This window comes from Oryx dammah, unplaced genomic scaffold (genome assembly GCF_014754425.2).
Source record: "Oryx dammah isolate SB20612 unplaced genomic scaffold, SCBI_Odam_1.1 HiC_scaffold_15, whole genome shotgun sequence".
In the NCBI taxonomy this organism is placed as follows: domain Eukaryota; kingdom Metazoa; phylum Chordata; class Mammalia; order Artiodactyla; family Bovidae; genus Oryx; species Oryx dammah.
In genome coordinates, this window is record NW_024070199.1 from 136,874 (window position 1) to 208,796 (window position 71,923).

At 45.8% G+C, this 71,923-nt stretch overlaps 2 protein-coding genes across 2 annotated transcripts in view; both read right to left on the reverse strand.

Moving 5' to 3' along the window:
* Positions 1-1,395: 1,395 nt before the first annotated feature.
* PANX1 (pannexin 1) lies at positions 1,396-56,830 on the reverse strand. Its single transcript, XM_040256482.1, has 5 exons — positions 56,257-56,830; positions 21,140-21,279; positions 8,524-8,747; positions 6,516-7,165; positions 1,396-5,993 (listed from the first exon to the last, which is right to left on the reverse strand). Exons 1-5 carry the CDS (start codon positions 56,435-56,437, stop codon positions 5,914-5,916), a joined length of 1,275 nt encoding a protein of 424 aa, XP_040112416.1. The 5' UTR covers positions 56,438-56,830; the 3' UTR covers positions 1,396-5,913.
* A 6,145-nt stretch (positions 56,831-62,975) lies between these two features.
* HEPHL1 (hephaestin like 1) overlaps positions 62,976-71,923 on the reverse strand; it is a 90,375-nt gene continuing 81,427 nt past the window's right edge. The window contains exons 16-20 of the mRNA XM_040256483.1: positions 70,169-70,391; positions 68,721-68,860; positions 65,514-65,676; positions 65,038-65,103; positions 62,976-64,948 (exon numbers count right to left, since the gene is read on the reverse strand). Of these exons, the coding sequence (XP_040112417.1) occupies positions 64,749-64,948; positions 65,038-65,103; positions 65,514-65,676; positions 68,721-68,860; positions 70,169-70,391 (792 nt within the window). The 3' untranslated portion in view covers positions 62,976-64,748. The remainder of the gene's footprint in view (positions 64,949-65,037; positions 65,104-65,513; positions 65,677-68,720; positions 68,861-70,168; positions 70,392-71,923) is intronic.

Genomic DNA, 71,923 nt, shown 5'->3' on the forward strand with positions numbered 1-71,923 from the left:
GAGAATATCCTGAGTGGCCTGATTTCAAAACCCTTAAAAGAGGAACTGAGCCCTTTCCAGTTGAGAGAGTCCTATTGGTGCAGGGAGAAATTGATTCTGACTCCATGTTGAAACTGTTTCTTTGACTTGCTTTCCATTGCTTTTGTTATTATTATCATACATAATGGCCTGCTTCAGAGGACCCTGCCCCTCTGCCTGTTAAAGTGCCTTTGTTCAGAACCCTGACCACCTGCAGATGACAGGAAGGAAGAAACTAACACATCCCCCTGCCTGACGCTTGCCATTCTAGATGTTTGCAAGATTAATGGCCTTGTTTCCTCACCTGCCCCTCATCTCTGACCCATAAAAGAAACTGGCATCCAGACCCCGACTAGATGATTATTTTGAGATGCTAGTCTGCCATCTTCTCGGTCAGCTGGTTTTCCAAATAAAGTCATATTCCTTGCCTCAGCCCCCCGTCTCTCAGATTCACTGAACTATCCTGTGGCGAGCAGAGCGAGCGTGGGCTGGTAACACTATGGGCTTGACAATGTAAGCAGTCACGCTAGAGAAACCCACACACCAGGACCTGTGAGCAGCCTCCAGCCAATTAAAAGGCAGTCGTACAATCCCAAGGAAATGAAATCTGTCAACAACTCGGGGCAGGGGGGCTTGGAAACAGTGCCTTCTGCAGTACAGCCTCAGGATTAGAGCCCAGGTGCAATCCACACCTTGATTGCAGCTTTATCAGACCCTGGGCAGGGGACTCAGCTCAGCCATGTTCAGACCCCTAACCCAGAAAACTGGGTTTAATCATACAATATGTTATTATTATAATAGCCAGATAATAGTATGTGTTGCTTTAAGCTGCAATGGTTGTAGTAAAATGTTATGGAACAACAGACTAACACAACCTCCAAGCTCCCTGGGGGTGCCCCCCTAGGGAACAGTGGGGCTGCGGGAGGAGCTGATGACAGTTACAGCTAGCACTTACAGACCTTACAGACCTCACCATGGGGCAGGCACTGTATTAAGATTTCAGGCAGCTGATTTATTACCCACAACAGTCAATGGTGCTAACTGACCATTGTACAAGAGAGTCCCCTTCTTGGGAGACGGAGGCAGGCAGACCCGTGTTTAGCAGCACGAAGCCCCCGTCCCTCCCTCTCCACGCCCGGGTGGGCACACAGCTCCCAATCAGAGAGCATGTGATCTCTGCTTCAGAAATTCCAGACTCTGTGGGCCCTTAGTCAAGGACTTTTTTCCTTTAGCTACTGCCAGCTAGCTGGATTTTCATGTGTGCCATGAAGCCTACTGAACCTCAGGTATTCAGCAGAGGAACAAGCCTCAAGACATTTTGGGATTCATCTTCTGCCAAATCTTCCCTGAAGAGAAGACAAGAAACATTAAGGCACATTTTTCATTAGAAACAAAGTTTTATTTAAGGTAGACACAACAGTGCAGAACAAAAACACCATTTCACTTCTACCTATAGACATAGCAGCCTTGGTGTTCAGCCTTTCAACTCTCCTTAAATATCAGCATGGTCAGAAGGCAGGGCGTGGACAGGTGACTTATGTAGAAATATGAAACAGAATGGTGATAACCACCCAAATACAGAGTTTTCAAGGCTCTTGGTTTTGGTTTTTAACAGTTATTTTCTAAGACTGTAATTTGTTTCCATCCTTCAATCTCTGTGGAATAGAAACCAAATCATTCTTACCAAATGACACGGAAAGAAAAAAAAAACACACACATTTTTCTTTAAAAGGTTTGAAGAAATGTAGTCATTAAAAAGAATGTAAATTATGCCTAGAGAACCACTTTATGGAATATCATTAAATTGTCATTACTGTGCTTTTAAAAAAGCCAACTTACTAAAGAGGAGCTGATGGCTTCAGTTTTTGTAGAAAACCCTTGGGATATTGCAAGATTCTTTTTTCCTCTTCTGATGAGGCACAGATAAAGTATTCAAGGCATGAGAAACTTACAACTTTCAGGAACAATGACTGATCAAAACACGTGCTTTAAGAGACAAGTATTCTTACAGCAAATAAGAGAACCCCCTAACACAATACATTTCATCTAAAGCAGGCAGGACAAACCAATCACAGATGAGCATGTATTACAAACCATAAACATCACAATGTCATCTTCGCCAAACTTTTTCAAAGGTTTTACTTTACTTGTTCGAAACAGGACAAAAATGCCAATGACTGCCCAGGAGGAGCCATTTCATCCTAGTACCCTCAGATGAAATTACTCAGAATTGCACATTTCAGTCAAGATCCCTTTTCAAATTATGCTGGGAAATTACAGAGACCTTTATAACTTCAATTGCCCTAATCATTGGGAGGCAACACTGAAAACTTGTATTGAACATGGAAAGGATCGCAATTCACTCCAAAACAAAAAGCTAAGAACTGGCACTACTTACATGCAGAAATCTATCCATTTGCAGAACAGGTCCTTTCTCCAGCAAGAGGCTAAATAAGCCTCCCCTCCCCTGACCTGCAGAGGACCATTTGCCTTTTAAAATCAAATTACAGTTGTCCACAAACTAGGATTTATTATAACGGTGTGTTCTTTTGTTCAAGTATTTACAGAATGCCTAGTGCAAGCCAGTCACTGTTCTCCTGGAATTTGTGATATAGCAATGAGTTTAAAACGAAATACGCAAAAGACACCAACATGCATGCATTTTAAAAGCTGTGCAACAATACAGCTCTAAGAGTTGAACAGTTCTCACAGGGTCAGTGCCTGCAGTGCCCTGCCGCCATCCCAGCTTAGCTCATCCTTGCAAAGGAGAGGGTGCTCAGAACAGGAAGCCTCCACAAAAGAAACACGAACACCCAACAGGACCTGCCATACAATGTGGCACATTTCTCCATTTCTCCCAGGACGCTTACGAAGTAGGACAAAGCACTGTGCAGGTCAGGGGTGTGCCCACCCTCCCCCGGCCCAGCAAGGCTGGCTGCAGGGGATGATGCCACAGTCTGGAGGCTGAGAGGACGCAGTCCGCATGGACCCCTGATCAGGCTGGGCTACTGCCCACCCCCCGCTCCCTTAATGGACTCGTTCAGTCTGACTTGAGGAAATGATGTCAGTTCCTCAAGGGGAAAGCTCATTCTAAGTGTGCAAACACTAACCAGTAAACGAGCAGCTGAGACTTACTGTTGGGAGTGGCAACTTTCCACTACAGGACCCTCCCTGCCACGTGGCTTGGTCCCCAGCCATTAAAGCCCAGCTTCTTAACCTGGGGTGTATGGACCCCTGAAGGGTATTTAGTGTTGTGTGTGTGTCTGAGGAAAGGGTCCCTAGCTTTATAAAATATATTTACAAGAGGGTTTGTAACTTCCTAAAAGTTTAAGAGTCTCTGTCTTAAGAGTATGTCTGCCTCTCATTTGTTGAAATTAAAGGAGGAGCCGGCCACTACTGTGAGAACGGTCGGTCAGACCACAGACACAACACTGGTGCTACAAGCCTGGGTTAGAGGATGTGTAGTGGTTTATTAGGAAGACACTGGCCAGAAACAAAGTTAGCTGCTACTGGCAGTGGTCATTTAGGATCTGTGTGCCCCCTTTTGTAAAGCAATGATCGATTCCTCATCCTTGGGAATCTACTCAAAGGTAGTCCTCACCTAAGCCAGCAGTAGATGGAGAAGTTAACTTTCCTAATAACACTTTTCCTCAAGTCAAAATGTATGGCCAGATGTCCCCATCAGCCTCTTACCGCCGTGATTGTTCACGGACAGTATCATGTACCTCCAGGCTTGTGTTCCCCATGTCCTGCAAGGTAAGGTACAAAGTGCAATTGGAGCTCTTTCTGTTCAAAATCACTGTCTATGTTACTGTTTTGCTCAAGCTTCAGCTTGGGAGATACATGGCTAAAGAACTTCCGGGACAAGCAATAACTATACTCTCAAAACTATCAGCTAGAAATGATGGAAAAGAGAAAAACAGTATTGTGTTCCCCAAGAACACAGCGTTTGCTAGGAGTTCTCTGGAAGGACCTTCATTATGGTTATTACTCTTCCTCTTGGTACCTGCCTCTGTCTTCACTGCCTTTTACTAGCCTCTGAATTCCTCAAAGGTGGGCACCAGCCTTATTCACATCCAGACAGCCAGTCACTAGCTGACCTCTGGGACATCACAGATGCTACTGGAACTCAGAGAGTAGGGATGGGGGGGATCCACAGACGTTAAGGGCTCTAATTAAAGAATTACATGTGACAGGGCTGAGAGAGTTCCTGATATCTTATAATAACGTATCCACTTCAAACTATAAATTAGGGGCAGTGTATAGAGAATCTGAGGCTTTGGGGGGAAAAAAATCAAGTCATAGAAAACTATATTTCAGAAAATTTTCAAATTACACAAAGAAACAGGTGGAGGGCACTACAATAAAACATCTGATACAGTGATATAAAAAGTAGCAAAATAGATGAGTTAGATTACTGACATTTCTAAGTCACACATTCAAGGGTAATAAATATTATGCAGTAAGAATAATTTAAAACACTGATTGCATCCTGGATATTTATTATTAGCTTTCCATCTCAGAAACCATCGCAGAGGCACAAATAAAATCCACTTCTGCGAATATTCTGAAAGGCAGAGAGCAGCTTATGTAATTAGATCAGGTAAACAACTGTCCCTAAGAGCCACACATAAACCTTGAGGTTCCTGAGGATTATTCAGTAGCAATGTACTAGGTTTAACTTTCCAAGAATAAAAACAGGAAGGTCCACAGATGTCCTTAAGAATTTTGTATAAAATGTAAACATAGTTGGGATCTATTTACAAGACTGGAATTGGGAAAAGGTTTTTGATATTCCCAGTCAGCCTTGAATGTTTACGAAATAACGCTTGGTTGATACACAATATACCTATTTGTAACATTTATTCTATAATTCCTCATTAATGCTAGAATGTTCTTCCCAAATGGCCTCAATTCTGGTATCACACAATTCTAAAATTAGATGAATTTTTCAAAGATGTTTTTAAATGTAAACTGCGAAACTGTTCTGGCTCTGAGCACATGTCAGTGTGCACATGGCAAGTGTCATTTATACATTCTGACCCTAACAGGCGAAAAACGCCCCTCACTTTAAGCCTCTGTGTTCTGTGAATCTGCCTCAGCAACATCCTGTCTCAAACGCTTTTGATAACAGAGGAATGCCCTCAAGACACCTCTTCTAAAGTAGTCACTTTAACTTGTTCTGTATGTTCATTTTCTCCCACTGGTATTAAACATCCTTCCAACTCGACCTTATTAACAAAGTTCTCAGCCAGAGCAGCACTTGGGTCCACTGTCCTTTGCAGTGCAGGGCATCACATGGTGGTTAGAGGGTCTCAGTCGGCCAAGGGTGACAGGTGGCAGGGCCCAGAGCCTGGTTATGAGAACGGAAGCACCAGCGATTCTCCCAGCATAGGGCACCGCCAGGAAGAGGCCCCCATGGGTCCAGAGTCAGTCAGTGAATGTTTTCTCCTCCAACAGTCATTGGGACATAGACAAGATTCATATTAAATTATACCCTGATATTATCATCCCATAAAACAAAAAGCTCCCCCAGTCCTTGCTCTCTGTAGTTCGGAGGCTCTTTGCACCATGTGCACAGAAAGGTGTTTGTTTGTGGCACTAAAGCACTACTCCTCTTCCTGGGATTAACCTTACCACTTTCCATCTGATGAGGATGCTCGCATTGACATTTGCCAAGGCTTACTTGTTTCCGCATTGTCTCGTAGGAAGTTCATGAACCACCCTCCACAATGTTTGTTGACCATTGTTTCCACCAGGGCCTCAGTAAGACATGCTCAGTACCTCTGCTGAGAACCATTTACTGCCAGTCAGCTGGGTGCCTGCCAGAGGTGCTGCAGCCAAAACGAATCCCAGGTCAGAGTCACCGATCTGAAGTTCACAGGACAAAAATCATCAGCAAGAAGTGTCCAGAAGTCTCTGGCGGGCATTCTTCTCTCTATTACTTATTTTTGTTTCACTGTGTACATTCAAATCTGTCAAAACAGAAAACAAGCATTTATGACTGAAATCCCACGGCAGGTTCCATTGGCACTCACTAACTTCTCCTCTGCTATCAATCTAGCTGTTGTTTCTGCCTTATCCACTTAATCTTAGCTTCACTGCAGAACAGCTGAAGGTGGGTCAGGGTGACAGGTAACTCAATAAATTCCCAGTTCCTTTTGTAAGAGACAGAGAACAACCAACAAGACGATCAGAGGGACAGGGAGACAAGCCAGTAAAACAAAACAAAAATGAGCAAGAGTGACGTCAGAGAGGAATGCTCGAGCAAGAAGTGGAGTATGAGACAGAAGAGATTGAGAAGGAAGACCAACAGGTGTTTCCCCTGGAAACCTGAGGCAGCACCAACGCCCACCTCTCTCCCAGCACAGGGGTTTCCGCTAATCACACCGAAGAAACGGGCTAACACCAGTGGGCAGGGCAGACACTGTCAGTCAGTCATCGGAGGCGCACAGAGGGCTCCATGGGCTCCCCAGCTCCCCGAGAGCCAGGCCTACCTTGCAGCTCTGTTGTCTGGTCCCCCAGCTCCTCCGCCGTCATCTCCACAGGCTCGGGATTTTTGCCATCAACCATGTCCATCTTGATCATGCCGAGGTTGGTCAGGAGCAGCATGGGGTCAACATCCTGACAACTGCTTTTAATATTCTCCAGGACCTTAAGACATTTGTACGACTTGAGTTCACTGATATTCTCCTCCAAGAAAAGAACATAGAGGCTCAAGTCATTGTACCCTTTCAACTTCAAATGCAGAACGTCGAACGTGGGCAGCATTTCATACACTTTGAGAACATCCGTCTTCTGTTGGAAAGGAACAAACAGGGAGTAGACCACGACCGGAACCAGCATAACATACACTACGAGGTTGATGAAACTGAGCAGCCGGAAGATACCAACAGCAATGAGCTTGCACTGGAACTTATCAGGGACGGCGCTGTCATTTTTCAGGATGCCAGATTTGATGCTGCAGACGAACTCATCCGAGAGGGAGGAGAGGCTCAGGTAATAGCCCAGGTAGATGCTGGCTAATAGTATTGTGCTGAGTGACAACACCCGGCAGCTCATGTACTTGACGATTAAATGTCTGGAGGCTTTCTTTGTCCTTAAGTACTGTTCCACAATTGGGTACCTGAAGTGGCTTTCCTGTGAACTAAAAAGAAACAAATAAAAATAATTTAAACCCTCACCAAGACCATCAAATAGAAACACATTCAATGTTACCACATGGAAAATTTCCATCACCTTCCCTTCCATACTTCTCTACCTATAACTTCACTAGAGTACCCAGGGAATAAAATTAGGTTTGTTTTTTTTTTTTAATAAGAAAAAAGGCAAAGTAATAAAGCCCTTCTCCCCTCACTTGATATTTTAATGAAGGTCTAATTCATTAAATGTGCTACTTGTAAATTGTTAGAACAACTCCTGGTTGCTGCTGCTGCTGCTAAATTGCTTCAGTCATCCTAGTGAATGGTAAATGTTTGTTACATGAACTTGACTGTTCATATTCTACTGCTGTTTTTTTAAACTATAATTTTCCATTCAAGTGTGTAGAATAAAGACAATTTTTCCAGCCTAACTAGAACACATCTGCCTCCTATAGGCCAGCAGTGGGAGACAAACAGCTGAGAGGGTATGGGTTTAGCCTGTGGGCTAAACCTGGTCCTGGTTCCAGGTCTCCCACTTAAAGCTACAGGAAAGAGTTTTCAACTGAGGGGTGGGGGGGGGGGTGGGGGGGGGGGGGGGATGGACAACGGCAGTGAGGGGGATAAATAAATGCAGTTATCTGTAATGATGTTTTGAATATTAAATGAGATAACGCACTTTGGAAAACTCAATAGTGTCTAAGTTATATTAAGAACTTTTAAAACTGAGAGCTATCTGTTCAGTTGAGTCCAACTCTTTGCAGTCCCATGGACTGTGATCTGCCAGACTCCTCTGCCCATGGAATTCTCCAGGCAAGAATACTGGAGTGGGGTGCCATTTCCTGCTCCAGGGGATCTTTCCAACCCAGGGATTGAACCCACGTCTCTTGGATCTCCTGTATTGACAGGCAGATATTTTACCACTAACTAGCCACCTGGGAAGCCCAAAATGAGACCTACTAATGCTATTATTGCTGTTGTCAATAACAAAAACCAAAGGAAGGATGTCCAAAAAGCAAGGTGCTGCCTACTTGTTCCTTAGTTCCCTCACGTCCATTCTCGGTGCCCAGGAGCCTCATAATCCTGTGTTTCTCCATGAAGGGGAAGGTCAAAGCAACTCGCCCTGCACTTGAGAACATGAGCTAGTGACGCTTCACTCCACAAGGGAAGGACTTGAGGTGAGGACCTCGGCTGGGGCAGATAGGCAGGGTGAGATCTGGGGAGGGCGGGCCTTCCTGGCTCCCCCCGGGTGTCACGAGGCAGATTGCAGTCCCCCACGTACTGGTAGTGAGATCCCAAAGCCCAGATGGAGAGAAGGGCAGCAAACTCGTACTCCCAAATCCCGATGGGCTGGGGGCTGAGTTACCTTTGCCCCATGTTCTCATTAACTTCTGGCGCTGGGCAGGCACCATCTCTCAAGTCAAGGTCATGCATGCTCTTTGCAGCTTTAATTGCACGGTTGTAAACTTTGTCGAGTTCTTCCATGATAAACTTCAAATCTGAGCAAACATGAGGAGCAGCTGCGAAACGCCAGAACAAGGAGGGCAGGTACAGCAGGATGGCCACCAGAAGCAGGATGTAGGGGAAAAACTGAAAAACAGGGGAGCAGATCATGCAATCACCAGACCCCCCCAGCCCCCACTGAAGTAACCATGCCAAGCACTGTTAGTGGTTTTCTCATTTTCACACTAAAGCCATCCCCACGTCACTTGTGAAAATCAGGCTCCTTACCCAGTAGCTACATCTTATGGCTAAATTCACCTGTCCAGGTAATACTTGACACTCTCCAACTTTGCTAGACTCAATTTGAAATAATTGGCAAGTACATCAGGACACATGATGTCTCCACTCTAATCAAAGAAAGAAACAAAAAATAAAATTATTCCCTGGTCCTTTAAAATAATCCCTCAGCAAAATCACAATTAAGGAAGATGTTAATGTCACAGTGGCCTCCAGGTTCTTTTTTTCTTTTTTTAATCGCTATGGTTTTAGGAGGTCACTAAGGCTTTTGGAACTCTGTTTTTCTCCCTCTCTGAAATCTGGGAGATGACACAGAAATGCACAACTTTGCTCAAAACAAATTAGAAAAATGTTTGTTTCAGTGATCCAGTAAACACCCCATGAAACAGCACAAATAAGCAGGTAAAATCCACAAAGTGCAGAATGTATCTTCTGTAGAGGGACAGACCGTGAGGACCACACAACATTCTCATTTTACAGTCAGGTAATCTCAAGTCAGGAGAAGCCAACCATAATGAACAACAGTCATGGGGGAGCATCCCAATCTGGATGGTACGCAAAACCAACAAGAGAGGATTCAGAAGTCAGAGACAGAGAAGAGCATCCTGTAACCAAGACCCCTGGGGAAGGGAGGAAAGGCTTAGCCTCAAAGACAGAGGAAGCTGCAGCCAGCACAGATGTGAAGTCAAGCTCAGGTAGTGGCCTTAATAGCAAGGTTGCTGAGCCTCTGACCTCAGTTTCCCTATCTATGAAATAGTCATGCAATACATGTGTTATGAAGATTAAATTAGATACCTTATGAAAAATGCTTTGCATGGTGCCTGGCATGTCACAGGCACTAAAACACACCAACCAGAACCAACGGAAGGGCTACTAAGTGGCCACTTAAATGTCAATCCTCACAATGACCTTGGCAAAGCCATTACTGATGGCCTTATTTTTCAAAGAGGAAGAGGATGTCCAGAGCAATTTCTGGCCATAGAGCACAAAGCTGGTGACAGAGACAGAATACAAAGCTGGACCTTTCTGATCCCAGAACTATGCCTCTTCCACCATAATACACTGCAAATTATTTTACTTCTTGGAAAACTTCTCCCTCCCTTTGGACTGGTCTCTCTACATAGCTCCTCAGAGCTGTAACAGAAAGAGACTATGAAGGCCTTGAGTTGACACAAAAGCTCCACCCCAACATCTCTGGAAGACGGCAGCAGACCAAGTGAGAGTGTGACTCACTACAGACTCTGTGTGTGTGTGACTCTGTGTGTGTGTGTGTGTGTGTGTGTGTGTGTCTGGAAGACGGCAGCAGACCAAGTGAGAGTGTGACTCACTACAGACTGTGTGTGTGTGTATGTGTGTGTGTGCATGCTCAGTCGCATCCAGCTCTTTCTGGTCCTATGGACTGCAGCCTGCTGGGCACCTCTGTCCATGGAATTTTCTAGACAAGAATACTGGAGTGGGTTGGCATGCCCTCCTCCAGGCGATCTTCCCCACCCAGGGATCAAACATGCATCTCTTACATCTCCTACATCAGCAAGTGGGTTCTTTACCACTAGCACCACTGGGGAAGCCTGGGAAGCCACTATAGATTATTAATAGATGTACAGAAAAGTTGCAAAGATGGTCCAGAGTGTTCTCGAATGATCTTCATTCAGTATGCTCCACTGTTGATACTGGGCATCTCCATGGTACCCTTGTTAAGAGGAAGAAACCGTTGTTGATCTATTACCATTAATTACATTTCAGGCTTTGATTTGGATTTCTACAGTGTTCCTATTATTGCCTTCTTTTGGTTCAAGATCTAGGGTATCCATTGCATTTTGCTGTCATGTCTCCCTAGAAACCTTGGTTCTGTGACAGTTGCTTAGTTTGCCTTGTTTTTCATGAAGAATAGCATCTTTAAATGCTTAAAATAACACAAATTCACAAAGGAAATGGATGACACTGATAGACAGCTATCACAACATTAAAAGACAGATTTGTATATGGTTCTTATTAGCACATTTGATGGGATCTAACAGATGGCCAAACAACACAGTAACTTGGAAGTGATGAAGAGTAAAAAGTACTTCAAGGCAGCTGAGATTTCTATGGGTGACAGTGACAGGTGGTACCAATACCACTATAGATTCTTGACTACTTACAGACATGGTTTATAAAGTTTTAGTTGGAAGTAGACAGAAAATAAAGCTGCCCTCTGTTTTCTTATCCCAGTTCATAATCTTCCTGACGCTATCATGGAGCCCACATTAGGAAGCCCTGCCCCAGGGGCAAGACAAATAGCAGAAATGGCTCAGAAACTCCACAAAGTTCCACCAAAGCAGCTGCTTCCCTGGGGGGTTCTGGCATGGGATGGCGTCCTCCAAATCACTAACCCAATTTACAAAGGCCTGATACACAATGATACACACAAGAGGCTGTGAGTGGCTGCATTTTGGCCACGTGACTTATTGTTGGCTACAGTGAGATGCAGTGTTCCGTTCCTTTAATCCTAGTCGCCCTGAAGGGTGCCCACTAGTATAAAAGTGAGTTTGTGTTCCTTCCATGACCGGAAGAAACAGGGATTTCCTTTGAGAACCATGGAAGGAACACTGTTTCTAACTTGAGGCTATGGAATATGTATTTAAGTCACTTTTGTTTCAAAGCTATTTGAATAATAGCATTTTACCTCCAAGCATTCTTTTGAATTGAAAAGTAACTATTTACAGCCTGTGACAATTTTTCTAACATGCCAAAACCATGCAATAATTAGCACTAATGAATAGTTCAACACCACTCACTGCAATTAGAAAAATGAATGTTTAAAGGTATTACATATCAAATGTTTGTTTTCTTCTAAATATCCTTGTACTTTGATCACCTGTAGTAGAATGTAGAGGAATGTCCCATTTTTTAGTTTTTCTTCATAGTTAAACCTTTCTTTTTCTTTTCCATCAGAAAGAAAAAAGTGATTTTCAATGAAACTGCAGCAAGATGGTTTTAAAATTAATTCCACTGAAATAGGAATTTTTTTTAAAAGGCCATGAAATTATATTCTTTAAAATCCTTTTGTCCAAATAAGGAGAATGGAAAAACTACCAGGCTTTCAAGTGCATCTGCTGGAGGGGAACGGGTTTGTTCCCAAGTTCTATCTACTCCCAGTTAGTTCTGAGGTCTCAGTATCTTTCAAAGTCGTGATTGCATGATTCAGAGTTTTTGCAGATGTAACTAGTGAAGATGAGGTCATACTAACTTAGCAGCGTGCTCAGTTGTGTCTGACTCTTTGTGACCAAATGGACTGCAGCCCACCAGGCTCCTCTGTCCATGGAATTTACCAGGCAAGACTACTGGAGTGGGTTGCCATTTCCTCCTTCATGAGATCTTTCCGACCCAGGAATCAAAGCCACATCCCCAGCATTTCTCACATTGACAAGTGGATTCTTTACCACTGAGCCACTTGGGAAGCCTGTCATACTAACTTAAGTTGTTACTGCTGTTGTTCTGTCGCTCAGTCATGCCTACTCTTTGTGACCCCATGGGCTGCATTATGCCAGGCTTTCCTGTCCTTCACCATCTCCCAGAGCTTGCTCAAACTCATGTCCATTGAGTCTGCGATGCCATCCAACCATCTCATTCTCTTGTCCCCTTTTCCTCCTGCCTTCAATCTTTCCCAGCATCAGGGTCTTTTCCAATGAGTTGACTCTTCAGATCAGGTAGCCAAAGTATTGGAGCTTCAGCTTCAGCATCAGTCCTTCCAATGAATATTCAGGACTGATTTCCTTTAGGACTGACTGGTTTGATCTTACAGTCCAAGGGACTCTCAAGAGTCTTCTCAAATGCCACTGTTCTAAAGCATCAATTTTTTGGCACCCAGCCTTTTCCATGGTCCAACTCTCAGATCCACACACGACTACTGGAAAAACCATGGCTTTAAGTAGACGGACCTTTGTAAGCAAAGTAATGTCTCTGCTTTTTAATATATTGTCTAGGTTTGTCATACCTTTTCTTCCAAGGAGCAAGCTAACTAACTTAAGGTGGGCTCTAATCCAGTGACTGATATTCCTCTAAGCAGGCCATAAGAAGACACAGAGACACAAAGCGGAGAAGCTATGTGAAGACGGAGGCAGAAACCAGAGTGATGCACCTACAAGACAAGGACCACCAAGAACGCCGGCCACGACCAGAAGCCAGCAGCCTGACACCACTAGACCCTCGCTCTGAGCCCCAGAGCAGGCATCAGCTCTGCTGACACCCCGATTTCCAAATTTAGGAGAGAGGAAATTTCGGTTGTTTCAAATCACTAAGTGTGTGGTCACTTGTCAGAGCAGTCCCAGGAAATCCAATCAAAGGGGAAGCATGAACTGAATTATGAAATTCCCACAGTATGGGGAAGCCACTGGTGGAGGGCATGTTGGAAATTTACTTTAGAAAGATTATTATTACAGCTGTGAAGAAAAGATGACGCTGGAGAGGAGACAGCAGACAGGAGGTTACTGCAGCAGAGAGGGGCAGTGATAAGCACTAACAAGCCAGCAGCAGCAGAGAAAACGGATCTGAGAGCTACTGGGTCGGCCAGATAGTTAGTTCAGGTTTTTCAGTAACATCTTGTGGCAAAATCTGAATGAACTTTTTGGCCAACTCAATACAGAGGGGGAAACATATCTTCCGGTGCCCAACTGTAAGCGATGGATGGAAAAGGGGAAGAACTAGGGCTAATAATCCCAGGTTTCCAGCTTAGGTGAGGGCATGAGTGGTAGCGCCATTGGTTGAAATAAAGAAACAAGGAGGAACAGACTCAGAGCAGACAGGAGTGACGTGGGAGACAGAGCTGAGATGAGAAAGTCTGAACACGAGACACCACAGTCAAGAGTAGCCTGGAGGAGACGTGTAGCAGGTAACTAAAAATAAAAGAAAATCTGACCATTTATTTCCAATTTCGGATTCTGCAGCATAGAGATGGTCAAAGCCGCCAAGAGCATGGTTAGGATCCAAGCAGAATGTGCAGGAAAAGACAAGCGAAGCATGGGGGGTGTGACACCCTAACACTTCAGGATCGGTCAGCAGGAGCCATGTTAATCAAGAACAAATTCCACAGAAGAGGAGACATAGAAGGTTCACAAATTATGTCTGTTCCTGGATGCCTGTTGCTTGGACAGTAATGTAAAGATAACTTCAATTACACGAAGCCCAATGAGTGAAGGGCTCCCCAGAAGACTAATGCATTACATCAGCGGTTTTTAGAGGAGAGAGGAGAAAGGTGGTATGTCATTCCAGTCTGCACTCAGAGGAAGACACCCAAGGCAGCAGGGTTCGTGCTGAGTGACATTCTGGGAGGGACCTAACAGGAATAGAGACTTGGAAAAGAGAAGATGGCAAACAGAGCATTTGGGTGTGAAAGAAGAAAAGACTCGTGTTAATAGAATTAGAACCAAGTCACAGGAAGCAAGGAAAAACTTTCCCAAAGATCAGCACAAATACGGCAGAGTATTCTGTGAGGTGGTGAGTTCTGTTTCCCTGGATCATCTGGGAGGGCTTGGGAGCTCTGGCTCTGGGGTGGGAAACTTTCCTGCAAAGGGCCAGATAGGAAATGTGTGTGAGCAATACGGCCTCTGCCACAACTAGGCACAAAAGCAGACACAGGTCAAGTATACAGGAAAGGGCACGGCTGTGTTCCAGTGAAACTAGCTGCAGAAATGGGTGATGGGCTGGATCTGGCTGGGGCATGTATGTCAGTCTGCCAGCCCATGCCTGGGATCTTTGCTTTGCAACAAGTGATCCACAGACAAGCACCCTCAGTATCACCTGGGAGCTTGTTAGAAATGCAGAATGCAGGCGCCCATCAGGACTACTGAATCTGAGTCTATATTGTAGCAACTCTGGATTACAGATTCTGATCCCTCCCTCATCCAAGATTGCTTTGTTATTTGCTTTTTTGTTTAGTAACCTATCTGGCTGGGCAACAATGTCCAGTTTTCAACAAGAAAAACCACCACCACTACAAAATGAGATGTGCAAAGAAATACGAAAGTCTGAATCTAAATTTCAACAAGATCTCCAGGTAATCTGCATGCACACAGTTTGGGAAACACTGGGTTAGATGACCAATGTCTACAATGGAACCTAATCTGGCCTAGCAAAAGCAGACTCTCCTGAAAAGTGGATTAAAATCACATTGTGGGCCTTAATCCTGCAGGTTTCAAACCCACAGGTGTCAACTCAATAGTCCGGCTGGGGCCCTGGGTCCTGTATTTTCACATGGATAATGCTAAGGTTTGAAAACCTCTGGTCTGGTAGCCTCAGAAAATCCCTGCAACTAAGCTTCTTTGAATCCACTTAAAGGAAACATAGCAAGATCTGACAACTCTGTTAAGTTTCTTCTTGTTTTTGTCTGTGTTTTTCAGTCAAAAACTGGCTTTTCTGTTTCAGAAAGAAATCGAGCCTAACAGTTGCCTACTTAATGAACTTGAACAAAGAGAACAGAACACTCAAAAAAAGACCAGTTATCAAACAGTCCTGGGGTGTCAGCCGCTGGTCCTTTGAGTGCACCCACATTTCCACCAGAGACAACTCAGGTACTAGAGTCACCAGAAATAAGGGGTGGGAGAGAAAGGGAGGAGGAAAAGGGCTGGAGAAGTGAAAAAAGCAGGTGCGGAGGAGTGCCAGCATGAGTCACAGCACCGCCAAGTCACGCCCACACACACATCAGTGCTCCACTTCTTCAGGGAGATTCTGGATCCTTTTTTTTTTTTTGGCTGCGGCAGGTCTTAGTTGCATCATGTGGGATCTTTTACGGTGGTGCATGGGCTTAGTTGCCCCATAGCATGTGGAATTTTCATTCCCCAACCAGGGATTAAACCTGCGTCCTCTGCACTGCAAGGCAAATTCTCAAACACTGGACCACCAGAGAAGTCCCTGGGTCTTCTCGTTTTAGCTCTGACATCAGAACTGAGTTGAGAAGTGTTTACATAAACCCTGTCTGTGCCTCTAACCCTCTCATCATGAGCACAAGTCAGAAGGCTCCTGGAGAACCAAGTCTGGTTCTGATCAGGACTTGCAGCCACCTCATTCCTCACCTCCCGTCCACATGTGTGTTCCAAGCACCCACTATGGACGGTGCAGAGTCCTCAGGCACACGGATGAACAAGACATGTCATGGTCTCTGATTTGATGGAAGAGTCTTGGAAATAAAGAATTAATTGAGAAGAATTAAGGCAAGCGCCAGGTGGCGCTAGTGGTAAAGAACCCACCTGACCATGCAGGAAACATAAGGGTTCGATCCCTGGGTGGGGAAGATCCCCTGGAGGAGGGCATGACAACTCACTCCAATACTCTTGCCTGGAGAATCCCATGGACAGAGGAGCCTGGTGGGATACAGTCTATGGGGTCACAAAGAGTTGGACATGACTAGGCTTTCCTGGTAGCTCAGACAGTAAAGTGTCTGCCTACAATGCGGGAGACCTGGGTTTGATCCCTGGGTCGGGAAGATCCCCTGGAGAAGGAAATGGCAACCCACTCCAGGATTCATGCCTGGAAAATCCCATGGACCTAGCAGCCTAGTGGGCTACAGTCCATGGGGTTGCAAAGAGTCGGACACGACTAAGCGACTTCACTTCACTTCAAAGCAACTTAGCAAACAAGGCAAGTAATGACCTATGCAAAGGGCAGGCTGCTCTGGGAATACACAACCCAGCAACGCAGACCAGGGTCGGGTACAGATAGTCTGCTCGGCTGCTGCCCCATTTCTGGGATCTGAATGTCTGAGGCAGGGAGTGTGGTCTACTGTCTACTCGGCCAGCCCACAGTCATTCCTGGAAGCTTCACATTCACCCACCTGGCCGTGGAAGCAGTTTGAACTGGCAACAACCCTCAGTCTAGGGTTCAGGGGAAGCTTCTAGGTGGAAATGACATTTAAGCTGAGACTAGAAAACCAAATTAGGAGTTCCCCGGATTCTGGGCTAGGAAGGCTCTTCAAAGTAGAATGTGAGTGAAACAACCAGGAACAGGAGACCTTCAGGAAGTCAGGGCCCCGAGTGCTGGTGAGTGAGGCTGCATGTGGAGGCAAGGCTGGGACGATGGTTCACAAGGCCGGAAAGGAGTGAACTTGGTGGCCAAAATAGTTTTTTGTTGTTGTTGTTTGTTTTAAGAAATAGAGACATTTCATAAGGACACTGGAGGTGTTTGTTGAGGGAAATGAGTGTGTGGCCTTTCCCTTCTCCAGGGCATCTTCCCAGCCCAGGGATCAAACCCAGGTCTCCCACATTGCAGGCAGATTCTTCACCAGCTGAGCCCCAAGGGAAGCCCGAGAATACTGGAATGGGTAGCCTATCCCTTCTCCAGCAGATCCTCCCAACCTAGGAATTGAACTGGGGTCTCCTGCATCGTATTCTTTACCAACTGAGCTATCAGGGAAGCCAGGAAAATGACAGGCAGGCTGAAAAGAGCCCCTGCGATCGTGTGGAACGCGACCAAGATGACAGGCAGTCCCAGGGGCCAGACCGAGGGGCAAAGAGCTCAGAGCTGCTTAAGGAAACAAACCTGATAGGGCTCAATGACGGACAGGATGCGGGGAGGGAGACAGAGTCGCAGTGGCCCTCAGATCTGTGGCTGATCTAACAGGGTGGCTGGTGTCATGAACCGAGCTAGAGGTCACAGTGCAGACAGGCAGGGGGTGGAAGGTCAGCTCTGAAGCTGTGCTGGAGGCGTGAGCCAGACCTCCAAGGGTCCAAGCTTGGGGTTCAGCGGGTCGTGCGGATCTGGAGCTCAGGAGAGAAGACCAGGCTGGGGATGAAGATATGGGAGTCAACGGCCCAGGGGAAGTAAGAGGAACCGGGGCCTGGGATGGTTCCAGGAGGGGTGCTGAGGAGGTGCCCTGGGAGAGAACCCCAGCTTCCCAGGGACAGGTGAAGGGCAACGCTGCCCGAAGAGAGAAGACAGCACCTGCAGGAGGGCGCAGCCCGCAGGGCTGGACACCAGAGAAACCAAGCAGCACGTGCCCCCGAGAGAAGGAACTCAGCAACAAGGAGGGCGGAGGGGACCTCAACAAGAGCACGCATTGCAGAGGGGGACTCGCTGAAACGTCACTGGGAAGAGAGCCCTTGGGAAGGGAAGGGCTGAGGATGCAGACAAGAAAGATGGGGAGAGGTGTCCGTATAACCTGGTAGGGGGATCCAGAACACAGGTGGGTCACACGGGGGTCTGGCTTCAGTCAGGAGAAGGGGCTCCTCCATTCACCAAGAAGAGGGGGTTGGTGCTGCAGTGGGACACTGGGCAGGCACAACGGCAAGGGGCTGAGGGCGCTCTCATGGTCTGAGGGTCTCTTTCCAGTTCTGGGATTTCTCCTTACTCCAGTTATTTCTGATTGAGTGCTGAACACCACATGCGAAAAACCGGAGCAAGGGTCTGAGGCTCGGGATGAAGCGACTTCCTCCAGTGAGGACTGCCTTAATTTTGCTTCTGGCTGGCAGTAGACTAGTGGCACTGACAATCCCAAATTCCCTTCATTTAATTGGTGCTAAGATGCTTCGCACCAAGGTTCTAGACCCTGTGAGGGCTAGGTGAGCTCTGCATTACCCCTCCCTCCTCACCAATGGCCTTTCAAGCCTAGGGCATTGACCAAGGTCCTTCCAACTTGGCCTGTTCAATGTTTTGTCTCCAGGCCTATGAATATGGAAAGACCTCTGCTCAGAGTTTCAGCCAAACTTCTACCAAAACAAGCCAGACTACCATCACCAGAAAAAGAGCTCCATCCTTCACTAACATCAAAAACTTACGGCTTGGCTACCCACACCATTCTACAAAGACTTCCCCAACGCTGCAGAGGCAAAAGGAGCCTCAGTTCAGTTTAGTTCAGTCGCTCAGTCATGTCCGACTCTTTGCGACCCCATGAACTGCAGCACCCCAGGCCTGCAGACAGGCCTCCCTGTCTATCACCAGCTCCCGGAGTTCACTCAGACTCACATCCATCGAGTCAGTGATGCCATCCAGCCATCTCATCCTCTGTCGTCCCCTTCTCCTGCCCCCAATCCCTCCCAGCATCAGAGTCTTTTCCAATGAGTCAACTCTTCGCATGAGGTGGCCGAAGTACCGGAGTTTCAGCTTCAGCATCATTCCTTCCAAAGAAATCCCAGGGCTCATCTCCTTCAGAATGGACTGGTTGGATCTCCTTGCAGTCCAAGGGACTCTCAAGAGTCTTCTCCAACACCACAGTTCAAAAGCATCAATTCTTCGGCGCTCAGCTTTATTTATAGTCCAACTCTCACGTCCAAACATCACCACTGGAAAAACCATAGCCTTGACTAGACGGACCTTAGTCAGCAAAGTAATGTCTCTGCTTTTGAATATGCTATCTAGGATGGTCATAACTTTTCTTCCAAGGAGTAAGCATCTTTTAATTTCATGGCTGCAGTCACCATCTGCAGTGATTTTGGAGCCCCCCAAAATAAAATCTGACACTGTTTCCCCATCTATTTCCCATGAGGTGATGGGACCAGATGCCATGATCTTCGTTTTCTGAATGTTGAGCTTTAAGCCAACTTTTTCACTCTCCTCTTTCACTTTCATCAAGAGGCTTGACCTGATTTTCACCTTAGAGCCAGCAACTAGTTCTGTGACTCCTGGGTGTGACCTCCCAAGATGCCCTTATCCTCACATGTAAAATGCATCTGGATCAGAGTCTTTGAACGTCTTCCTGCTCTAGAAGTTTCGCAGTCTCTAACATCCCTGCCACCTCTTACACTGGACAATCCCAGAATATACATTCTTCTTCTGTGGATCAGCACTCAGCCCAGCCACTAATCACAACTTTCTATTCTCAGAAGACCATTAAAACAAATGGACTTAAACTACCACAAGAAAGCTTCCCTGATGGCTCAGTGGTAAAGAATCTATCTGCCAATGCAGGAGATGTGGGTTCGATCCCTGGGTCAGGAAGATAATCCTGGAGAAAGAAATGGCAACCACTCCAGTATTCTTGCCTGGGAAATCCCATGAACAGAAGAGGCTGGTGGGCTACAGTTCATGGGGTCATGAGAGTCAGACACGACATGGCAACTAAACCACCACCAAACTACAAGAGCATGCATTTAGATGTGCAAACAAAGACATTCAGTTTCTATAACTGTGCCCATCCACACAGAAGATCCTTATTATCTGCTGCTCTGGCTACTAAGGCATGCAAAGTTGATGAGGACCCAATCACGCCAAGGCAGAAAGTCAGAGGGAAAAGCCCAACCCCAAAGAAGAAGGGAGTCAGTGGAGAGCATCATTGTGCCAAATGGCACGTGATACACAGACATAAGGGGGCGAGTCTGAGTCACAGCAAATGATTTACATTGTTCTTTTTTAAAAAAGAAGGATGCTATGTGCTCAAGGCAGGAGAGCCTCAAATGTTGGCCTCTGGCTTTTTAGCAGCTAACATACCATGATTTCCTTGGTGGATGAGAAATCCCAAGATACATATTCTACTTGTTTTCATGATGGACAAAAAGACCAGTGGTTGAAAATAATGACAAGTTGAAACAAAGTCCCACTTTCACAAGCACAGAGAAGACCCAGTAGAGCCATTTCATTATGCAGAGAACATTCTCCTGTACAAACCTGGAGGCTCTGGCCTAAACCCCACACTGCAAAGCCTCTGTGTGCCCTGCCTCTGCGCTTCCCCGGCAGGCTCCTCTTCTCTCCAGGACACTGCTATCTCCCGGGCAGCAATCTCCCTTTCCTGCAGCATGTGGACCCATCAGAAAGCAAAGGCGTGTATGCCAAAAGCTGTGCTGCAACCAACAGCCCCAAATGAATTCATTCCTGGTCTTCTTGATGGGGGAGTAACACACAGGCTGGAAGCTACTGACCTCTCGGCTGGTCCTTACTTTTTCCAAGAGGTCCTGCGTGTGGTGGGATAGGAGCTGGTGGAAGCTCTGAGTCCCAGCTCTGCTGTTCTCTAACAAAGCTCCTTGAGGCATAAAAAATGGCCTGTGAGCCTCCTATGGTTCAGACATCCCTGGGCATCAAGGGTAGAAAGGTGACTGAGACACATGAGGTGCCAATCACTACAGAGCTAAAATCAGAGAGCCTCAGTTTCCCATCTGCTAAAGGAAGGCGCTGGATCTAGTCATCTTAGAGGTTCCTTCCGATTTTAACATGCTATAGCTTTATGATCTGAGTTACAGCCCTGATTGGCCACAGGCAGCTGTGGACTGGTGCAGCTGCTCTGGACCTCAGTTCCTATGCAGGCAAAGAAAAGAGGTGAGATCTGAAACATCCCCCGTTACCTTATGCAGACACAATGCAAGATTTCCGGAATCGTCCTGCAAGGAGTCCTTCTGCTGGACGGCCGCCCAGCAATAAGAGTCCACAAAGGAAGCTTGACGCCACGAGAAAGAACTGGGGGAGAAGCAGCTTATCTGGGTACCTAAGAAGCAAGAACAGAGTGTTTCAAGTCAGTGTGAGTGCAAGCGTGTGGACCCTTCCCACCGCACCACCCCCTCCCCGCCAGCCTCAGGCCTGCAAGTGTTTGCTACGTCAGCAAGCACCACAACAGGAGCGAGGCCAGCACCAAAACCAAACATCTGAGTCTGCAGTAAAGCTGACTATTATGAGCTTTCTGGCCAGCGCTGGACACAACAGCAGCTTGGGCTCAGTTGGGGAAGAACTCTTGAAAGAAGAGATACCATCATAAAAAGGAAAAGTGAGGACTTCCCCGGTGGCCCAGTGGATGAGAAGCCTGCCAATGAAGGAGACACAGGTTCGGTCCCTGCTCCACAGGCCGTGGAGCAGCTGAGCCCAGGTGGCGCCGCTACTGAAGCACACGGAGCCTAGAGCCTGTGCTCCACGGAAGAGGAGGCAGCACAGCGCGAGGCCCACACGCTGCAGCCAGAGAGCCCGCCCGGCCGCCAGGAGAAAAGTTTTTAAGAAGGAAAAGTGAGCAGGAAAGGAACCAGAGCCAAACATGCATTAAGGAAACAGGCAGAGTTGGTTTAGTTCAGGGTAAGGATTGGGGGGTAGGGGGCGGGGACAGTCCCAGGTGGTACTAGTGGTGAAGAACCCGCCTGCCAAATGCAGGAGACGTAAGAGATGTGGGTTCAATCCCTGGGGTGGAAAGATCCCTTAGAGCAGGGCACGAAACCCACTCCCATATTCCTGCCTGGAGCATCCCATGGACAGAGGAGCCTGGCGGGCTACAGTCCATGGGGCTGCACAGAGTCGGACACAACTGAAGCAACTTAGTCCGTGGAGGGTCTGGAGTGGGGAAGGAGGAGGACTCAGTACAGAAAACTGAACAGAAAAAGGAGTCCTTTTTACAACAAAGAAACTGAATATTCAGCCTTAGGAAGAGAAAGTTGCTGCAACATTTGGTAATACATCCCTGGATGGAAAATCAAGTTTTTCATCTCCTCTAAGCAAAAAGAAGGCTGAGGCCAGAACTACAGCCCAAGTGGTGCATGTTCAGAAGGCAGATGCTCCCAAGTGCCAACCTGCAGGCAGGGAGCAGGGCACAGGGTGCAGACCCTCATAACTTGCTGCTCTTCTGTGAGGGGCTCCGGGCCTCGTTCTCTCCTCCACAAGCAGAGGCCCGCGTCTCCCCACAAATGCTGCCATCATTTACTGCCTGGCAGACTCCTCCTTGGAGAAGGCAACGGCACCCCATTCCAGTACTCTTGCCTGGAAAATCCCATGGACGGAGGAGCCTGGTGGGCTGTAGTCCATGGGGTCCCTAAGAGTCGGACACGCTGAGCGACTTCACCTTCACCTTTATGCACTGGAGAAGGAAATGGCAACCCACTCCAGTGTTCTTGCCTGGAGAATCCCAGGGATGGGGGAGCCTAGTGGGCTGCCGTCTATGGGGTCGCACAGAGTTGGACATGACTGAAGCGACTTAGCAGCAGCAGCAGCAGCAGACTCCTCCTGACTCACAGGGGCCACCATGGAAAACAAGCCAATGAAGCTTTGAGTACAGGGCTGACGCCGCATCTCCCCTCCTCACCAGCAGGCAGAGGGCTGGTGCTGAGGCTCCACGGGCCCAGCAGCACCATGGGCACCAGCTCTGGGGGCAGAGGCTCCCCCTCCCCGCCACACGGCTCTGACGATGCTGCACCTAAACCTGCTGCCACCCACAGCCAGGGACCTCATCACTGATTACAACTCCTGGGATGTCCGAATGGGACCGACATTAAAGTCTGCGTTCTGAGAAGAGGACCTGGTCCCTGACAGTCGCACACTGAGCACTACCTCTTCCTGTACAAAGTGGCCAGTAGGTTGCGTTACAGCTTTAAAGACGGGAAAGGGGTGCCCACCTCCTCCCTCCCCACCTTGCAGAGAGCACAGGACCGCAGGAAGACACTGGCTGGACATCCCTGGTCCCTTTATGATGGACACAAAAACCCGCAAATGGTCGCCGTCCTCTGGGGAGTGAAGAGTTACTCGCTGTCGTGTCTGACTCTGTGACCCCATGGACTGCAGCCCGCAAGGCTCCTCTGTCCACGGGATGTCCCAGGATACTGGGAGTGGGCTGCGTGCCCAACCCATGAGGAGGCCCTCATCCAAGGGATCTTGCTGACGCAGGGACTGAACTTGGGTCTCCTGCATTGCAGGAACCAGCAGGGAAGCCTTTGAGGGGCTGGCCTTCACACTTGTGGCAGGAGAAGGCAGTGAGGGTGGCCACGCTGGCTGCAGAGCAGATTCCTGGGGCGAAGGGGCTGCAACCCCCTTCTTCATTGGCTCAAAGACGTCAAAGAAGGACTTCTCAGCAAGAACCCTTGGAGATCACTGTGAAAAGTCACATACCATCTGAAAATGTCCTCTAATAGCATAAGTTCTTGCCAACCAGGAATGGTTTACACATAACCTGGGGGTGGGAAAGACATGCCAAGGTCCCTTCCAACTCTGACCCTGTTAAACCTGAGTTCTTACATTCTATCAACAAGAGAGTGGTCAGAACAGCAGAGGACCCCAGGCTAACCTCACTTTGCTCCTGCATCAGTATTCCTTTGTCAAATGCTTCCAAAGAGGTCCCAGACACCAAGGCTTACATAAATCTGCAGATACAATGAGACAGACAGGCCCTGGGTTGTAAATGGTTTCGGGCACTTTGCTTGCTAGGCAGCATCTGTTCAAACACATTCTCGTGAAAACGGATCATGCTGCTAGGATTTCATGGAAACCTGCCTGGCCCAGAAGTTCCTGTAGATACAGTTCTCATGGTGCATGAAGCCAACATGTAGTAATCTTCTTTCCAAAGGAAAATGCTGCGGGTTGTCCTGGGACCTCAGGGGCCTCCCCCAGGGCAGTGGCGGAAAGCACTGGAGCATAAATAACTAAACTTTTCACACCAAACCTTTTGCAAGCTTTGGCAGAAAAGAGGAAGAAAGGAAACCGAGTCTACAGATGGAGCTGGGGACGTGCTGAGCTCACAGTTATGTTCTTACAGTCGTAGACATGTTGCTGCTGCTGTTTAGTTGCTCAGTCATGTCTGCCTCTTCTGCAACCCCAAGGACTGTAGCCCACCGGGCTCCCCTCTCCATGGTGGGAAATGGAGTGTCTCTGGCCAAACAAGGATGTGACAGCCATCTGTGATTTCAAGCCTCCAAACGTGAACCAGGGCTCCCAAAAGGGAACACAACGCCTGTGCTCAGGCAGCTGCTGCTACCCACTAGAGCTGAGGGGGAGGAGCGCAAGGCGAGAGGGATGAGAAATTTAAAAAAAAGAATAGGATTGGCCCCAGATAGCTAAGGGGCATATGAAAGTAATTAATTCAGTGAGCCCAGAAGCTTGCATCTTCTCAGACACAGAAGAACGCTAAATCCCTTAATATCTGGTTTTCCTCTCTACTTGACAATCATCTCTGATGTATAGATTGTCTGCTCCCCTAATTGCAAACCTGTATATAGCCTGACCTCCTCTCCTGCCTCCTCAGAGCAATCTTCTCAGAGCTACTGGGATGCTGCCTCCTGGAATAAAATAACTCTCTATTTACAGACTATGACTAATATTTTTCAGTTGACAATGGGATTTACAAGGCAAGAATACTAGAGTGGGTTGCCATTTCCTTCTCTAGCAGATCTTCCCAACCCAAGGATTAAACCCATGTCTCCTGCATTGACAGGTGGATTCTTTACCACTGAGCCACCAGGGAAGCCTCGTAAGTACTACTGTTCAGTCTCTAACTCCTGTCCAACTCTTTGTGACCCCATGGACTATAGCACGCCAGGATCCTCTGTCCTCCACTATCTCCCAGAGTTTGCTCAAATTCATGTCCATTGAGTCAGTGATGCCATCTAACCATCTCTGCTACCCCTTTCTCTTTTTGCCTTCAATCCTTCCCACTCATAAGTACAAGTATATTCAAATGTTCCCCTGGAATGGAAGATCAGAAGAAAATGACTACTGATACTCACAGGACACCATGCCATCCTTAAATCATCACCTCATTTAAACCTCACAACCAAATGGGGAAAGGGGATAGAGAGACCTTATCTTCATTTTATCCTGGAGGAAACTGAAGCTCAAAGTAGTTCAGCAATCCCCCATCCAATGAAATCTGTGAAGTCAATGGGGGTGCCCGAACTTGAATCTGCACTCAACTCTCAGGCTCTTAAAATGCTCCTATCTAGACCATTCCCTGGACTTCCCTGGTAGCTCAGCTGGTAAAGAATCCACCTGCAATGCGGGAGACCCTGGTTCAATCCCTGGGTTGGGAAGATTCCCTGGAAGAGGGCATGGCAACCCACTCCAGTATTCTTGCCTGGAGAATCCCCATGGACAGAGGAGCCTGGCGGGCTATGGTCCATGGAGTCACAAAGAGTCAGACATGACTGAGTGATGGGGCAGGGCGGAGACCAGTTCCTCCAAGGAGGCCAAGCGAGAGGCAGTCCTGGGAGCCAGGTCTCCGGCAGAGCGGTGGAGACAGTGCGGGGGCGGGTTTGAACACGTGGACACTCCAGCTGACCAGAGAGGGCAGAGCTTCTTCCTAGGAACGGTCAGGGTCAAATCCAGGGAAAGGAGCAAATCCAGCCCCAGGTACTGGATATTCCCAGGTCAGAAACAGGAAACAAAGGAAATCAAGAGCCAGACAAGGAAAAGAGCCAAACTGGGGATGAAAGCCAGGAGAAAGAGAGAGGCAAAGCCAGAGGGCGCGGGACCTGTCCGAACAGGGCTGTGCAGTCCTACTACTTCACCCAGGGCGTCCGCCTGGCCCAGTCACCGTGTCGGGGTGCTCAGCTGTTGCCACGGGGCTGGGATGCTCAGACCTGGCACATCCTGATCCATCTTCAAATGGAACTCCACGTCTTCTGTCTTATTTACTCTTCAAACTAACACTGGGAGATGATCATTTTGTAAGGGAAGAAATATCAAATCACTATGTTGCGCACCAGGAACTAACAGTGTTGCAGATCAATTATACTTCAAAAACAAACACACAGAGAAACAAACTCATATAGAAAAAGGGGTCAGATCTGCAGTTCCAGAAGTCAGATTTTCGGGACAGGGAATTGGATGGAGGCAGTCAAATATACAAACTTTGAACTCTGAGGGTCAGGGCCATAACCAGCAACCTGCACGCACACTTAACACTGTTGCTTGTCATACATGAAAGTGGTGGAGAGAGCAAATCCCGAGAGTTCTTATCACAAGGAAAAATTTATTTTATTTTGCATCTTTATGAGACCATAGACATTCATTAAACTTACTGTGATAATCATTTCATGATGTATGTAAGTCAGATCACTACACCGTACACCTTTAACTTATACAGTACTATCCATCAATTATAACTCAATAAAACTGGAAAAAATAATACTGTTGGGAGGTGAACAAGTCTTTTATGTATTTTCCTAGCACTCTTCCAGTTGAGACAGCTTCTGGTCTCTCTCTACTCCACCTTTTCAAACTGCTGCCAGATCATTTGCCCTCGAGCTCAGTTGTCATCTTGACACTCCTTCAGCTCAGTGTTTTTCACTGGTTCCCAACCACCCAGAGGACAAATCCAAACTGATGCTTCAACCCAACCCATTAACGCCATGGCATGTACAGGCCCCATTTGCTCCTAAATCTTTGTCTTTCATCACACCATTCCCTCCACCCAGGGGCCCTCTCTCTAGTTCTTGTTAAAGTCAGTGCCCCTCCACTTTCATCTTTTAAAGACCAGCTCACCCTCTCCAAAAGCTTTGTCCCCACTGAGCTCCTGGAGCTCTTTAAAGCCATCAGAAATATGCAGATAATCACCTTCAACCAGGCTGTATAAACACTCATGCATTATCCCCTCTAGTAATATCTCAGCTCTTGGCTGGCAGGGTGAACACAGTCACACACACACAACACCCACACAGACACACACTCTCTCTTTCCTCTCTCCCTCTCTCTCAGCTTCATATAGCACCCTGTATGAATAAACAACACTTATCTGGGTGCTTCTGTCATTGTTGTTTAGTTGCTAAATCATGTCTGACTCTTTTGCTACCCCATGAACTTGCAGCACTCCAGGCTCCTCTGTCCATGGATTTCCCAGGCAAGAATACTGGAGTGGGTTGCCATTTCCCTATCCAGGGGATCTCCCTGGCCTAGGGATTGAACCCACATCTCCTGCACTGGCAGGTGGAGACTTTACCACTGAGCCACCTGGGAAGGCCCAAGATGTTCCCAAGTACTATGATAAATAGTATCTTAATTAATGGTAAGAAACTCTCACAGCTGAGGAAACAGAGTCGCTGACCGGCAGTGACCCTCCAGCCTGGGTCCTGTGCTCTGCCTGCCTCTCTTTGCCACACGTTGGCTGAATAAAGACACTCTGATTTCTAGGGGGTAGCTTCGCGAGATCTGCACTGTCTTTCACAACTATAGGGAAATCAAGAAACGCGTGTCCAGTTTACACCAGGATCAACAGCATGTCTCTCCGGCTGAGAGCGCACACAGAGCTGTGGGCTTTCCATCTGAGTCTGGCCAGAGAGGATGAAAGGTCACAGGCAGGAAACATGCACTCCTGGGCCCTGTGGCAGCAGGTTCAGCATCTGCTAACAAGAGACCCGCCTCACACCATCCCCCGCCCACGTTCCAGACCCCTGACTGGAGCCCAGGGCACAGCTCACACCTTCTCCCTGAGGCAGCCCAGCCAAGGTCTGTTTCTGAGCTGCAGACACAGCCGCTGCACAACCAGAGGGCTTCCCAGCCTGAGGGGAGCCAGGATGGGAGCATGGAGGTGGGCCAGCCCACCCAGCTTCTCTGTAGGACCATCACCAGCAAGCGCCAGGCCAGTGCAGCTCGCTCTGTGCCTGGTCCACCCCCCTCAGAGGTGGGACTTCACTGTCCCTCTTTTTCTTGAGCTTTCTTTCCATTCTTCTCATTGCTAGCATCTGAAGGGCTGAAAGTCCTGGGAAAGCCTTCAGCATCTTCTGACAAAGACACGTCCACCCTCCCTCCCCAGGTGCTGTGTGGGAATTCTTCTGCGCTGCTTCCCCATTTAAAGGCTACATGCAACTGAGGGTGACACAAGAACTGGGCTTCCTGAAAAGTCGATGAAACTTACCAAAACCACAGGGCTAACAAACCACCAAGGGAAAGAGCCAGCTAACTGCCTAGGAGGACTTCAGAGGAACTTGCAAACAGAAGAGACTCTAAGAGGTCACCAGCACAGTGAGGAGACTGAGGGGCAGCAAAAAGCAAGGAAGGGAATGCTTCCCGTGCTGAGGACTTTGACCCTATTTTAAGGATTAGGAAAGTTGAGCCCTGAGATCTCACAACTAGTGGGCTGTAGAGCTGGCATATCAACGGGGTTTCCATCTTTATCTTCCAAACATGAGTAAGAAAAGGCAAAAAGCACGGGTTATTGAAGAAACTTGAGTCAGAGAAGGTCAAAACAGAGGCAGGGAGACAGGAGACTTTCTTTGAAGAAAACAGTAAGTCCTGGGTTTGCTGTCCTAGGAAGCAGAAAAGGAAAACAGACTTTAATGATATCAACTATACTCATTACTATTGATAAAGTGCTTTAAAAGTTTGCAAAGTGTTTTAATTTTGCAAAACAAAAAAACCGGTTCTAACTGACTTTAACATAAATTATATACATACACACATCAATCTCTCTCACGCATACACACACACACACACGCACGCACACGGAGTCCAGGTACGTCATAATACAACCTGTGAAGCACTGACTAGACTTCCAAGTTCTTGCTATATTTTAAGGTTGCCCAAAAAAGGAAACAATTCTATTATAAACTGTCAGGTTCAATGAGAATAACCATGTATAAACGGACCCTGGTTGTGTGGTAGAGAAAGAGATCGGCAGTGGTCAGCACTGAAAAATAAACACAAAATAGTAACAAGCACTCCTAAGAAGAAAACAGGTCTGAATTGGTTTCAGTACCCTTGACACCAACATAAGACCAAAGAAGTCTGCCCCAAAGGATCCTTTCTTGCCAAATACTCAGAGATCCAACCATGATAAAAGAAAGTAAAATTCCAAAAATCTCAGGATTACTCTTCTCTCTAAAAAAGAACCAAATTCCTCCCCTTTAACCTCTCCAGCTGACTTCACCCCACACCCACCTCTAGCTTCAAACACAAGCAAATAAATGAATTCTACAAGTCCCACACGGTCCATTTCTGCCTTTTGCAGGAACTGAGCCTACAGCACATGAACTGTAAAACAGTGTGAAGATGTAAGTACTCTTGAAATCCAAACTGGGAGAAAAGAGACACTGAGTTGGAGCAACAGTTTCATTTTCCTTTAAACCAAGCTGATGCACCAGTTCTCTTTTCTTTCCACAATGACAGCTCAGCCTGGCTTTTAAAGAGACCCAACCAGGGCTAACATCTGCTCCTCGATAAGACTGCTGCTGCTGTTGTTTATCACTGAGATGTGTCTGACTCTTTCAAGATCCCATGGACTGTAGCCAGCCAGGCTCCTCTGTCCATGGAATTCTCTGGGCAAGAATACTGGTGTGGGTAGCCATTCCCTTCTCCAAAGAACCTTCCCAACCCACGGTTTGAACCTACATCTCCTGCATTGAAGGTAGATTCTTTACCACTAAGCCACCTGGGAAGCCCCTTAACATAATCAAATGTTATTTTCTAAGTGAGTCTAGATATTTCACTACCCATCCAAGGAATAAACTGCATGGCATTTCTGCATTGATAGTTTTCTGCTTCTGGGTCTACCAAATTAGACAAAGGCCCATCAGTGTACAATGCACTCCTAACAGAAGGGAATAACAGCCCGGACCACATGGTCCAGGATTTGTGACTATAGAGTGGACAGCCAAGGAACCATACAGTTAAGTTGGCAAGCCTCCAGTGAAAATGGCAGGGCTCCTTTAACTCAATCAAGAATAATGTTGTGACCAATATAATATTATACAGTCTGCTAAGTGCAGGAGTAGAAGCAAGACCGAAGTCAGACAGAGACTACAACCTGAAGGACCCGTGAGGCCAGGATTATACCCACAACAGACTAGACAAATAAGCAGTGGTTTGAGGGGCTGCTTTCCTGTGGTGCAGAACCAAGTTCCTTAGCACACCCAGAACGTCTAGACCACACAAAAGAAGAACTTGTATCAATCCAATGTAAAACCTGACGACTGTCCAGTGAATAAAATTTCAGTGATGTGTGTACCAGTGAAAAAAGATATAAGAACTAATGTTCTAGTTCAGTTCAGTCGCTCAGTCATGTCCAACTCTTTGCGACCCTATGAACCGCAGCACGCCAGGCCTCCGTGTCCATCACCAACCCTCGGGGTTTACCCAAACCCATGTCCATTGAGTCGGTGATGCCATCCAACCATCTCATCCTCTGTCATCCCCTTCTCCTCCTGCCCTCAATCTTTCCCAACATCAGGATCTTTTCTGTTGAGTCAGCTCTTCACATCAGGTGGCCAAAGTATTGGAGTTTCAGCTTCAACATCAGTCCTTCCAATGAACACCCAGGATTGATCTCCTTTAGGATGGGCTGGTTGGATATCCTTGCAGTCCAAGGGACTCTCAAGAGTCTTCTCAACACCACAGTTCAAAAGCATCAATACTTTGGCACTCAGCTTTTTTTATAGTCAACTCTTACATCCATCCATGACTACTGGAAAAACCATAGCCTTGAGTAGACGAGTAAATGTTCTATTAAAGATGCAAAAAAAAGTACTTAATGTATTTAAATATTATTTTTTAATTTTTATCATCTGAGATTAACTAGCTCAAATATACAGAAAATAATATAAGAGATACCTAGAGGTTTAAAGCAATACTGATATTTCGCTTTGTTTACCTCATTTCTTTTTTTTTTTTTTTTAAGATTCTTTGTGTTGTGGACCATTTTTAAAGTCTTTATTGAACTCACAATGCTGCTTTTTGTTTTTTGCCTGTGAGGCATGTGGGATTTTGGTTCCCCAACCAGAGATCAAACCCTCCCCTCCTGCACTGAAAGGGGAAAAGTCTTAACTAGTAGACCACCAGGGGAGTACCTACTTCATATCCTTTTTAGAAATTAAACATTTTATTTTGAATTTTTTCAGATACACAGAATTACACAAATATTACAATGACATTCAGCTATAAAAAAAAAACAAGGAGATCCTGCCATTTGTGTCATCACGGAGGGGCCCTGAGGGCATTATGTTAAGTGAAATAAATTAGAGAAACACAAACATGTCTGATCTAATAAAACGAAACTCATCTGAGACAGAAAACAAACTGGCAGTTGACGGAGGCCAGGCAAGGGGAATGAGGAAAATGGGCCAAGGTGGTCAAAAGGCAAAAACATCCAGATATACGTTCTGGGAAGTAATGTACAATACAGTGACTATAGGTAACCACATCATATTGTATATTTGAAAACTAAGCAAGTAGATGTTTAAAATTCTTATCATGAGAAATAAATAACTATGTAAGATGATGATATTAACAAAATTTACTGTCATGATCATTTTGCAAAACATACATATATCAATTCATTATGCTGCATATCTAAAACCTATACGATGTTATATGTCAAATACAGCTCAATAAAACTGGGGGGAAAAAAGTAAAATTTGCACATATATACAACCTAGGGATCAAACCCAGGTCTCTCACATTGTAGACAGACGCTCTACCATCTGAGCCACCAGGGAAGTCCTATAAAATACAGCATCACCATAAAAAAATATTACTGAAATATCACACTGTCAACATTCTGCTATGCACCCTCCCTTTATATATATGTATAATACGTACCTTTTTTCCCCTGAACCTCTTGAGAGTAAGTTGCTGAGATTATGACCCTTTCCTCTGAAGCGTACAGATCTTCAAAGACAAGATATTCTCTTACATTGTGTGCATGTGTGTGCTAAGGTGCTTCCGTCAGGTTGGATTCTTTACATCCCTATTGCCCGGCAGGCTCCTCTGTCCATGAGCTTCTCTAGGAAAAGAATACTGGAGTGGGCTGCATGCCCTTCTCCAGGGGATCTTCCCCACCCAGGGATGGAACCAGCGTCTCTTACATCTCCCGCACTCGCAAGCAGGCTCTTTACCACTAGCGCCACCTGGAACATCACCCAGTGCAATTACCAAATGGAAACACAACAGCAGAAAAGCCAAATACAACTATCCTTTGTGGCAATTTTCCCTCCACTCAGGATCCAACCCTGCACCATACACTGTGCATTTAGATGTCACAGCTCCCTAGTCACTTTATCCTGGTTCCATAGCCCTCCTCTGTCGATGAAGACCCTAACATGTGTGAAGAGCTCAGGCCCCCGTTCTGTGCGACACGCCTTCATCTGTTTGTTGGCAGGGATCCCATGAAAGGGTTGTGGGCCCTCCACAGGACACTCCTGGAGATACCTGTGAAAGCTTCCCCATGACAGGTGATGTCACCTATGATAGTCACATGGTCAAGGTGCCATCCCCCAGGGCTCTGCTGTAAAAGTGCCTTTTTCCCTGAGAAATAAGTGATCTATGGGGGACTCTCCTAGACTGTGTAAGCATTCTGTTCCCCAACTAACTTCTACTCAGTGGTGAATCAAATACTGCCACTGTGGCTGCAACATGAAGGTTTTCCAACTTGATCCTTCCCTCGAATTTATTAGTGGCATTTTACTATAAAAAGGAGCTTCCCCTTTCCCCTCCCTCTTTTTTTAAGCACCAACATAATCAACATAGACTCATATAGTCTTTTCAATATTTTATAATCCATTACTTTTATTTCTTTTTTTAAATATAAATTTATTTATTTTAATTGGAGGCTAATTATTTTACAATATTGTATTGGTTTTGCCATATATCAACATGAATCCACCTCGGGTGTACACGTGTTCCCCATCCTGAACCCCCCCTCCCACCTCCCTCCCCATCCCATCCCTCTGGGTCATCCCAGTGCACCAGCCCCGAGCATCCTGTATCATGCATCGAACCTGGACTGGCGATTCATTTCACATATGATATTATACATGTTTCAGTGCCATTCTCCCAAATCATCCCACCGTCGCCTTCTCCCACAGAGTCCAAAAGACCCTTTTATTTCTTTTGAGGCTTAAATTGTTCCAAACCAGATCCTGTACCTAACATGCTCCCTGGGGTTTTGAGCACTTCTGTACTCCCTGGCACAAGCTGTTCTGGGCTTACCTTGTGCTTTGCCTGCCCTAGCCCTGCAACTGGCCATTTCTCCAAGGAGCCCTCCATTCCTTTCAGTAGCTTTTAAAATTTTAAACCAAGATTTGGATGCTTGCTGTGCTCACTGCTTCTGGGATATCATAGCTCGCAAGCCCTTACAACAGACCTAGCTAAGAATCTGACTTGTGAGTATATGTGTAAGAGAGAGAGAGTTTATGCTGAGATTTTTAATTCTGATCCAACATCACTAGGCCCTTCCTTGCTTTCCTCTATTCCATGTTTGTATCTGCTTTCTTTCATTTAGACCCTTAGCCCCCAATACATCAACAAAGTTACTCATTTGATCAATCCTGATAATTCACAGAAAATAACAAGAATTTTTAAAGCAACAACATCTGATTTTCACTTTGGATTATATGTCAAAATTGGCCGTTCAGGGTCAAGAACTGAAGTAGAAACCAGACAGGGATCTAATGCAATAGTTCAGGTGAGAGAGTGTGAACAGACATCTGCCTGAAGTCCCTCCCATCACCTTGAGGTCCTAGCTTGGTCCAGGCCAAAGGTTTTGCTTCCATGAAATGATCAATACAAAATGTAGATGAAGGTAAAAAGGGAAATCAATGCAAACATCTCTGCTATAAAACAACTTGTATATTTTTAAAAAAATGTGTTCTGCAAAATCACTGAAATAACAGAGCTTATAAAACATACAGGATTGAGGCACATCACTCAAATTCTTTGCAGATTTTGTACCTAGAGCAATAACCAAACAGCAACAATCCTGATAAAAACACATTCACTAGTGTGATAAAGGGGTGTGTAAGGAAGGCTGCTGAGTTATGCATCCAAGTACAAAATCAAAAGACCAGCGAGTACCACCCGAGAACAATTCTAAAACAGGACACGTGACCTAATGGAGCCAAGGGGAGCGAGGGATGAACAGGCATTGTGTGTGCCACAGTCCTCTGAAGCTTCCTGCATCCTCGTCTTCTTCCTTGATGGCACAAATCATTCACGTGCTGGAGAAATGGCATATGAACCAATGCGACTCACATACTTTGATGGTATTCCCTATGTCTGATCCCATATAAGCTACTTCTCATCACAGAATCACCAAGAGGAACAAATGTCGTTTACTAAATAGGATGATTAGATAGGAATTAGATACTCTCACTCAATTGAAGAAAAGAATCTGGTTATCATTTAGTTTCATTTGTCAGATGAGGAGAAAGTTCAGAGAGGTTAGACAACTTCCAGAGGTAGAGAGTGAACACTTTTGTCAGTTTCAGGGAATGGCCCTCCTCTTTCCCCAACGAGATGACACCTGAGAAGCAGGGATCACGGAAGAGACAGCAGACAGGGGTGGGGTGAAGAAGGAGCGGCGCTGTGGGACACAAGGCCAGCCAGTAACACAGGAAGAGGAAGAAAAGGGCCCACCTCAGTCTCCCCAGCAGCCTGGTCCTGAGCTCCAGGCCCACGTTCACAAGGGAAGTGTCATCAAAAAGCTCAGCACCAGACTTCCCGGTGGCACAGTAGACAGGAATCTGCCTGCAATGCAGGGGACATGGGTTTGATCCAAGGTCTGGGAAGACTCCACAAGCTGCGGAGCAACTAAGGCTGTGTGCCACAACTACTGAGCCCACGTTCTGCACCAAAAGGAGACACCACAACGAGAAGCCCACACTGCAGCGAAGAGTCACCCCTGCTTGCTGCACCTAGAAAGCCCACGGGCAGCAACAGAGACCCAGTCAGTGCCACCGAAAATAGGTATCTCTTTAAAAAAGCCACAGGGCAAAGAAGAGCAATGGCTGGTGTGTGAAAACCTAACACAAAGTACCTGATGCTGCTTCATGCGGAGTCCAATTTGTGGCACAAAGATTGTTGGCAGGGTGAAGGGGGCCAACCGAGAGGGATGTTCCCTACTAGCAATGGAGGCTGGGCCCACGGAGGGAGGGAAGGGCCGGATCAGAGAAACTGCATCACCAGGTACGTCACAGCAGGAAGGACACGTGAGAGCCAGGCATGGATCCCTGCATCAGCCCCAGCTGGGTCCCACCTCCTCCACAGGAAACACAGGCTCGGTTTTTGCCTTGTAAGAGGGCAGTGGGGATACCAGACATCATGCCAAAATGAACCGGATAAATGGATCCTGCCCCCAAAGCAAGGGAAGGGGCCTTAAGAAAACACATTTAAGGAACAGCTCATTTAAGGCCAAGGGGCAAGTTAATAGATCCTTTTAAGTATAAAAAGGGTTAGAAGAAAATTATTGTACAACTGGTCCTCACTGACACAGAGGCCCAAACTGTGTGAACACGAAAGTCCACTTAGGTGTGGAGAACGGATTTTAGTCTAAAGGGAAAAAAATTAGGTTCTAAAGTATTTCCTGAATATGGCTTTAAGGTCCCATTATAGCCAATAGTCATTAGGTTTTCTCCTTTACTTGCTAGCAAATTACTTAACCTCTCCGAACCTAATTTTTCTCATCTGCAAAACCTCATAGAATTCCTATAAGGATTAAATGAAAGGTATGCCACGGTGCAAGCAGACAGTAAGAACTCAATAAATGGTAGTTGTTTTTATTTCTATGTACTAGGCACCATGGTAAGCACTGGAAATACAAAGATGTATGGGTCATTGATATGTCATATCCTTTATTCTTTCCTTCAGTACCTTTATAATTATTTGAATTTCACGGCCCTTACTGGTATACTTGCTTGTCTTATCTTCTATAAATCTTAGAGCACATGCATTGTGAAAGCATGCCTTGGACAGCTGGGATCTGAGATTTAATGGGGTCATGGCTTGAAACTAGACTCAACTTTGTTAAGTCCTTTTGTATCACCCCTCCCTCAAAGACACCTTTTAAAAGCGAGATTTTATAGTTTCTGCAACAAAGCCAGCCTACTGTGTCAGAGAAGGCCTTGAGTGTCTAAATTTGGTACGAATCAACAATTAGCGACTCCAGGAAAATGAGAAGAACAGAGACTGCTACCATTATTTAGACAATGGGTCAAGCGGTGGCCAGTTCTTTGCAGACACAAGGACATTCTGAACAGACCACGGAGGATTTCATGGACAGATGCAGATGCTGAAGCAGCAAATGTTCTTCTCGAGGAACCTCAGAAAAGACAGGGACTTCCCTGGCAGTCCCATGGTTAAGAAACCATGCTGCCAATCAGGGGCACGGACTCATCCCTGGTCGGGGAACTGAGATCCCACATGCCGCACGGTGCAGCCAAAAAATGAAAAGAGAGACATCTTAGTTTCTCTGAGCTGGGTATTTAACGCCACAGAGTCTTCGTGCCAGCAGCCTTGTGCCAAGGACCTTGTTCTCCCCAAGGGCAGTTCTTTCTGTTTCTCTCTGGCACAACAGAGCACAGCTGTGCTCCATAAGGTACTCAGACCTCGATGGTATTGAGCTCAACCCCAAAAGCATTTATCGGGCATGCGACCACAGAGGGGTCAGAGACAAAGAAAGCATGGACCCTGTCCTTGAACAGGCTACAGTCCAGCGGGGGAGGCCAAGAATATGAACCACTAATGATTAACAACAGACAAAAAGACTGCATGAAGGCTGAGCCATGGCAGATAATCATACTCGAAGGGAGGAAAGGAGAAAACTCAGACTGAGAAAAAGTATGAGAAAGGCTCAGAGTCTTTGATTATTTATTTTATTTTATTTTTTTTTTTCAAGAGAGCCAATCAAAAGTTTTGACAAACAATGATTATTTATTTTAAAGTATCTATTTATCTATTTACTTGGCAGCACGGGGTCTTAGCTGCGTCATGCAGGATCTTTAGTTGTGGCATGCACACTCAGGTGAAGCATGTGGGATCTAGCTCCCCAACCAGGGATCAAACCCGGGCTGCCCACGCTGGGAGCAGAGTCTTAGCTACCAGACCACCAGGGAAGTCCCAGGCTTGGTCTCTGAAGTTCACCACATGTTACAAAGGGGAGCAGTCCACTGTGCCTGGAACAGAGTTCAGCTGGGGATCAGATAAAGGACACCAGGGGTGACATGCTGGGAAGTCTAGGCTTGATGCTATGATAATCACCAGGAGGTCTGGTAGGATGGGTGGTGGGAGGTATGCTGTGTTTTATTAATAAGATCCTTGGGGCTGTAATTCACAAACCCATGGTCTTGATGCCCCGTTGAAGCTGCAGAGCTAAACTGAGGATGGAGCTGGCTGTGACTCAACAGAACAGGCATCCTCCCCAGCAAGAGGCGAGGAAGATGGTCTCAGGAGTGGAAAGATGGTCCCAAGAGTGGGGAACAGGGTCGAGATCCAGAACAAACTAGCAGCTTCTATGCTGGGTACAAGCTCGCTCTGCTTTCAGTGTGCTGCTCCAGCAGAGTACACAGCAATGTCTGAAAACTCAGGCTGCAGAATCAAAGCTGTGCTACGGCCCTGCCCCGTGCGCCCCTGAGCCTGTTAATCTGGCCCTGACCGACGGCAGGCCCTCATCTGTCAGAGTCATACAGTGCTGGAGGGTGCTCGGCAGCTAACCACGACTGAATGGTTACTATGTCCCAGACATGGTTCTAGGGCCCATGGTGTGAACGCATTTAATTCTCACCACCCTGTGAGACAGGTTCGCTAGTATTACCATTGAGGAGGAAACCAGGACACAGAGAAATCATGTAACTTGCCCAACATCTCACAGTGAATGTGTCTGTGATGTGCCAGGACTGGAACCCACGAAGTCTGTCTCCAAACTCATATCTTAACCAATATTCCAAAGCCTCCCCAACGTGAAAATACAGAACTTTTTTGAAGAATTTCTGCTGAGAAAAATATCACGCTTTAAGGACCTAGCACACAGGTGGTGTCAATACACAGTGGCTTCATGTAATAAAGGACTGTTATTAAAAATGTGTAAAGCACTCTTTAGATACAAAAGATGTGGTGTGTATATATATATATATGAACTATTGCTCAGCCATGTAAAAAGAATGAAACAATGTCATTTGCAGCAACATGGATGGACCTAGAGATAATCATACAAAATGAAGTAAGTCAGACAAAGACAAATATCACATGTGAAATATGAAAAGGTGACACAAGTGACTTAATTACAAAACAGTAACAGACTCACAGACATAGAAAACAAATTAATGGTGACCAAAGAAAAACTCAAGATGGGGTGAGGAGGATAAATTTAGGAGTTTGGGATGAGCAGATTAAGGTTGGGAAGATCCCCTGGAGAGAGAGTGAAAGTGAAAGTCACTCAGTCGTGTCTGACTCTTTGCAAGCCCATGTACTATACAGTCCATGGGATTCTCCAGGCCAGAATACTGGAATGGGTAGCCATTCCCTTCTCCAGGGCATCTTCCCAACCCAGGGATCGAACCCAGGTCTCCTGCATTGCAGGCGGATTCTTTACCAACTGAGCCACAAGGGAAGCCCAAGAATACTGGAGTGGGTAGCCTATCCCTTCTCCAGCGGATCTTCCCAACCCAGAATCGAACCGGGGTCTCCTCCATTGCAGGTGGAGTCTTTACCAACTGAGCTATGAGGGAAGAAGGGAATGGCTACATATAAACTACTATATATAAAATAGGTAAACAACAAGGTCCTCCTGTATATTCAATATCTTATAATAACCTATAATGGAAAAGAATTTGGAAAATGTATATACATATGGCTGAATCACTTTACACCAGAAATACCACACTGTAAATCAAATAGTACTTCAGTTAAAATATTTATATACACACAAAGAATTCTTAAAACTCAACAATAAGAAACAACTCAAAAAACGGGCTAAAGACCTTAACAGACACCTCCCCCAAGAAGATATGCAGATAGAAAATAAGCATATGTTACAATGTTCCGTATCATATGTCATCAGAGAAATAAACACTAAGACAACAAGACGCCAGTGCACACCATTAGAATGGCCACAGTCTGGAGCACAGACAACACCGAACGCTGGCGAGGGACTCTCGTTAGGTGCCGGTCAGAACGCAGAAGACTGCAATCACTTTGGAAACCAGTTTGGCCACTTTGCACAAAGCTGAACATACTGTATAGCAATCATGCTCCTTGGTATTTACCCAAAGGACCTGAAAACTCATGTCCACACAAGAACTCACATGTGGATGTTCATTATAGCTTTGTTCGTTAACTGCCAAGACTCAGAATCAACTAAGATGTCCTTCAGCAGGTGATGGCATAAATAAACAGGGCTATGTCCAAACGATGGAATATTACTCAGTGTTAAAAAGAAATGGTTGTCAAGCCGTGAGAAGACATGGAGAAACCCTGACTGCTATCACTGAGTGAGAGAAGCCAGTCTGAACATGCTACATAGACTGTGTGATTCCAAGTCTATGACACTGAGGAAAAGACCAGACTATGGACTGTAAAAAAAAAAAAGTCAGTAGTTGCCAAGGGTTATATGGTAGAGGCTGAATAGGCAGAGTACAGCAGAATTTGAGGGCGGTGAAAATACTCCATGTAATACCATAATGATGGATATACAATATCATACATTTTTCCAAACCCACAGAATGTGTTATGAGGGAAATGTTGGGTGTACATGTGCAGGGGCAGGGAGTATATGGCAGATCTTTGTACATTCCCCTCAGTTTCGCTGCAAAACTAACACTGTTCTGAAAAAGTAAAGTCTTAAGGCTTCCCTGGTGGCTCAGATGGTGGTAAGGAATCTGCCAGCAATACGGGAGACCAGGGTTCAATCCCTGGGTTGGGAAGATCCCCTGGAGAAGGAAATGGCAACCCACTCCAGTACTCTTGCCTGGAAAATTTCCCAGAGGAGCCTGGTGGGCTACAGTCCAAGGGGTTGCAAAGAGTCGGAGACGACTGAGAGACTTCACTTTCACTTAAGACTTCCCCGTGGTCCCGTAAAGACTCCACACTTTCAACGCAGGAGCCACAAGTTCAATCCTGGGTTGGGGAAGTAAGATCTCACATGCCGGATGGCACAGCCAAATTTAAAAACTAAATTAAAAATAAAAATACTAATACGTGTGCATGTGTGTATAAGCACAGCAGCTATTAATACCAGTCCTCAGGACAGCACGGGAGGGAAGAGATTGGGAGCAGCTGCCTTGGTGCAGAGGCGAGAAGCAGCATTTCCCTCCAGACACCAACCCTGCTGGCTGTTCACCTGCAGGGCCTGGGCCAGAGCCTCCCGGAGCTTCAGCATCTCCCAGGCCCCAGCAGACAGAGCTTTCTGTCTGAGAGGCTCCTGGGGCCCACTCAGGGCCAGGCTTCAAAGACACCATGGAGCCCAGAGCACAGCCTCTGAACGTGGCCAACTCAGGGCCCTCCCCAACTAGCTCCAGCATCCCAGCACAACCAGAGGCATCCGGCGTGCCTGCAGAACTCCCAGTAACAGCTCCTGAGAAATGCTGGTGACCCATGTGCTCCTACATGAAGCCCCACAGTGAGTCCAAGACACATGCGACAATCCCCGTCCTCCAAGGGCACAGTCGGTGATCCTGAACTTAACCGTGACAGCCCCTGACTAGTCTCTCCACGTCTCCATTCCAGTCTCCGCAAAGTATCTGGGGTGAGATTTTCAAATGCATATCTGACTATGTCACTCATAACAAAAAGCCCTCCAATCACTCTGGATAAACTCCAAAATCCAAATCCTAAGGGGCCCTCCTCGAGAGGAGCCCTGCTCACCTCTCTAACCTACCACTCGCCCTTTCCTCCCACTCAGCAGGCCCCAGGAACACTGGGCCTCTCCCATTCTCCAAGAAACCATGTCCTTCCCCCCTCAAAGCTTCACACGTGCTCACTGACAACTTGGCCACATGTCTCTTCCTTAGAAGGCACTTTCCAATGTCCCTGGCTGGGCGACGCTTCTCCAACAGCACTTGTTCCAAAGCACGTATCACAGCCAGAAGCCTGCAATTATTAGGAAAGCATCTTCTCTGCCAGGCTGCAAGCGCCAGGACACGTCTGCCTCCTTCACTGAGAGGTCCTGAATGTAAAGCAGCGCTCAGCGAGTAAGTGAGGCATGTGAAGGAGGATGTGAGTGAACAGACACCAAGGTGAGAAGGTGAGAAAGAGTAAGATGGTAAGACAAGACGTGAACTCTAGTGCCAGAACCAGAAGGGAACCGGAGGGCGTGTAACAGCTTTTTTTTTAGTCCAGCGTCTTCACATCATAAGGGCTAAAACTGAGTCAAAGCGGCAGGCCTTCTGGTCACTTATGCACCCACAGCTGCTCCTTTCTGGTAAGTAAGAAGGGCTGGAAAGGGGTTCCCTCTGTTCTTCTGTGCTCCGTCGTGCTCGACTCTTTGCAGCCCCCTGGACTGTAGCCCTGGCTCCTCTGTCCATGGAATTTTCCGGACAAGAATCCTGGAGTGAGATGCCACTTCCTACTCCAGGAGATCTTCCCAACCTAGGATCGAACCCATGTCTCTTGTGTCTCCTGCACCAGCAGAATTCTTTACCACTAGTGCCAACTGGGAAGCCCCTCAGCTGTTCAAAGTATATCATTTTTCTATTCTGGAATTCACTTCAGTTCAGTTCAGTTGGTCAGTCGTGTCTGACTCTTTGTGACCCCATGAACCGCAGCACGCCAGGCCTCCTTGTCCATCACCAACTCCTGGAGTTTACCCAAACCCATGTCCACTGAGTCAGTGATGCCATCCAACCATCTCATCCTCTGTCATCCCCTTCTCCTCCTGCCCTCAATCTTTCCCAGCATCAGGGTCTTTTCAAATGAGTCAGCTCTTTGCATCAGGTGACCAAAGTATTGGAGTTTCAGCTTCAGCATCATTCCTTCCAATGAACACCTAGGATTGATCTCCTTTAGGATGGACTGGTTGGATCTCCTTGCAGTCCAAGGGACTCTCTAGAGTCTTCTCCAACACCACAGTTCAAAAGCATCAATTCTTTGGCACTCAGCTTTCTTTATAGTCCAACTCTCACATCCATACATGACTACAGGAAAAACCATAGCCTTGACTAGATGGACCTTGGTTGACAAAGTAATGTCTCTGCTATTGAATATGCTACCTAGGTTGGTCATAACTTTCCTTCCAAGGAGTAAGTGTCTTTTAACTTAATGGCTGCAGTCACCATCTGCAGTGAATTCACTTCAATATGTGCAAAAAAAGAAAAAAGGAGAACATAAAGGCTTAGAGTGTTTACAGACACTCAAAAGGAACAAAGCCTTATTAAGAAGAATATCAAGACCATCAGCTCCTGGATTCTCTTCTCACCAAGAACTTGGGAATGGAAGGCAGGAAGTCACAGGTACCATCATCCAGACTCATGTGAGCTGAGCCTCCAGCACCTGTCTGAATAGCGCCCAAATCTGTGTGATTGCTGGAGAGAAGCGTGAGGCCTGTCTCTGCTTTGCTGGCTGTTCACAGCACTAGAAAGTACCTTCAGATTGTAGAAGCTATGTCACTAGTTTTAGAGTCAACCAACATGTACTGAATACAAACCAATACAGGTGTATGTGCCAAGCTCTTTCCATAAATTACCTCATTTGATAGCCTGGCTATCTGTTTTGCAAAATAAACCTGGTCAGAGAGGAGAGGTGAAACTTGCCAAGAAAGGGTGCAGCAAATAAGCATACCCCCCTCTGAAAAGTTACCCTTTCATACTGCAGTTATAAAAACTTTGAGAATCCATATTTCATCATCAATGATGGAGTAGATGTTAACAATAAAAAAAGATTTTTGTATGTAGACCAAAAAAAGACCCTGAATAGCCAAAGCGGTCTTGAGAAAGAACAATGGACCTGGAGGAAGCAACCTTCCTAACTTCAGACTATACTACAAAGCTACAGTCACCAGAACAGTATGGTACTGGTGCAAAAACAGAAATACAGACCAATGGAGCAAGACAGAAAGCCTAGAGATAAATCCATGCACCTATGGGCACTTTATTTTTGACAAAGGAGGCAAAAATATACAATAGAGAAAAGACAGTCTCTTCAATAAGTAATGCTAGGAAAACTGGTCAGCGACACGTAAAAGAATGAAATTAGGACACTTCCTAATACCATACACAAAAAATAAACTCAAAATGTATTACAGACCTAAGTGTAAGACCAGAAACTATAAAACTCTTAGAGGAGAATATAGGCAGAACACTCTTTGACATAAATCACAGCAAGATCCTCTATGACCCACCTCCTAGAGTAACGGAAATAAAAACAAAAATAAACAAATGGGACCTAATTAAACTTAAAAATCTTTACACAATGAAGGAAACTATGTTGTTGTTCAGCTGCTAAGCCATGTCCAACTCTTTGTGACTTCGTGGACTGCAGCATGCCAGGCTTCCCTGTCCTTCACTATCACACCGAGTTTGCTCAAGTTCATGTCCACTGAGTCAGTGATGCTATCTCGCCATCTCATCCTCTGCCACCCTCTTCTCCTTTTGCCTTCAGTCTTTTCCAGCATCAGGATCTTTTCCAATGAGTCAGTTCTTCACATCAGGTGGCCAAAGTACTGGAATTTCAGCTTTAGCATCAGTCCTTTCAGTGAATATTCAGGGTTGATTTCCTTTAGAATTGACTGGTTTGATCTCCTTGCAGTCAAAGGGACTCTCAAGAATGTTCTAAAGCACCACAATTCAAAAGCATCAATTCTTAGGTGCTCAGCCTTTTTTTATAGTCCAACTCTCACATGTGTATATGACAACAAGAAAAACCATAGCTTTGACTATATGGACCTTTGTTGACAAAGTGATGTCTTTGCTTTTTAATACACTGTTTAGGTTTGTCATAGCTTTCCTTCCAAGAAGCAAGTATCTTCTAACTGCACAGCTGCAGTCACCATCTACTTACAGGGAACTATAAGCAAGGTGCAAAGACAACTCTCAGAATGGGAGAAAATAGCAAATGAAACAACTGACAAAGGATTAATTTTCAAAATATATGAGCAGCTCATGCAACTCAATACCAAAAAACAAACATCCCAATCAAAAAGTGGGCAGAAGACCTAACCAGACATTTCTCCAAAGAAGACATACAGATGGCTAATAAACACATGAGAAGATTCTCAACACTGCTCATTAATAGAGAAATGAAAATCAAAACTACGATGAGGTAACATCTCACACCCGTCAGAATGGCCATCATCAAAAAGTCTACAAACAATAAATGCTGGAGCGGATGTGAAGAAAAGGAAACATTCTTCCACTGCTAGTGGGAATCCAAATTGATACAGCCACTATGGAGAACAGTGTGGAGATTCTTTTAAATAAACTAGGAATAAAACTACCATGCTGCTGCTGCTGCTGCTGCTGCTGCTGCCGCTCAGTTGCTTCAGTCGTGTCTGACTCTTTGAGACCCTATGGACTCCAGCCCATCAGGCTCTTCTGTCCATGGAATTCTGCAGGCAAGAATACTGGAGTGGGTTGCCATGACCTCCTCCAGGGGATCTTCCCAACCTAGGGATCAAATCTAGGTCTCCTGTATTGCAGACTGATTCTTTACAATGAGCCACCTTGGAAGCCCATTAAAACTACCATATAACCCAGCAATCCCACTACTGGGCAACAGCCTGGGGGAACCATGTACATGTACCCCAATGTTCATTGCAGCACTATGTACAATAGCTAGGAAATGGAAGCAACCTAGATGCCCACTGATAGATGAGAGGACAAAGAATTTATGGAATGTATGCATAATGGAATATTACGCAGCTATAAAAAGGAACGCATTTGAGTCAGTTCTAACGGACAGGGAGGGCTGGTGTGCTACAGTCCATGGGGTCACAAAGAGTCAAACATGACTGAGCGACTGAATTGAATTGAACTGACTGGGGGTGGATGAACCTAGAGCCTATTATACACAGTGAAGTAAGTCAGAAAGAGAAAGACAAATATCATGTATTAACGCATATATAAGTACTGATGATCCCACTTGCAGGGCAGTAGGCATAACAGACTTTTGGACACAAAGGAGGGGGTGGGATGATTTGAGAGAGCAGCACTGAAACAAATAATTACCATACATAAAAGAGATAGCCAGTGGGAATTTGCTGTATGATGCAGGGAACCCAAAGCTCCTACTTTGTGAGAACTAAGAGAGGTGGGATGGGGAGGGAAGAGGGAGAGAGGGCATCTATATATGCCTATGGCTGATTCATGCTGATGTATGGCAGAAACCACCCGAATACTGTAAAGTAATCATCCTCTAATTCAAAATTAAAAGATTTCTTAAAGACATCTTTATATTTCCTAAAAAATTATACTTGCTCATTTTGCTACTTAGTTAAGCAGGAAATAGTGGAAACAGTGTCAGACTTTATTTTGGGGGGGCTCCAAAATCACTGCAGATGGTGACTGCAGCCATCAAATTAAAAGACGCTTACTCCTTGGAAGAAAAGTTATGACCAACCTAGATAGCATATTCAAAAGCAGAGACATTTCTTTGCCAACAAAGGTCCGTCTAGTCAAGGCTATGGTTTTTCCAGTGGTCATGTATGGATGTGAGAGTTGGACTGTGAAGAAAACTGAGCGCCGAAGAATTGATGCTTTTGAACTGTGGTGCTGGAGAAGACTCTTGAGAGTCCCTTGGACTGCAAGGAGATCCAACCAGTCCATTCTGCCCTGGGATTTCTTTGGAGGGAATGATGCTGAAGCTGAAACTCCAGTACTTTGGCCACCTCATGCGAAGAGTTGACTCATTGGAAAAGACTCTGATGCTGGGAGGGATTGGGGGCAGGAGGAGAAGGGGACGACACAGGATGAGATGGCTGGATGGCATCACTGACTCGATGAATGTGAGTCTGAGTGAACTCCGGGAGTTGGTGATTGACAAGGAGGCCTGGCGTGCTGCGATTCATGGGGTCGCAAAGAGTCAGACACGACTGAGCAACTGAACTGAACTGAACTAAGCAGGAAACAGGGCTCAGAAGGGAAACAGCTTATTTTTAACTTTTTAGCTTTGGAAAAAAAAAAAAAGATAAAGCGAGACTGTGGAAGGAAATATTTCATAAGCTAATAATAACAAACTGAGACCTAATACCCTCTAGGACCAAGCACTCCAGACCAGAAGGCAATGGAGAATCGCCTGGAGACAGAGCAGCCTCTGGACACTGCTAAGAGTTAGAGGACAGCCCCGAGCTGCGAGTTATGAAATCCCAGGACACGCCGGGAACCAGAGACCGAACAGTGAGCTGCCCTTTTGTTTGTTTTTGTTTGTTTTTATTTTTAACTCTAACAAAGCAAACTTTTTTTAATTTTAAAAAATGTATTTATTCTTGGCTGTGCTGGGTCTTGCTTTGCACGGGCTTTCTCTACATCAGCAGCCAGGCTTCTTCCCCCGCAGTCGTGGCGGCCCCTCCTGCTGCAGCGCCCAGGCTCTCAGTGCTCTCAGCCCCAGACCCTCAGTACCCAGACCCTCAGCACCCAGACTCTCGGCTGAAACGCTCGGGCTGCCCCACAGGGTGTGAGCTCTGACCGAACCAGGAATCGAGCCGGCATCGCCCTGCACTGGCAAGTTCGTGATATGAACCTGCTTCCCAACCACTGGATCACCAGGAAAATCCCCAGTGTTTTGTTTTTTTTTTTTAATTGAAGTAGAGTTGATGTGTCAGAGAAGGCAATGGCATCCCACTCCAGTACTCTTGCCTGGAAAATCCCTTGGACGGAGGAGCCTGGTGGGCTGCAGTCCATGGGGTTGCTAAGAGTCGGACACGACTGAGCAACTTCACTTTCACTTTTCACTTTCATGCACTGGAGAAGGAAATGGCAAGCCATTCCAGTGTTCTTGCATGGAGAATCCCAGGGATGGCAGAGCCTGGTGGGCTGCCATCTATGGGGTTGCACAGAGTCGGACACAACTGAAGCAACTTAGCAGCAGAGTTGATGTGTGAGATGCGATTTCCATCAACAGAATGAGAAACTGAAAGCTTACTCAGTAGCAGGAAGGAAGTGGGGAAGGGGCTGTTCCCTACCTCCTGACGGGTGTAGACCGAGCTCTGAAGGGCAAATGGAAGTGTCTTGTGAACATGTAACGTGCACATCTCATGTGGTGCTAGCCGCAAACACAACTCCTTGTCCCCAGAAAATGTTTCTCAAAGTGGGGTCCAGAACCTCAGACTCTTGAAGCAAGTTCGTGATGTGAACCTGCTTCTCATAATATTACTAAACTGTTACCTACCTTCTTAATCTCATTCTCTCATATGTTCGATAGTGCTTCCAGAAGCTACTGACTTGGCGTATCACTGTGCAATGAATGAGGTGCAGGCAGTGGTCTGTGGTCTTCAAATGAGCCAGACATTAAGGAGACTTGCAAAACTGGGAACCAATGCCACTCTTCTTGCTAAGCTTTGTTTTTAAACTTATTTTATCATAAAATATATGTTAACATGTAATGGGCTTGTATTTTAAATTAACAAATATTTTAAAAATCTCTCAGTTTTAATTGCTAATGTGATACTGATGCATATAACCTACAAACAAAAGCTCTTTGGAAATCCTCAATAAAATTTAGTAAGAGTATAAAATATAAAAGTGTCCTGAGACCAATAAGTTTGAGAACCACTGCCCTAGAGAAACACGTTTTGCATGAGGAAGCACATCCAAGGATGCTCACTGAACCACTATTTGCAGTAGAAAAAAGTGGAATGAACCTACATGTCCCTTAACAGCAAGGTTAAGTGAACTAAGGTATAGTCATACAATGGAAAATTACAGGCAACTAAAAAGAATGAGGCAGACCTACACATAGACACCAAAATATCTCTGGGACACATTATAGACAAACGAGCAAATGACATAATATTTTGTTACAAATTTAACTCTGATAAAATGCTAAATAATATCAGATTTTTCCATAGGAACATTGAGCAGTGTAAAAGGATACAGAGTAAACAGTAATAGTAGTTACCTCTAGGAAAGAGACCAAGATTGGGGTATGCTTTTCTTTTTTTTTTTTTTTAAATGCAGAGTATTAATTTCCTCTTGCTCTGAACTTTAACACAAACATACAGACACATGGCAAATTAAAATTATCTGGAAAGTCCCCTCCACCGGCACAGCAGCAGAATGGTGGGTTATCTACTCGAGAGCATCTCCGGGCAGACGCACTGCTCCCAGTCTATCTCATCAGCATGAGTCCATGGAGAACCTCTTCATCCTTCATACTGACTATTCACCACGTTCTGAGCCTATTTGGAAGCTGTAATTTTCTCAAAGCATTTCCACTTTGTTTATCCCATCCTTAACTGCCCAGCTTCTCTCAATCACAAAGATAGTAGTAATAGCAATAATCAAAATATGAAATGAGGGACTTCCCTGGTGGTCCAGTGGTTAAGAATCTGCCTTGCAATGCAAGGGACCCAGGTTCAATCCCTCGTTGGGAAACTAAGATCCCGCATACCGCGGGGCAACTAAGTCCCCCACTGCAAGAAATGCCGCAACTAAGATTTGATGCAGCCAAATAAATAATCAAAAGGCAAAAAACAAAGAAGTGAAAGTAAATTTAATGAACCCCCAAATGTAGAAGTTTGTCAGGTAACTTGACAAATTCCCAGTAATGATCCCCTTCCTATAATTCTGTAGCAGTATATTTTGAGGAATTTATCTACTAAAGATGTAACAAGCTGTGCAGGCAAGTCAGTCACTTTGTCTGTTGCTTGTCAATTTCCCGGTTTATTTCTAGATGTAAGGAGATACCTGAGTAAATGAGGTACATAAAATCATACACTCTGGAAACCAGGAGCAAGGGGACCCTCCTAACTGCTGGAAGATTCAACAACAAATGATCTTTACAGAGAGCAACCAGCCATTTAAGTCTAGAATCCTGAAAATGTTCCCACACTTTGTAATTAGATTTATACACAATTTGTTGAAATACTGAGACCTTTAGTTTAGAGGTTTATGTTCAGGAGTGTTCCTCACACTGCTATTTGTATTAGCAAAAAATTACAAGAGGGTTCAATTTCCATACACCTTTTCAGTGTTTACTTTGGTAGCCAACAGAAGGCAAGGTTGTCAGATTTAAGAATGAGGTAAAATCACCCAAAATGAAGTTTGGTTTTTCAAAAGCAGAATAGAAGTTGTCAGCTATGTATATACAATAAAGAGTTCGGGGAAACACACAAAGATTTGACAGGGGTTACCTCAGTGTTGTAACAGTGCTGGAATTACTGCTCTGTTCTACACTGCCCATGTTTTCTACAAAAAGTCATATCTTTATAATCAGATAAATATACACATATGTAAACGGCCTTCGAGAAAAAGGAGTGCAAGCTTTAGAGAGGATGAATAAGTGGGAAGAATCCCCCTGTGCTAACACAAACCCTGTGCCCCACACTTTCTCTCCCGGAAACCAACGTCCCAGCTGCCCCCAGGCAGCCCCAAGGGACATAGCTGAGCCCAGCTCACTCAGCCGGGGCACAGTGCTCCCAAACTGCACCCCTGCTCTGGACCAAACTCACTGCCCCAGGTAGGGGTTTGAGAAGAAAGCACTCCAAGGAAGCAACATGCAGAGGAAGGGTGGGTGTTCGAATGGTTTCTAAAAGGATCTTGCCAATCTAAATCTAGACTCTGCAAAGATTTCAAGACATATGTTCAGCTTTTGCTAAGGACAGGAGTTTCATCTGTTTCGAAAGAATAGAGTTTTCCCCCCCACAACTTCATCTTCTTTTCTCATTTTCATTTCTCTTTGGAAAAGAGAAAGGGATTTGAAAATAATTAAATATAGATCTAAGTCACTGAGTTCTTTAAAGTCAGGGAACAATGGGCACTGAAACAGAACAAATGCTACTGGGGTAAATTCTGTTAACTTTTAAAACCGATCCCATCATGACTAACTGTTTGCTTATAATCCATCAGTTCACATTCTTTGGTTTATTACTGTTACTCCAGTTCTCTCCAATGACATTATACAGAGTTTTCAAATATTTTTGATGGTGATTTTTTTTTTTTAAGACAAACTCTTTCAAGATACATAAAATCCTGTCTTACAGACAACAGAATAACACTCAGGATCCCAAAATGCTAGAATCCTACTGGCATCCTTAATGATTCCATTCCTTTACAAACTCCACTGAATGCCTACTATGTATCAACTTTTGTGCTGCACACTAGGGATAGTGCAGTCAACCCCACAGAGGATAAATGGTCCCGGACCCCAGTGAACTTACAATCTGGTAGGGAGACAGCATTAAACAAACAATTATGAAAATAATTAACAAACTTGGAACTTGGGGTAAGTGCTTAGACAGAAACACTGTGCTTTGAGAACACATCAGAAAAGTCCATGGAAACTTGCAACCTTACTCCTGAAAGAGGCGATTTCTTTCTTAAAACGGGAACACATCAAAATTCCTCTTCCCCTCTTCTGAGTCACATTTAGAGGGAGCTGGAGCTGGAGGGTACACAGGCGCATTGACTTTTACTTGAAATAGTAACTCAGGAATGCAGAACTATCCTGGAGAATGGCTCCATCTTTCTGGGAACTTTTCTTTTTTCCTTTCAATGATGGGCGGGGGGCAGCTGTTACAGAGATTTGTGTACCAACAAGCCTGATGTGTAATCATGGAAAATTAGGAAGAACCTACACACACATCCCTAGGAAAATGACTGGGGAACTAGGGCAAGAACATTTCACCCTATGGAGTATCTCTGCTAAGTCGCTTCAGTCGTGTCTGACTCTGCAACCCCATAGACAGCAGCCCACCAGGCTTCACCGTCCCTGGGATTCTCCAGGCAAGAACACTGGAGTGGGTTGCCATTTCCTTCTCCAATGCATGAAAGTGAAAAGTGAAAGTGAAATTGTTCAGTCGTGGCTGACTCTTCAAGACCCCATGGACTGCAGCCCACCAGGCTCCTCTGTCCATGGGATTTTCCAGGCAAGAGTACTGGAGTGGGGTGCCATTGCCTTCTCTGATCTCTGTCTGCCTATTAAAAAACAGTGAGATGACATTTCAGTACTGACACAGAAGGCTCTCCATATCATACTGAGTTGGAAAGTGCAAACCACCATGACGTGACTCAGTCTGGTTTAAAAAAATGTCTAAACTTTGTATTAATGCAAAGAAGGGGGACTTTTCAGCTGTACACAGTGTCCATAGTGGTCACCTGTAACACACGAGGAAGGCTTATAAATCCTTTAGCCTGAGAAGGTATGTAGGTACTATCTGAACAATAAAAATACCAAAAAGAAAAAAAAATTAACAAAGAAAAACATGTATGTATCAGTAGCCTCTCTGGACAGCACGCATCCTTCTGGAAGGGGACCAGGATGCACCCCTGGTGTTTTGACTTAAACTGTGAGTTGAGGATGTGCTGTTTTGGGACCTTTGCCCTGAGACCCTATATTAGCCCATTCTTAGAGACACGCCAGAAAAGAACAATCAGCTGTGCCACCCGCTGCACGCTGAAGGCAGCCTGAACACATTCCCAAAGGTGTGCCTACATACAGCCACAGAAGAGCGGATGACAGAGCTGCTGACTCAGCTGGAGGAAACCCGAGGGGAGCTGGGCACTAACAGCTCTGCAAGAGGCTGCAGCTCCCTGTCCCCCGGCCACCCTGGAGCTGGCCTAGCACCGGCCCGGGAATGACAGCAGCAGAGAAGGCTAACCCCAAGAGACCGCATCCCTACATCCAGAACCACAGCAGCCCCCCGGGAGGGCAGCGAGGGAGCAGGCTCCCTGGCTGAACCAGACGCCCTTCCCTGGGGTCTAGCGGTTGCCCCTGCTGCTCATCTGGTCCAGCCAGACTGGGACCAGGCAGCCAGCATCCTGGAAGGACACAGGGACTCCACCCTCCCAGCGTCTCCCAAGGCACCAGGCTGGGACTCCAGAGTCAAAGCAGACCCCTCGGCCTCGGGTCACGTACAGCCCTAGGCCAAGGGCACTGCAGACCCAGCAAAAGACCCCAAGAGCACAAATCCCAATCAGGGTCTGGTCTGTTGAAAAGTAGCATGCTTAGGGAATCAGTTTCTTCAATGCTTGATATAAATACTCCTAGAATTCATGCTTCACTTCAGAGCATGAAGGCCATGTAGCCCAATTATGCTTGTATTCTACACAGAGCTGTCATTCCGCTATTTCCTAAACTCTTTCTAGATACAGAAATATATAGAGATAGGGAGATGGTGACACATGCTATACCTCTAGAGGCATCTGCAAAGGTGTGTTAGAAATGAGGGTCCTTGTGTGGCACAGAACTCTGACCTCCTGCACCTGCCATATGGCGATAGTCGTGTGTTCTCCAAGCCACACAGAATGCCACTCAACCACCTGAGCCATACAGATCAACACTCAACTGCCTTCCACAGAGCCTTTGACATTTCAAACAGATTCTCCCTTCCCCAAAAAGTGCTATAAAAGGGAATTTGAGGTATTTGCCGTACATCCTATGCTTGTAAGTCAGGTGGGGCAACCGGTGCCTCCACTCTGACCGTATCCTGCAGTTATCAGAGCGAGACCTCAGGGAGGGAACCAGAACTGACCTCACCAAGGCAGCCCTTGTATTATTAAGTGACACAGGGACCCAGCAACAAGGAAGACTCCCCGTAACAGGGACCCTTCACCTCGAGCTCGTCAATTCCAGGTTGGGACCTGGCCGCTACAACCTCGATCCTGATTTGGGCTTCTGACCGACACGGAGGCCTGGCCTCCCTCCCTGGATGCCCCTCCCTGCCTCAGCCCAGCCATTCTCCAAGGGCGGACCCAGGAGAGCTCTCTCACATGCTCCTGCATTTCTTTCACCGCATCTTAACTGAACACTTGTTGTATACAAGACATGATGCACGGCAAGGGGAGAGAAAAAGTGAGAGCTGAAAAAACCGCGGTCAGTGCCGACTGCCTCTTCTCTGGCTCCCATCGCACAGTCTTACCAGCCCAGAGTCACAGTCAAATTTAAACTGTCCTCTGCTATGCGTCAGTTAGTGTGGAATCAGGGGTTTTTTGTCCCCCTACCCAGCTTACCCTCTCAGGGAGCCAGGCATGCAATGCTTTAAAGAGCTGAGCAAAGTATCAGGCTTAACCAGACCAGCGGCCTATTTTAATTCTTACATCAATCCAACATCAGCAGCTCACTTTGCAAAAGTCTTTAAAACTCTCCAGCCACAACTCAGAAATTAAATGATTCTCCTAGCAACTCCCTCCAGAATGGCTCTGCTTGTAATTCCGGCCGTCACAGGGCAGGCAGGACCAATGAGCAATGACAGCTCCAGGTTGCTGCAAAGGCCACCAGTGTGCCCTCCACCATGCCCGTGGGCACAGCCCCGCTCTGCCCTTCCACACCACATCACCTCTGTGATGACACAAAAATGCTGGATGGATGGCTAGGCAGAGCCCCTTCTGCTCCCACCTCCCAGAGGGTGCAGGACCCCACCAGACCATTTCCACACACTCTTTTCTGTACCTCTTCTCTTCTCTCTGAAGTCTGTCTTCTGGCTTTGTCTAATGTCATCCCTGGTTCTGCCTTCCACCTCTTGAATGTCCTGAAGCTCTCAGTATACAGGAGTCTTCTGACAGCTTCACCCAAGCTCCTGCCACCTGGTGCTCAGAGCTTAACACTGCCCTGTCATTGAATCACACACTGCTGAACCACCTTACCTCCAGCAAGTCTATTCCTGTGCCCAGCTGGATGGTAAACTCCTACAGGGTGGGGAGAAGACCACACCTCAAACTCCTTCAACCCCCCCCACCGCCCCCCGCCAGTAAAAACAGCAAAAGCTCAGCCTCCCACTGGGTAAACCTATCCAAAGTAAACGCCTTTCGGACAGCCCATCAGTTAGAAGGGGCCGACAGCACTCTTAAGAGTCCCTGGAACACGTGGGCTAAAGGTAAGGTTTGATCACAGATGGTACCCAGCTCCTGGCATCAGATGGCTGCTCCCCCATGGCAGAGCCCACGTCTCCCCAACTCCTGGGTCCTCAGCACCCAGCACTGGGTCCTCAGGAAACATTCACTAAAGGGACAGATCATCTCCAGAGTCCACGCTACATTGTGGTTTTCCTTTCTCCCGGAAGCCTCAACTCACAGGAAGGCAGAGGGAAAGCTTCGACTATCAATGCCTGCCCAATGACAAGGGAAACTGAAGACTACTTTTCAAAATGAATTTGGTGACTTCCTACCAAGTTGAACAACTCTGTGGTGCAGATCACAAAATCAAGCTCACTGTAACCTTTTTCTAACCAACTCTTCCCTCAACTTCACTACTTCTGTCAGTATCACTCTCCAATCACTAGGCCTGCAGCCTTTCCGTTATCTCTGATCAGTTCGGCCCTTTGAGGCCTCTGGAAAGCTATAGGCCCAACAGCGTGGCTCCTTGCTCCTGGAAACCTCCCATCCTTTCCCTTCTAGTCGTGGGGCCCACACTCACAGGAGACCTCAACTGATTCCGAATCTTTACAGCATCGTTCCTAGCTCTAACCTCCTCCCCTTCACAGACCTTACAGACTGCTGCTGCTGCTGCTCAGTCGCTTCAGTCGTGTCCGACTCTGTGCAACCCCGTAGACGGCAGCCCACCAGGCTCCGCCATCCCTGGGATTCTCCAGGCAAGAACACTGCAGTGGGTCGCCATTTCCTTCTCCAATGCATGAAAGTGAAAAGTGAGAGTGAAGTCGCTCAGTCGTGTCCCACTCTTAGCGACTCCATAGACAGCAGCCCACCAGGCTCCTCCGTCCTTGAGATTTTCCAGGCAAGAGTACTGGAGTGGGGGTGCCATTGCCTTCTCCAGACCTTACACACTGCCCTCAGCCTATTACTTATTAAGTGCTGTTTTCAGCTAGTCCAGCCTCTACTCAAATCATAACTTTTCACTTTTTAAACCAAGTCTTCTGTTCTCACTGACTCAGGCCCATATTCACTCTCATATGTCGGAAACCCTGACCAATCCTTCCGCCTCAGCGAGGATACCCTCTCGCGGAGTCTGTCCTTCCAGGAACTGGGCCTTCTTGGCCATCTCAAAATCTTGGCAGAAGTGTCAATTCTGCTTATCCACATCCTACCCACAGGCAGGGGCTCAGGGCCAGCCCAGCTTCTCACACAAGCTTTCCCCATCCTTCAGCCCACTGGCCACCTCCGCTCCACAGAGCTGTGTATAGCCTCACACACTGCCTTCCTGTTGACTCAAACACTCTCCCCGCAACCCCACCCCACCCGGCCCCCGGCCAAAGTCAGAACAGCTGGTAAGGAAGACCAGCTGCTTCGTAGCCACGTGATACTGCCCAGACCACCAGACTTTCAGAATCTCACAGAACTGTTGCTGTAACACATGAGAATTTACAGGAAGGCGATTCATTCATCTCACATTCCAAAAAGACCATCCAGGTAGAGGATCTGGATATCCTTCTAATACTGGCCAAAAGCAGTTATTTCCCATCATTCACAACCCTGCAGCTGCCAAGTCTCAGTACACATTAATGTAATGTAAGACAAGGGAGAAAGCACTTTGATTGGGGTACTTTTCCTCATATCCTCCATTTAGACACTAAGGAGCTTCTCTGACACAAATTTTGGGTGACTGCAGAAATGTGGGCGTGGAGGGGAGAGGAGACAGTTGTTCCAGGCAAATCTAGTGACAACGGCGCCGGTCTTAAGAGTGAGGCTTGAACACTAAGCCAGTCAGCAGTAGGCACTGACTGGTCACATTGCCAGTAAGCCATCAGTGGGCAGCAGGGAACAGGCGAACTGGGGAGTGGGACACGAGCAAGGTCCACGGTTCGGGGAGGCGGGGAGCACGTGGACAAAGAATGCTTCAGACCATGAAATCTGGCTACCTTCCTTCCCAACGTGCATATGCCCTTGACAACGGCAAGCACCGCCAGGGGCGCGCGGTAAAATCACTTCCAGACAGAGACCAGGGCACCTCTGATAACGCCGGCCCAGCCCGCCCCGGACCTCACCAATGGAGATTTCTTGCGCGAAAGCCAGCGAGATGAGCAGGAGAGGCAGCCCCACAGCGATGCACGTGACCATCTTGTCCACGGCTAGCTCCAGCCGAAGCCCCTTAAACTTGGGTTCCGAGGGCTCCTTCAGCAGAAAGTCCGAGAAGACATACTCGGTGGCAAGGTGCGCAATGGCCATGGCTGCGGCACGCCGGGCTGGGCCTGGCAGGTTCGCGAGGCAGGCCTGCGGACTGCCGGCGTGGGGAGGGCGGTGCGGCGCCTTCGCCCGTCACCAGCCCAGCCCGCGGGTTTCGCTTTCCCTTTGCCGGCTCCCCGGGGGCTCCCACATTCCGCCGGTCTTTGCACCGTGATGCGCCGCAGCCATTTTCTCCCGGCGCCTGGCCTGGAGTGTCCCGGGGCTGCTCCGCGGGCGCGGGAGGCCCGGGTCGCGCCCGCTCCTCCACCGCAGGCCGGGGCGCAGCCACCCCGGTAGGTCCCCGGGCTCCGCGCCGCCGCCGCGCGCCCGAGGGCGAGAGTCTGCGGCCAAACAAAGCACGAGCCGCGCCGCGAGGCCCCGGCTGCGGCCGCCGCCGCCCCGCGCGCTCTCGGCCCGCCCCGCGCGCTCTCCCGGAACCTCGGAGGAGAGCTAGCGCCCAGGGAGCGCGGTGTTTCCGGGAGCTGGGGGGCACGGTGAGCGCGGCAGCGCCCGCAACCCTGGGATCCACCCCCCGAAAGGGGCGTCCGGGCGAGCGGCACCTCGGCTAGTCCTCGCCCCCCTCCCACCTTCGTCCCCTCCTCTTCCGGGCGCCGGGAAGTTTGAAGTCCCTTCCGGAAGTGGCCTGTCGCCCTGCAGACCGGACGGCCCCCTTACGCCTCACCCCCAGCATTTCTACACGGCGGGATCAGTTCAGAAGGTGGTGCAAAGGCCTCAGAGAGCAACGGGCGCCATAAAAGGCGAGCGAGCGGGTTAGACCGAGCAAACGTGGAAGACGGGGCGCTTAACTCTTGCAGGAACACTGGGGGCCAGGGAGGTGCAGGCTCAGAGTGGTGAGCCTGCGCCTGACTCTGTCTCAGGGGTCTGTGCTTCGCTTCTTGCTTTGCCCGCGGGAGCCTCGGTCTGGGATGCTGAGAGACATTCAAGAGACGCTGTGATCAGCAACACTTGGAGCTGGCAGGACCTTTGAACAGGAGGGCTCCTTGGGCCGGGGCTGCCGTCTCTACACGGGCAGGTCCGTGCAGGCAAGCCTCTTCTGTGTGCGCTCACCTGCCCTGTGTACCTCTCCACCCCGCCCTGCCCTCGGAGTCCTCGTCCCATGGCCTGCACGACCCTCCGCTTAGGGGACTCATGGGACCAGGACCGCACAGTGGCCAGGAACACAACCCGCGTCTCCTCTTGGTCTGAACTCCAGTCTTCCCCATCTTGCTCAAAGCAGTGCCATCCGACCATGCGCCCAAACCAGACACCTGGACTGCCCTGTGTAACAGTGCCGTCTCTCCCAGCTCCCTTAACCAATTTCCAAATTCTCTGGCTTCTCGCTCCTAAATATCGAACATCTAGTCATTTTCCTTCACCTGTGCTGCCATCCTCTCTCCTAACCACGTACAGGTAGGCCCTGCAGGCCGGGAAGCCCTTCTCCCCAGCAGCCGCCAAAGGAAGCTTGTAAAAGCTCCAGTATTATCCTATCACTCCCCTTCTTAAAGTGTACCTTGTTTTTAGGATAAAATTCAAATTGTTTTGCATGGCCACTGCCTGCCTTTCCAGTTTCACTACTTTCCCTTCAGTTCTTCAACTTAGCCAGCTCTTGCCTCCTCCAGACCTTCACCTGCCCCAAAACACATCCACAGTAGCCTCTTTGCCTGGACTGTTCTGCTGGATGTCACTTCCCCTGGAGTGTCTTCCTTGCGAACACTAAACAGGATTAATTTTTGTTAATCCTTTGTTAAATATTCCTGTGATACCAGCTGCAGGCCTTGGGAAAGTTGCATGCCCCCTCTGTACCTCGTACTGTTTAGGATTGAGGTAAAGATCGAAAGAGTTAATATACATAAGGTGCCTAGGACATTGCCTGGCGACTGATGAGTGCTGTGTACGTGTTATCCATTACTGTTCCCCTCTATTTTTCTTCTTAATGAAAATCACAATTCACTTCAGTTCACTTCAGTTCAGTCGCTCAGTTGTGCCCAACTCTGCGACACCATGAATCGCAGCAGGCCAGGCCTCCCAGTCCATCACCAACTCCTGGATTTCACCCAAACTCACGTCCATCAAGTCGGTGATGCCATCCAGCCATCTCATCCTCTGTTGTCCCCTTCTCCTCCTGCCCCCAATCCCTCCCAGCATCAAAGTCTTTTCCAATTAATCAACTCTTTGCATGAGGTGGCCAAAGTACTGGAGTTTCAGCATCAGTCCTTCCAATGAACACCCAGGACTGATCTCCTTTAAGATGGACTGGTTGGATCTCCTTGCAGACCAAGGGACTCTCAAGAGTCTTCTCCAACACCACAGTTCAAAAGCATCAATTCTTAGGCCCTCAGCTTTCTTCACAGTCCAACTCTCACATCCATACATGACCACAGGAAAAACCATAGCCTTGACTAGACAGACCTTAGGTCGGCAAAGTAATGTCTCTGCTTTTGAATATGCTATCTAGGTTGGTCATAACTTTCCTTCCAAGGAATAAGCGTCTTTTAATTTCATGGCTGCAATCACCATCTGCAGTGATTTTGGAGCCCCAAACAAATAAAGTCTGACACTGTTTCCACTGTTTCCCCATCTAGTTCCCATGAAGTGATGGGACCGGATGCCATGATCTTTGTTTTCTGAATGTTGAGCTTTAAGCCAACTTTTTCACTCTCCTCTTTCACTTTCATCAAGAGGCTTCTCAGTTCCTCTTCACTTTCTGCCATAAGGGTGGTGTCTTCTGTATATCTGAGGTTATTGATATTTCTGCTGGCAATCTTGATTCCAGCTTGTGCTTCTTCCAGCCCAGCATTTCTCATGATGTACTCTACATGTAAGTTAAATAAGCAGGGGGACAATATACAGCCCTGACGTACTCCTTTTCCTATTTGGAACCAGTCTGCTGTTCCATGCCCAGTTCTAACTGTTGCTTCCTGACCTGCATATAGGTTTCTCAAGAAGCAGGTCAGGTGCCCTGGTATTCCCATCTCTCAGAATTTTCCACAGTTTATTGTGATCCACACAGTCAAAGGCTTTGGCATAGTCAATAAAGCAGAAATAGATGTTTTTCTGGAACTCTCTTGCTTTTTCCATGATCCAGCAGACGTTGGCAATTTGATCTCTGGTTCCTCTGCCTTTTCTAAAACCAGCTTGAACATCAGGAAGTTCACGGTTCACGTATTGCTGAAGCCTGGCTTGGAGAATTTTGAGCGTTACTTTCCTAGTGTGTGAGATGAGCGCAATTGTGCAGTAGTTTGAGCATTCTTTGGCATTGCGTTTCTTTGGGATTGGAATGAAAACTGACCTTTTCCAGTCCTGTGGCCACTGCTGAGTTTTCCAAATTTGCTGGCATATTGGGTGCAAGACTTTCACAGCATCATCTTTCAGGATTTGAAATAGCTCAACTGGAATTCCATCACCTCCACTAGCTTTGTTCATAGTGATGCTTTCTAAGGCCCACTTAACTTCACATTCCAGCATGTCTGGCTCTAGGTGAGTGATCACACCATCGTGATTATCTTGGTCATGAAGATCTTTTTTGTACAGCTCTTCTGTGTATTCTTGCCACCTCTTCTTCATATCTTCTGCTCCAATTACAGTTCAACAAGTATGTGTTTAACTGTCCATTGATTTAGTGTTTGTCTCCCCCTTTATTGATATAAGGTGCATTTAGGGATTAAATAACACATCCTCCTCTAAAGCCTCCCTTCCCCCTTTCCTTACTCCAGTGTCATTTGTTAGAAGGAAGCCAAAGCAGCTGTGTGCCCCATAGCTATGGTCCCAAAACTCTTGTTTGTTAGAGACCCTTGACATTTGGATATGAAATCTTTTGTGACCAAAATAGTCAAAGTCAAGAGAGTTAAGCCCACTACATGGTCTGTTCTGTTTATATGTTCATTTATTTCTCTAAGTAATGTTTGCTGAGCAACTATTGTGTATCTGCACTGTGGTCTGTGCTGGGGTGCAGCAGTGAGCAAAACAGGTCTGAGGTCCTTGTTTCCATGGAGCCTAGATTTCAAGGAGACAGACAAAAGTCAGGCTAACAGGTAAGATGGAATGTCCCAGGATTAGGGCAACTAAAGAAAATAATGGAAATTGGAAATAACTTGGGAGGGGTCCACTTTGGAGAGGGCAGTCTGGGGAGCTTACATCTGAACTAGGAGAGAAGATGAGGGTGCTGGAAAGAAAGAGCATTCCTGACACAGAAAGCAGTGTGTGCAAAGGTCCTAAGGCAAGAATGAACTAGCAGGGCACAGGAACTGATAAAAGCTGAAACAGAGAGGAGTCAGAGGTAAAGCTGGAGATATAGCCATCATGGGCAGCCAAATCAGTCTGAGTTTTATAGATGAAAGTAAGGAGTTTGGATATTGTTAAAAGTGAAACCAAAAGACAGTAAAAGAAATTTACCAGGTTAAGTGATGTGATCAGATTTGGAGGAGCACTGTTGCGGCTGTGTGGACTGTGCTTAGAGGGACAGAAGGGACAGGGACTGCCACCATGATCTGCTCAAGCAGGGTTTGGAGTCTGCAGACCAGGAAGAAATACATTTTGAATTTATTAGCATAAAGATGAATTTCGGATCCAGGAAGATGAGTGAAATAACCTATGGAGGGGGTATACAAACTACCGCTGACTTTGTGGCACACGTTTATCTTTCATCTCTTTGTCTGCACTGGGTCCTCACGGCAGCACAGCAGGCGTCTCTAGTTGCATGTTTCAGGCTTAGTTACCCCTCAGCATGTAGGATCTTAGTTCCCCAGGCAGGGATCGAACCTGAGTCCCTTGCATTGGAAGGCAGATTCTTAACCACCAGACCACCGGGGTTATTTATTTTTCAACAGTCCCACATTTATTTTTCAACAGTTCTGGAAATCTGAAGTTCAAAATCAGTTTCACTGCAATAAAGTCAAGGTGCCAGCAGGCCTCCAGAGGTTCGAGGGGAGAATCCGGTCCTTTGCCTTTTCCAGCCTTGAGAAAGCATTCGTGCATCTCCAAAGCCAGCAGCATAGCACCTTCCTTCATGTGTCCCATAGCTCCCTTGTCTTTTTTTATACAAACACCGTGCTTGCATGCATACTCAGTCACTCTTTTGTGTCCAACTCTTCCCAACCCCATGGACTGTGGCCCGTCAGGCTCCTCTGTCCATGGGATTTCCCAGGCAAGAATACTGGAGTGGGTTGCCACATTTCCTCTTTCAGGGGATCTTCCTGATCCCAGGGATCAAACCCATGTCTCTGCATCAGCAGGCAGATTATTTACCACTGTGCCACCTGGGAAGCCCCATAAGAACACTGGTTACATTTAGGGCCAATCTGGGTAATCCGATATAAACTTCCTATCTCAAGATTTGTAACAATCATAGCTGCAAAGTCTTTGCTGTACACGATAACATTCACAGGTTCAGGGAGTGGGACCTGGAATCTTTGGCTATACTATTCAGCCCACCCCAGAGGGCCGAACGAAGAAAAGGGCCCAGTTCAAGTCGGGAGGTCAAAGAGGGGAGAAGGAACTCTCAAGAGACTGAAAGGAAATAGCTGCTGAGGAAGAAGAAAGGTTGGCAGGCCATGTTATGGAACCAGGGAACTAGAGGGTATGCAGAAGGACGGAGCTGCCAAGTGTTACTGAGAGGTTACATAAGATAAAGACTGGGAAAAGGCCAAAAAACGTGGAATCATTTCCATTATCATTATAGTCATGATGGTTTTGATAACAGCAGACTGGGGTGCAGAGTTGGGCAGGGCCCTCTGGAAGGGAAACCTTTGGAACGGGTGGAGGCATGCATCAGGTGAGGAGACAGAGAGAGACAAGTGTGGACAGCACTTTCAGTTCTGCTATCAAGGGAACAGAGGACCTGTGTTGGAGCAGGTTATGGAGTTAAAGACAGTGACTGTTTGTTTGCTATCTGTTTTTAATGGAAGGTATTACTGATAACTTTGTGCAGGAGGGAAAACAGATGACTGAGGTAATTAAGTTCTTGAGAAAGCAAGAAGGGATGCAGTCTCCAGAGTCCAGGGAGAGACTGGCCCTGCCAGGATCAGGCACACATCTTCTGTTGTAACAAGAGGAAAAGACATGTATAAATGTGATTGATTTTCTCAGCAGAGTGAGGCTGAACATGAAGAAGTGGGGTACCTCTGAGAAAACAATACTTGGTGAGAGTTGTGTTATCTGTCGGCTTCCCAGGTGGTTCAATGGTACAGATTCTGCCTGTCAATGCAGGAGAAACGGGTTTAATCCCTGAGTTGGGAAGACCCCTTGCAGTAGGAAATGGCAACCCACTCCAGTATTTTTGCTTGAAATTCCATGGACAGAGGAGGCTGGCGGGCTACATTCCATGCGGTTGTAAAAGAGTCAGATACAACCTAACAACTAAACAACAACAACATTATCTGTATACATATATTGTCACTTTGTTTCATTTCCTCTAACGAGTATAACTAGGATAGTTGCTAAATATCTAAAAAATAATTCTCCTTTAACTAACCGCCTGCTCCAGGTAAAAAATTTACCTATTACTAGACCTCAGGTAAGGCGTTGGAAAAAAAATGTAAATAGCTATCTTTATGATACATGAAACTTTATTAAAAAGAGAAATGGTATAATCAAACTAATTTGTGGTTTCATTTTCATTAAAAAAAAAAAAAACTCAGCTAAGAGAAAAGGAAAAGACAACTAAATAATTTGTTTTCTAGGTCAGTTATAAATAAGGCATTTATCATGATTAATATTATGAAATTATATAGCCTACACATGTCTGAAAACTGTAAGCACATACTAAAAATCACATTATCAGTGGTTAGCAGTCTGGAATTCAGATCCTTGGGTATCATATTTGATATGACATTCAAGCAAACCATGAACAGAACTATTAGCATTTGCATCCTGTTTGTGTAAGACTATAGCTTCTATCAAATTACCCATTTCCCTTCACCAAGATGAAGATGAGACAGTATGAAAGATACCTCCACCAGTATTTGTTAGGTCCTACTTATTCACTTGGACAGCCCCGTAACACACCGCTAAGGCAGATGTACTAACAGCCCCCATCTCGCAGCAGCAGCCTGGGCTAAGGGCAATTTCTCAGTCTAGTAATAAACAATGTTACTTTTATCAATCTTACAACTAGAGCTGAGGCATACATATAGAGAGTATGGCTTGCCTCTTAATGGGTTGAGTTTAGTTGTTCAATATTTTATTTGGCATTTGAGACTTGAAAATTATAAAAATATATCTCAAAGTTGATTTATTGATTTAAAAATTTTCTACTGGGACTCTTTTATTAGCCTTTTCTTTCCTCTTCCCATCAAAGACTATGTCTTTCTCCTCCCAGCCAGTCAGCTGCATTGATGAATTCCTTCTGGTGTTTTTCATATGATGACACTGTCTTTATTTCACAAATGATGGAGCCTGGGAAAGATCCTCCTAACAGTGAAAAATCAGACTCAAGAGTCAAGGCCAGGCTTGCTTCCTGCAAAGTTTCCCTCCCACCAAGTTTTCCTCCCCTTGGAAGCTTCCACTAAACTCTCAGGGAGTGTCTTGATTCACAGTGGGAGAACCTAGCCTGCTATTTCATATTCCAGCCCTCCACATTCTGAAATACAATTTCTTTGATTGATTTTTGAAAATACAAACATTGCCACAGAAACATATTGCAAAAAGCGTATAAATGAAGTGAGGTGTAAACATTCAACTCAATGTAAACATTCAAGTATCTCTACAGGTTTGCATAAAAATAGTATTTTTTTTAAATGCATATAACTTTGCTTCTTGTAGCAAACAGTGCACAGGCTATTTATATTAAAAGGGAAAAGGCCAGGGGAGCTGGCTAAAGCCTCCAAAAAAGTCACTGGATCAAATTTTATCAGCAGATACTGATTTAGACATTTTCAGGGACACCCCAGAAAGTTATTTTTCCTGGAACCACTAAAGGAAGCATCTTCCATAACAGAGATGAAAAATCAGTGCCATTCCAGTTAGATGTCTGAGGCAGCGTAACTCTTTCCCGAAACTGTCCATCTACAGAGACTTTGATAGTAAGGAAGCACTGTCTAATCTAATTATGAAAGATGGAAAACAAAGGTATCTTTCAGAGGGTCTTCGCACTTCGACGAGCTCGTTCAGAGAACAGACTGGGTCTGCTTTCTCAGTCACGCCCACTCTTCTATTTCTATTTTATACCTGAGGATTATTCACAGCCCCTTTAAAAATAAAGAAAGAAAAGCACATTGCTTTGAATGTGTTCCGGACGATCGGAGCCTGACCCGGGAAGCGGCGGCAGGGTCCTCGGGGAGCGGTGCCCTGTTCCGTCTCCCTGCCGAGGACGCGGGGGTCACAGGGCGTCGGTGGGGAGCGCGCAGGACTGGACCTCCTGGTACGCCGCCCGCGGCCTCGCGGAGCACAGCTTGAGCGAGAGGACCACCGAGAGGGCCAGAAGGAGGAGGCCGAGGACGAAGAGGATGACCAAGGCTGCCCGTGCTCCTCTGGGATCCAGACTCCGGCCAAAGAAGGAGAGCTGCTCCTCGCCGGGTTCTGTGCAAAAGAAACGCGAACCGTCAGGCCACTTTCCCTGCGAAGTGAATCCCGACCGTTGACTACAGGGTCCGGGCGGGCATCGTTACCGTTAGAGGGCGCGGATCCGGATGCACCTCCGGAAGGAGACTTGGTGGAGTATGGAATCCTATTGTCTAGACAAAGAAGACAATGTGATGGTTTATAAACAATAGAAGCAGATTCTTTTCACTACATGAGTTGTTTTAAGTCATTTCACCAACGAAGACTTGATCCTATCAGTATCTGTAAGTCTTTGTTGGATAGTCACTGTGCCTATTTCGTGCCAGCATACATGCTGTTCTTACCCCATATCCACCCGTGGAACCTGGGTTCATGTCCCCCAACCTGTTAATCATTGCCCCCTGCTGCTGTCACTGAACCCTGTACCCTGCACTTTATCTTGGCATATATCATAGTCTACTACAGTTACATGTCTGTCTCTCTTACTTGACTCTGAGCTCCTTGGAGGCCTTCATGCTTCCTGTTTTCAAAGTCTGCAGGAAGCCTGGTACTATCAGCTGGCATCACAGACAGAAAACAGTACCTATGTTTCGAAGGACTGTGTAGGTTGTCTCCATGCCAGCGTGAATGTGGTCAGACACGTGACAATGTAACAACCACGTCCCTGGGTGATCTGCAAACAGCTCAATGGTTTGGAATGTCCCGGGAAAGAGGTCATATACATCTTCTCGGTAAGATTTACCTATCTACAGGTAGAAGGAAATAATAAAGATAAGAACAGAAATCAATTAAATGAAGAATAGAAACATAATAAAGATAAAGAAATCAAAAGCTGGTTCTTTGAACAAATCAGTAAAATTGATGAACTGTATGGAAACCAACCTGTGATGGTCCCTGTCTCCTGGTACTCAGTACCTTGGTAGTCCCCTCTCACACTACTGTCTGGCAGTTGGTCCTTGAAGCCACCAGCATATGGCAGAAGCAAATAGCCTTCTGCTTCCCTTTCTCTCTCTCCCACTGGATTACTCACTCTAGGGAAGTCATGGTAAAGAACTGAAGCCTCTGGCCCATAGTCCTATGAGTGAGCTTGGAAATGGATCCTCCAGCTGCTGTCAGACCTGACTGCAACTCCAGTTGACATCTTGATTGTACCCTCACAAGAGATGCTGAATCAGAATCAATGAACTAAACTCTTTCCAGCCTAACCCAGAGAGATTGTAAGATAATAAGAGTGTTGCTTTAGGGCACTACATCTTAGGGTGAATTTGTCATGCAGCAAAACTCTAGACAAACTGAGAGAGGAAAAAAAAAACACATATTACAAATACCAGGGATAAAAAGGGATCTATCACTAAGAATTTATAGACATTAAAAAGGATAGTAAAGGAATGTTATGAACAACTATCCATGAATTCTACAACTTTGGAGATTTACAGATGGCAGATGATAGAGAAGCATATGAAAAGATGCTCAATATCATTAGCCATTAGGAAAATGCAAACGAAAAACAATGAGATACCAATATATATATTGGGTTGGCCAAAAAGTTCATTCAGGTTCCATAAGCTAGTATTGAACAACGTGAACAACTTTGTGGTCAACCCAATGCTTAAATGGATGGCTAAGAAAAAATAAGAATGAAAGATAGCCAGTGTTCATGTGGATGTGGAAAAGTGGTACCCTCATACATGTCTGGTAGGAGAGAAAAGTATATTGTCTCTCTGGAACACAGTTTGGAAGTTTTCTTGAAGTTAATCATATATGTACCACCTGGCTTGGTGGCTCAGTGGTAAAGAATCCACCTGCCAATGCAGGAGACATGAGTTCAATCCCTGGGTCAGGAAGATTCCCTGAAGAAAGAAATGGCAACCCACTCAAGTATTCTTGCCTGGAGAATTCTATGGACAGAGGAGTCTTGCAGGATACAGTCCACAGGGTTGCAAAGAGTGAAATACAACTTAGCAACTTAACAACAACAACTAGCAATCTACCCCCTAGGTATTTTCTCAAGGGAAAGGAAAAACTTATGTTCACATGAAAGCATGTTCACAAATGTTTATAATGACTTTATTTTTAGTAACCCCAAACTGGAAACAACCCAAATGTCCCTCAACAGGGGAAGAAATAAACAAACTGCAATACATTCATATAATGGAATACTGTTCAACAACGGGATGGAACAAACTGCTTATACAACGTGGTGGATGCACTTTAAATGAGAATATAAAATGAAACAAGCCAGATTAATAATGCTATAGGCTGTATGATTTCATTTATAAGACACTTCAGAAAAGGCAAAACTATAGAGACAAAAACAGATCAGTGGTTGCCAGGGGTTAAACATGGGAAAGGATTTGACTCTAGAAGGTGCAAAGGGGACATTTTATGGGTTGATGGAGGTGTTCTATATTTTGATTAGGGTTGGTTACACCACTGTATGTGCTTATCACAACAGAAGTGTATACTAAACAGGGTGAGTTTTGTTGTTGTCATTTAGTCACTAAGTTATGTTCTACTCTTTGCAACCCCATGGACTGTATGTAGCCAGCCAGGCTCCTCTGTCCATGGGATTTCCCAGGCAAGAATATTGGAGAGGGTTACCATTTCTTTCTCCAGGGTATCTTCCCAACCCAGGGATCAAACCCATGTCTCTTGCGTTGGTAGCTGGGTTCTTTACTGCTGAGGCACCAGGGAAGCCCCAGGGTACATTCTACTCAGTGTAAATTATACCTTAGTTTGAAATATTTATGTATATAATAATTTATATGTATATAAAATAATTTTGTTTTTATAAATGTTATATATTGTAATATAATTTTTAAAATGTGGATTAAAACAGCCAAATTCTGAAAAGCATCATAGGCATTTAATACGTGAAACTTAATTTAATACATGAAACAATATAATCACTGTTTGGTTAGTACTTTCTATCTTAAACTGTGTTGAATAAATATACTGAGGGGAGAGAATATTAGATGTTTCATTAGTTACTATTTATTTCCGTGTGACTGGAAATGGAGCAGTGCAGGTTTTCCTTGCAGATTAGACATGATTGTTCATTTCTGTCTACTTCCTTGTAGACTGCACAGCACCTGAGATGACAGACTTTTGGACCTTATCCCAGGGATTCTGATTTATCAGGTCTGGGGTGGAGCCTGGCAATCTGTCCCCTAAACTGCTCCACAGGTGAGTCACCACTCAGATAGCACAGCTTGATGCTTGAAAGGCAGGAGGCCGCATGTGGTAGAGTCCAGTCCACTAGGGCAAAAGTCAAGGTAACATTTCGGACCCAAGACAAAGCTTGAAATATCTCATTTACTAGAGAGAGCTATTCTGTTGGCTAAGCACATAGAAAAGAAACAGGAGAGGAAAAGGGAAAGAAAAAAGAGAAAAGCAAAAAGGGAAAGGGACAAAATACTATGGATGCCTTCATTTGCAATATTAATAGCGTACTCCAGAGTGGTTGGAATTATCCCCATTGGTCTGCCATCTATGGTGTCGCACAGAGTCAGACACAAATGAAGCGACTTAGCAGCAGCAGCAACTGATAAGAAAACTCTCATCTGAAGCTCAGAGAGGTTTTTTTTTTTTAAGCACAATAAAATACATATTAAGAAATATTTGTCAGGAGAAGGACATAATCATATTTCTCTGTTCCATTCTCTAGCATTCACTACCACCCTTTGTGGCTTGTGAAAGCCTTATTGTCAAAAAAAACTTAATTTCACAATGGAAATATATTGAATCTGTTAATTCAATGTCTTCCCCAAAGCATTTCTCTTACACGAACCTTGAAAAGAAAGCTCTCAGCATGATAATGAATGGTGTGTATGTCCACTTCGTCTCCTACTCCTAACAGGTACCAGTTGGTCATTGTATCTTCATTCATGACGAGTCCATGAAGATTCCCAAAAATCTTCCCATTAATAGCTAAGAAGGTAAAAGAAAACAGCCTCCTGTTAGTGATGATTACTTAATCTGGTTTTAGAAACAATTCAAGAAGATCTTTATGTCACCAATATTTTCATTTGCCTGATAAACATGTAACCATCCCACTCACACTTACCAATGGCCCCACCATTTTAGACCCAAAATTCAGATTAGTAAGAAATCTTTATAAAAGAGAGCCAGAAAAGAGAAATAGAAGTTTGTTTTTAAAAGCTTTCTCTTGGGTAGCAGTACATGTTGGTTGGTTGGTTTTTTATTTGAAATATTCTTTTTATGGAGTGGATTACAGACTCATGCATGGGGCCACCAGATTTACACCATTCTACAGCTGAGTGAACACAAGCATGGAGAATCAAGTTTATATAAATCAAAACTTAACCAACTAAAAGGTTCAATTAATACTTCATTTTCTGAGAACTAGCTTGGGGCAAGTTGCTAAACTTGACTAAATCTGCAAGAGAAGGAAAGGTTCCCAGAGAAGGAAAGGTTCCCACAGGCCTGAGCCCATGATCTAACAATGACCAAAGCAAGCTCAAGCTAGGCTGACATGATAGATAGGGACTTCACTCCTCTGTTTTCTATGAACTTTTTATTCTGTGCATCATGACACAGCCAAATGAGTTGCATTCACTAAAAGGAGAGAGCCTAAGAAAATTTGCACAGAGGGAGGCAAAATTGTAGGAGAGAGAGTAGCTGAATCAGGAATCAGATTGCTATATTCTAATCAATGTTAGCAATTAACTAGCTTTCTTATCTTGGGCAGGACCTATCTTTTTGCACACTGTTGGTCAAAAGTAGATCTTGGTGATAGAGTATAGATATGTCAATTAGAACACATTACTTCCACCTAAAAACCAGGAAATACCTTAAATTTCAAAGAATTAAATAACAGACACATTAAAACAGAAATTTGGTGATAGTGTTTCATGTTCCAGAGACAGTTAAACCAGGCCCTTAAATTTGATCAAGTACAGGTTATCCTGTATTCTTATAGAAGTATACCAATAAGTGATCATTCATCTCCTAGGAATTACTTTACAGTCTTATGGTTTAGGGATCCCAGCATTCAGAGACACAGCTGCCTAAACAGATGGTCTGGAACCTCACTGGACCTTGCTGGCAGCCAGTCAGTGGCTTGGCTGGTTCCCTCTGAAGGAAAGCTTTGGAGGACTTTCTTCTGTCAAGGTGCCCGTGGGAATGGAGAAGGGCTCAGAGAAGGAGGCTGGGACCTTCCACAGATTTCTATGGACTTATCTCAACAAGGGTCTCCTTTTTAAACCTCTGATATACCATGCATTTTGTTGCTCTCCTCAAAATCATCAGAGGGCTTAAAATCTCGCGGATCTTTATTAAGATACTTCTTAATATTGTCATCCAGATACCAGGATTCATTCTCATTAAATACCAAAAACAAGAGAGCAAATTCATAATCAACGTCACTTCTTCTTCCCTTTTCATTCAACACTCCTTCTCTGCATGTAATCAGAGGACCCACCAAACCACTGTATGTATCCTGAAAGAAAAATAAACTAAATTAGAAAAGCTTTAAATAATTTAATAACACAGATTAGTTGCTTGTAAGAGTCATTGCAAAAAGACTAAAAGACAATTGACCGTGAAATAAGTACTAAGAAACCCTGAAGAATCAGGGCGATCTTTGCTAAAATTTAAGATTATTTCTAAAAATTTGCTAAGAGTGAGCTTTATGAGGGCTGAGGCTGTGTTCTTCACTCATTGTTGAGTCTCCAGAGCCCGGCTGTCTACTTCATAGAAGGTGTGCAATAGGTATTTGTTGAATAAATGAATGCTCATTTCTGTTTTCCTGTGTGTTTTTCAAGTGAGACTATATTTTTTAATTGAAGTATAGTGGATTTACAATGTTGTATTAGTTTCAGATGTGCAACAAAGTGATTCAGTAATGCATACATATATACATATATATATATATAAAATTTTACAGATTCTTTTCCATTATCAGTTACTACAAGATATTGAATATAGTTCCCTGTGCTATACAGTAAGTCCTTGTTGTTTATCTATTTTGTGTGTGGTGGTGGTGTGTGCTCAGTTGTGTCCAACTCTGTGACCCCACGGACTGTAGTCCACCAGCCTCCTCTGTCTATGGGATTTTCCAGGCAAGAATACTGGAGTGGGTTGCCAATTCCTTCTCCAATTTTGTATGCAGTGTGTATCTATTAATCCCAAACTCCTAATTTATCCCCCACCCCTCATTTTCTTCTTTGGTAACCATAAATTTGTTTTCTATGTCTGTAAGCATATTTCTGTTTTGTAAGTAAGTTCATTTGTATCATTTTTTTAGATTCCACATATAAGTGATTTCATACAATCTTTGTCTTTGACTGACTTAGTGTAATCATCTCTAGTTCCATCTATTTTTCTGCAAATGGTATTATTTCATTTTTTTAATGGCTGAGTAATATTCAGACATTGAGTGTGTGTGTGTTTACCATGTTCTTTACCCATTCATCCATTCATCTGTCACTGGACATTTAGGTTGCTTCCCTTTTTGTTTATTACAAATAGTGCTGCTATGAACATTGCACTTATCTTTTTGAATTATGGTTTTCTCTGGCTTATATGCCCAGAAATAGGATTGCTGGGTCATATGCTAACTCTGTTTTTAGTTTTTTAGGAAACCTCCATCCTGCTCTCCAAAATGGCTGTACCAATTCACGTTCCCACCAACAGTGTAGGAGGGTTTCCTGTTTTCCACACCCTCTCCAGCATTTATTATTCGTAGATTTTTTGATGATGGCCATTCTGTCCAGTGTGAGGTGATACCCAAGTGGGATTGTATTTATAACTATATACAAATGCTTCTATTCCATTTTCTATGGGCAAAGTTTTCTTGAGAACTGATATGAGCCGGTGAATGATTTCATATCAAGTTATTCAGCCCTGAGCTTTCTTTTGAACTCCCACATTTCCATCTGCCTATTTAAATATTCTACCTGGATGCCTCCTGCAACAATTCAATCTGCTAATAAGCCTTGCTAAGGTGAGTTTTAGTATTTCCCTCAAACC

What these genes read in the sequence shown, in the direction of transcription:
- PANX1 (XM_040256482.1), bottom strand. Translation starts at nt 56,437, where the DNA reads ATGGCCATTGCGCACCTTGCCACCGAGTATGTCTTCTCGGACTTTCTG. An exon ending in TTGCATTGTGTCTGCATAAG is followed by an intron (nt 8,748 to 21,139) that starts GTAACGGGGGAT and finishes CCTGTTTTTCAG; the next exon opens with TTTTTCCCCTACATCCTGCT. An exon ending in AATGAGAACATGGGGCAAAG is followed by an intron (nt 7,166 to 8,523) that starts GTAACTCAGCCC and finishes GTTTCTTTTTAG; the next exon opens with TTCACAGGAAAGCCACTTCA.